General features: G+C 34.2%; 1 protein-coding gene across 1 annotated transcript; it reads left to right on the forward strand.

Annotated features, from left to right (window-relative positions):
- The first annotated feature begins 1396 nt into the window (after positions 1–1396).
- On the forward strand, positions 1397–37946 carry LOC129224928 (uncharacterized protein CG3556-like). Its single transcript, XM_054859476.1, has 10 exons — positions 1397–1445; positions 2759–2905; positions 3849–3998; positions 8526–8745; positions 13802–14052; positions 16229–16389; positions 27972–28167; positions 32414–32588; positions 34851–34993; positions 37334–37946. Exons 1-10 carry the CDS (start codon positions 1397–1399, stop codon positions 37402–37404), a joined length of 1563 nt encoding a protein of 520 aa, XP_054715451.1. The 3' UTR covers positions 37405–37946.
- The last annotated feature ends 34143 nt before the right edge of the window (positions 37947–72089 follow it).

Below are 72089 nucleotides of genomic sequence, written 5' to 3' on the forward strand. Positions count from 1 at the left end.
CCTTCAAGTACGGAATCTACATTGACCAGATATTAAAATTATTTTAAGAAATTATGGAGACACAAAATAAAATAAGTTTAAGGAATTAAAATGCGAAAAAAATGGTTCACAATTTGAATGGAGATGAGATTTTTTGAAACTGATTTAAAAAGGCTTGTAACTATTTTTCCTTTCGAGATAGACCTAATTTTTCGACCAAAGATCGAGATAGATCTGGAGTAAAAAATGTTGCTTTTTCCAATGGTGTCAAAAAGAAAACTGTGGGACAATTCCTTCAGATTTTATTGATAGGTTTAATGAAGAAAGTGGTGCCTAAATTTCAGCTAAGCCTAAACAAATTCAAGTTAAAAAAGCTAATAACTCCCGCCGAAAGTAGGTTTGAGCATTGAAACAAATTGTGTAGAACGCGGGAAATTCTACTCTTTACAATTATATATAATATTAATATGTAATTTTTCTACCCTGTATTCGGAAATTTATGTGAAAATCAGGCCTAAATTAGAATCAAAGAGGAACTATTCATCGATTTTTTTTTCGAACCAGTCTGCAAACCTTTTCAGGACTTAAAGGAACAAATCGCAAATATTTCAGTGAAATCGGACGGGTAGTTCTCGAGTTTTGCGAGTTCAAACACGCAGACACTTTTTGGAGACTTCATTTCATACTATGTAGAGATGATGAAACAAATTGCAGGTTTTGAGAACTAAAGTTTCAATGTCTAGGAAACATATCTCATTTGTTGAGAAATGGATGTAGCGGCAGTTCCACGAAATGTCTATCGTTTTGTCTCGCAAGTGACGGTTCATATAGTTCATTAAAAAGTAATAATTCTGTTGTTTTTCATTTTTCAAAAATATTTTGTTTTTCTAATAGAGCACAGTTGAGAACATCGGGTGAGTTATATTTTTTCTAAAATTTTTACTTATATTCTCTCTGAAAAAAATAATCTTCAAAGACGTTCAATCCCTGTTTTCATTTTCGCTACTGACGTCACAAGGGAACAAGTCGCTATAGTTACCAAAACGGAGTTTCGGGACATTGCCAAACTTCCGCCAAATGAATATTTCATTTATCTAACAATTCTCGTTCCGCTAATAATTTCTTGCAATGAAAAATCATCAAAAAGCAATATCGTGCCAGAAAAGACAACCTCGTGCTCCGATTCAAGATGACTGTCTTCGCTTGAGACGTTACACGATGAAACATCTTGTTTTAGAAAACTCACAATTAGCAAAATTTATTAAGAATTAAATGTCGGAAAAGAAGTAATATGTGGCTCCACGTTTTTCTTATTTTTTGCTTATTCTATCAATTTTAGTGACTAAAAGTAGTACTTTTGACTGAAGGAAGCACCCCTATTCAATCAGACATTAATAATGGAATTTCTTTTACAGATATGGCTGCTTTACCGGTAGATAATGTTACATCAAACGAGGAATTTCATGGTAAGTTGAAGAGTGACAAAGCAAATTCTAACTAAGGTAAAACAACTCTTTTATTCAGGATTTTTTTTTTTTTTTTTTTTTTTTTGGATCATTTAATGCTTTTTCGAATCCTCATATAAATAATAGCCGATGATCGAGTAACCCGCGTGTTTCAACAATGAAGCTCGCGCCACGGCATGATAATTTGTTAATATGATTTTGTAATGTTTAACATGCAGGGAAAGGCTTTATCGTGATAAGGCTGAACTCGATCCGGTAACATAACTGTTTTACTGGTAAGCCTGTGTCATTTCAGGGGAATGAAGAAACGTAAACAATTAACGCTATCTACTGGAGTTTAGGGTTAATCCACTGGTGTTAGGGTTAAAATTTCAACTATCAAAATATCACCAAACAGGCAATTGCTTCATTCAAATATAGAAACAATTTTCACCCGTCATACCATAACGGGCGATTTTCTAGTTACATAATAAAGATATAAAAATTGCAGATTGTGCTGACCTTTAGTAACAGACGTCTGAAACGAGTTTGTGTACATTTAAAGCACCATTATTCTGTAGCACAGTCGGTGAAAGCCTAGTCGGTTAGGACGTTGGACTTGGGATCGGGGGAGGTTCCCAGTTTCAATGTACGAGGCCATCAAGATCCACTGGGTATATACGGAGACCATGCTCGTTAAATCTGTGGATCCATAATCTTGGCGTTAAGTGGTACACCAAACGTATAGGTTGCTGGAGCAAATGTACTTCCTCTTTAGTCAAGCCCTACCACACTAGAGTTCCCCGAAGCTTGATTTAACCGATAAATGGGGCCCTAAAGACTCCTCTATTTGTGCCTTTTTTTCAAATCAGGAGCCCGTAATTCCTGATCCTGCACCTCCACTTTTTTTTTTTTTTTGGAATGATAAGTAGGATAACATTGTGACTACGATTCAACATGTACTCGGTTTCATTAGCGTATAGGGAGGATCTTCGATTGGCTGACACCGAACCCGTTACTCTTCAATTACGAGTCGAACGCCTTATCAGGACACCTACGTCTTTCTGTAAGTATACAAAATAGATGAAGTGGAAGGGACTGATGACGGCATCGGGAAGTTGACGGAGTTGGAGTCGGAGTCTGAAGTTCCAAAATCTAGGAGTCGGCCATTTTCCTTCTGACTCCGCAGCCCTGCTTTTACTAATTGCGATAGCTTTAGAAATGCGTAATCATAAGAAGGAATTATTCTACCAAGAATGGTAAACTATAAAATGAAAATTAGAAAGTCTGAATTGGAAATAAGTGTTTTTCTAATGTAATTTCTTCACCCCTAGCTTCTTTCCGAGAGAAGATCTTCAAGAATGGGCCATGCGAGTTGGATGAATTCAGATGTTTAAACAATGAATGCATTGCTCGAGATCTCCATTGTAACGGCATAAAAGACTGTAGCGATAGATCCGACGAAGATTTTTGTTTAGCTCGTAAGTATGGATTTAAGGAATTGTATATTTATGAGTAGATTTATGAAAATTAACTAAACTGTGACTATCACGAAACGTTCTCCTATATCTCTCTTTTGAATATTCTTGACTCTTACGAATAACCAATACTACTACTAAGTTGAACTGTTCTCTATAAAGCAGAATCAAGAACGAAAATTTAAAATAATTTTAAATACCTAAAAATATAATTGCAAGCATTTGATTTGTAATCAATTGGAAGATGGCGACAAATAAAAATTTTAAATCACAGAGACTTCTTCAATCGTTTGCTAATAATTAAATCACGTGAAAAGCTTAGATTTTTTTTTTTTAATTTGTTAAAATTGATTATAATTCCAGTTTGATATGATTTGAAATTTCCAAACAAATTCCTTCTTGCCATAGAATTCCAGAAAAATCGTTTTTTCCGATACCAATATTTAAATGTGCGAGTACGTTTTCACCACAAAAACCGTGACAAAATGCTTATTTTAGTTTTTAATCAGTGGCTGTTTATAACATAAGCTACCATACCATAACCTAAAAATATTTTTTATAAACTCAAGTAAATGACAGTTAAAAAAAAAAAAAAATCACTGTCATTTACAGCATCCATCTTATTGAATATATTTTTTTTTTTCACTTCTTGTTATTTCTCACATTCATTTATTTCTAATTGCTTTGTAGCTCTACGCAGGACCTCCGAAAGTCAAAGCGAGCTCCTTATCAGTTTCGTCGCCAATTCCCTCTAACACCCCCCCCCTTTTTTTTATGCTTCTCCGATACCAAGCTGGGCCTCCTCAACGGCCGGGACCCTAGTTTTTGGCTAGGTTGACATGGCCTCTCGTCGGCCCTGCTAGTGCATCAGAAATTTTAAAACATTGATCAGTTGAACAACGAAAATATTTTAATAGATAACACATAGAATTTGTTTCATTCTTAGGTTGGGCAAGTAATTGTCCCACTTCCTACCCATTTACTCTTTGCGATGCAAACAACAAACAATTTGAGAAATGCATCCCAAAGGCATGGTTGTGCGATGGTGTGCTCGACTGTACATCTGGCTGGGATGAAAAGTATAATTGCAGCAAAGGTAAATATCATTGCATTTTAAATTCTTTTACTTTTTGCCCTTAACTGAAAATGTTTTCCTCAGTTTATAAAAGTTAATTACTACGCTTATTGCAAAATTATCATGACATAATTAGAAAATAAGTTATTAAGTAAGAGGTCAAAATAATGAATTTAAAATGATTGATATGGTGTTTTGAATGATTTACTCAACCCACAGAGCACGCATCTAATAGAGATAGTTTAGAATTTCCAATTCAGCCGTCGACATGAAATAGTTTTCTGTTTAACTGCCATATGGCATTTTATAGCGCCGCTGAATTTCAAAGCGGTTATAATTTTATTTATAGCCTTTTTGGCAAGAAATGTTTTGCCCTACTAGGATAATAGACATAATTAAATCAATTATAAATGAATCATTGCCGCTAAGGTAACACTGAAGACTTGCCAATGAAGAAAGTTATCGTGTTAAAATTACCACTCTTATCTTTTCTTTGTCAATGCTGTCTTTTTAGAGTTTACAAAAAGGTTTATGATTCAACACCATTTAATTACAAAAAAAAATTATACATTACATAGACAAACACGAAATACAGTACGACTTCGTTTATGCAAACTTCCTGGGACCAAATGCAATCCGGATAAGCGAAAATCCGGATCATTCAAGTAATAAGTAAAACACATTCGTAAATAAGCAAACTATTCTTTTATTACAGCGAAAAAACTGTGTTTTGTAACAAAATTACATAGAATTGTTACAAGGCCGTAGCCAGAATTTTGATTCGGTGGAGGGTTCATAAATTTTCGACAAAAAGGCACCTGTTGCTATTATTTTTGAAGCATATTGCGCATTGGTAATCATATGACAATGGGGGAGGGGGGGAGGACAAAACACGAAAAGGAAAAAAAATAGGAAGTAAACGGGAGGGGGGGGTTGCAGGCGATACTATTGATTCATTTAATTATTATTATTATTTTCTGAACAGCAATTTTACAAAATTACGAAGAATTAAAGTTACTTTATCAAATTAGAAGCAAATGTTTTCTCAGATGATTTTAATTTATTATTGTAATATCATTTAATCAGCATTCAATAATATACAAGTCTTGTTGGTTCAAAAAACGATGCATGGTGTTGTAAATGTCGCAACTGCCAAAGATACCAATGCCATGGATATCTTTAATTGGCCTTCAAGTTGGACATGAAATACACTCACTGCCAAAAGTTAAGCACGGAGAGAAAAATTTAAAAATCCGGAAGTCAATCTGAATTGAAGAGGCTGTAATTCGCTACAGAGGTAGATAGAAGTATGCAAATAAGTTAGGTAACATCCAATCACGTTTTCGAGTCGAGAAATGTGCAAAAAAAGGCAGTCGTACAAGAAGGCAGCATTGTGAAGGGTTACAAGAGTTGCTTGTAAATACCGATGAAAAGTGTTTAGAATATTCGCACGATTTATTTTTAAGACAGACGTGTTTGTAGGGCTTCCAGAAGACGAATGGAAGACTCTGAGCGATGGCGGGATGTGGGCATTGTACCATGATGGTTGCCAATGAACTGAACACGTCGTCTACTGCCGTGTTTTGGATTGTTACTCAAGATTTAGTGATGAGGAAAGATCGTGCCACAACGCGCTGCGAGTCCGCACGTTCCTGGCTAAACACCAGGGAGAGGTCCCCAAAGCGCCTTTCAGGGCGCTTACCAGTCATGGCAGAGACGCTGGAAAGAATGTGTAGAGGCCCAAGGAAATTACTTTGAAAAATTTAAGTGTTTGTGCAAATCTGTTCAATAAATTACTTTTTTTAAAACTAATTGCATTACTTTTGGAATGGACCTTGTATTGTCGATCAAAGCAGTACTTATTCATTTTTTCATATTTTACCTCTCCATGCTTAATTTTTGGCAGTGAGTGTAGTAATATGTACCACCAATCACTTTTCATGAGCTCATGCTGAATTACTTGTTTGTAAGGGAGGAGCAGAACTAGGAGTATTTTTAATATTTTGAAATACATGCCAAACTGACACTGGATGTGGTATCTCATTTTAGACGCAATTTCAAAAAACATTTTTTTGAAAAACGTAATTTCAGGCTATATTTGATAGTAAGACTAGAGAAAGAGTTTGGTTTAGCGCAAGTTCCCCGAGAATTTTTGAAGCCTTAAAAACGCATTTGGGACTCTCCTTGGAAATTTTCGTTTTTGAAGTTTTAAAAACGCATTTTTGGGATACATGTTAACTAACATGTTAGCGGAGGAAGCTGGTAGCTCTAACTCGGAAATTTTTTGAAGTTATAAGGCCTATGTTTGATGACGCTGGGAGAGAAGAGAAGGTTCGGGGGGTTCTCAAATTTTTGACAATACGACATTAAAAACGCCATTACAAATTTTCTTTGGGGGGAGGGGGTTTACGGGAAGGAGATCGTATTTTAGGGGCTTTCCCTTCGTTAAACATATTCTAAAGTTCTCTTCGACAACGTTAAACAAGGAAAAGAGGTACCCTAAAGGAAATTGTTTGCAATCGAAGTCCAAGAAAATTACTTTTGATTTGGTACGACGGCATAAGGGGAGGGCAGTCGTTAGCTATCCTCCCGTAAATTTTCAAAATCAAAATTCTGAAAATGCAATTTTAAGTTATCTTTAGTGATATTAAGGAGGATGGAATTAATCGAGGACTCTCGAGCTGAAAGTTTTTAAAAATTAAAGGTCCAAAAACGCAATTTTGGACTATTTTTGGTCTTGTCAAAGATGTTAAAACCTTCTTTTGGATCAGCAGTGTTTTTATTCCACATGGCCGTTCCGAGGTCAAAAAAGTAAAGAGGTGTATGAAATCAAAGGCTTCGTTTTTTTACCCCCCATCACATGCGTATTAAATACGCTTCTCCCCTAGAAAGATTAATGATTTGTGGTTTTAAAAATGCATTATTGACCATCTTTGATAGTGTTGGGGAAGAAGAGGTTTAAGGGTGCGCCCCCGCTCATTTTTTGAAATTGCAATCTTTCCCAATTGCAGCTCAGAAAACGTAATTTTGGATGACTTTCAGTGATTGAAGGAGGAGAAGTTTTCAAGCTCTCCTCCGAAAACTTTTCGAAATTCAAGCCCTGAAAACTGAATTTAAGACAATCGTTAATGATGTTGGCAAAAAGGAAAGGGGGGCGGAGAGACACCCACTGAAATATTCTTGAAGCACAAAACTCTTAAAACATGAGTTTTAGATCTTTGGTAAAGTAAGTGGGAAGAGGGGTTTGGGGGCCACTCATCGCCAATTTTCGAGGGAGCTCCCCCGGAAATTTTTTCGGGATTGAAGCCCCGAAAACGAAAGTTTAGCGGATTTTTGGTATTATTTGGAGGGGGGTGTACAACTTCAATTTTTCAGAGTTGAAGTTTGAAAAACGAAATTTTTGCCAATTTTTTTTCCAGCATGTGAAACTTTGAAAATTTCGGGGGGGGGGGGAGGGGGCTGACCCCTCTGAAATCTCAAATTACTTTGGGCAGGTGTGCCCACCCCTCTAACACCTAAGTTGCACCCCCACCTTAAATATCACGAAGATACCCCTTAAAAGCAAGAGCCCTCCTTCCCCAAATGAGAAAAAAAACTCAAAATTCCCCCCTCCCAAAAAATTTTAATTTAGCAGTCTGCGTCATGACCCTTCCCCCTAGGTAGGCACCCCTGCTTTGGGGTAAATAACTAAGTGTCTCTTCGAGGAAAGATTGTGTACATAATTCATCAAAATCTTAAGAAAAACGTGTGATAAGTGAGTGAGTTAAGTCAAAACCAGCCATTGCATCATTTTGTCCTATTTTATTTTAAATATTTTTGTTGGTTTTTTTTTTTTCTTTTTTTTTTATTTATTTATTTATTTATTTTTTTTGCTACTAAAAGTCCTATGGCTTTTAGTTGTTGTTATTATCCCCTTCCCCCAAACTCTTCAGTCCCAATCGCCGCCTCTGCAAGTATGCCATGCTGTTTGTTAGATTACCATAATTGTTAGACAGCATGACCTGGCATGTAGGAGTTGCTTATGTAATCAAAATAAAGAGCGAATATTTGGCAGATTTATAGTTCCGTTCTTGTTATCATAGTTTAGAATCATTATGTAAGTGATTGCATTAACTCTATAAATTTGATATGGAAAAACCGGAGATCCGGATAAAATGGGGCCGGATGTACGAGGTTATACTTTAGAGTCCATACGGACACGAGCCTCCGTGACTTAACTTGGATAAAATTAGCTCATCTCTTTGCAATGCACACAGCAGCTTGATCTTAAAGAAGAACCTTCTAGTTATCGTTATACTGTTCACACTAATTCTATTGACTTCGAATTCTTCATATTTGAGTTATTCTAACCTAGTACTCCCCACTAGACTTCGGTAATTTTTAATGAAATTTCGCAGAGATATACCCATGCATTTAAAACTAGCAAAGTCAAATGTTTAGCTTCCAAGATTCTAATCCTGAGGATCAAATAAAACGTGAATAAAAAGTTTCATGCATAAATACCTTTTTTCGAGGGAAATGTGAAGTTACCATTTCGTTCTTTTTCAGAACACTTCGTCTTGAAACCACTGGAAAATGTCAATATTCCACGACGTATTGCTGTAGATTGGCTTCTGGGCTTGCAAAGGAACACAAGTATCCTCAAATGGGGCTCTAAAGTGCAACACATTGCTGTTGCCCTGCATCTTGCAAATGCAAAGTTACCAGAAGTAATTAAATCAGAACTAGCGCATGAAGTGGTCATTCAGTTTCTATCCAGACTGGTTTTGTGAGTATTTTTTTTAGTTTCAGAGATTCATGATTTATAAGAAGCAAAAGTCATTAATTTTTCACATAAGGCTTTTTATATTATCATGAAACAGGTTACTGTAGTAGTGGTTAGTTTAGGTTAGTAGCACAGGTTAGTGTAAATTAGTGTAGTCAAAATCAAAACAGCGGGTTTTTTCGAACAAAAGAGTGCGGATCTTGAGTTTTAAGGTTGCATCATACAACTTTAAAACGTGATTTTCAACTCAAAACATCGATTTATAAATTTTTCTCTGACGCCAAACCCCAATCTGTCAGCGTTTTAAAAGTGTTTGAATTTGGTTTCTAACTTACTTGGAAATGAAGTTATAACTTTTTAAATGTTGATTGGAGTCAATTTTGAAGCGTTGGAAGTGTAGTAAATTTTATTAACCGCCAATTGTTTTTATGATTTCAGTTGCAATTTGCTTATTTCATTAAGTTCACTTTATACTGTTGAAGGGACATGAGTCGATATAAGATTCTAAAAAAACGACAAAAAAAATGCGTCATCAAGCATTCATGGGGGAAAATGAAACTACTTCTTTCAAATGCATAAAAATATCTCTATCTTACTACTATTTTATATGCGAAAGTTTGTCTGTATATGGATGTTTGTTACTCTTTCACGCAAAAACTACGGAATGGATTTTAATGAAACTTTACAGTATTTGGCGACACTATCTCTTCGATGAAAATTAGTAACACACAGTTTTACGGAGGAGGAGCCTTATCCAAGGTATTGCAAAACGATTACCGCAAATTTGGTAAGATTTTAAATCGCTGTAAGGGATTACGGGCAGCTACATTTTTTAAAAGTTTGTACTTCAAAAGCAATATAGAAAAGATTTTAGAATACGTTCAAAAAAAAGATATATCTTTTTAAACAAGTGAAGTTTAAATTCATATTTTGGAAATTCCTCAAATTTGTATATTCTTAAATGTCGTTTTTTCGTTTATAAAAGAGTACTATTTTGTTCTTCATACATTTTGCCATTTTACTTTTATGGGTTAAAGAAAAAGCTCGATTTTTAATCACGTCATTAGCGGTCGGTTTTGAGTTATTTCAGTTACAGAAGAAAACTAATAAAAGTAGCTATATTGTTTCTCATAATTATTACAGACTCAGGCAACGCCGGGTATTTTTTGCTATGTACAATAATCTGGTAGCTAATAAAGAAAGTTATTAAATAGAATCTGCCCCCCTACCCCCAGTTACCGTCGAAAACAGATTTATTTTTCGCCAGGAACGGCCAAAAACATGCAAAACATTTCCTTTATAGCATCTTCTGTTCGGAATTGAAAATCATATCTTTTGAATATAGATTAAGCAAATATTTTACGCAGTTTTATAAACTTGGCAAGTCTTTGACAAATGTATGGTACAGTGGTCCTTTGGCGATAAATAATGGATTTGGATTTATTATTTTACATTTTTACGTTGCTTTTAATTGCAAAAATAGAAAATGAAATTAAACAAAATGACATTTTAAAAACTTATTTGATAGGTAGAGTTATGATAACGCGGTCGGGACGAGTGTTCAAAAATCTTGGCGCAACAGCCATTACAAAAGTTGCTTTAAAATGAAACATTTGCAAAATTAACTTTGGTAAAAAGATCATTAAATACTATGGAAAGTTTTTGAAGGTAAAACTAATTTGCCAAATTAGTGAAACAATACCCTCAAACAACATTAAAACTACTATTAAGATGTAAATTAAACCGCCACACCCATTTCTTATCTCCAGTCTTTGGGGAATTATTTTAAATTTTTTGAAACTTTTAATTTTCTTTTTTGAGTGTGTTCGATTAATGATGCTAATTAGGATCATTAATCGATTTAATTTTTGTGGAATCAATGTCCCTACTTTAATGGCGACAATGGAGAGTAGTGTTCTTTCCCCTTTTTTATGTTATCGGACCTGTACTGATGAAGATTTTTGGAATTAATCATGACGGAGATCTTCAGAGGAAGATGTTATTTGAAAACGCTGATATCATCCTTCTAATAGAGACTTTAGGAAATGTTTCTGTTTCCGAAATGAGAAGTTTTTGTACCAGTGTTCTCATTCAAATGGGAACTTAAAAACTGTTGTGCTTACTGTCATTTTAATAATATTTTTGCTCTGAACTTTTTGGTATTGTAATCAGGACCGTTTACGTTATTTAGAAACAGTTGATTTCCTTCTGATGGGGATTTTAAAGGTTTGATGTTCTCTCTCTAAAGGGACATTATTAAAATCAGGATTTGTCGTAACTATTGATCCTATTCTAGAGGACGATTTTCCCGGTAAGAAGCAATACAATAATTTAGATCGCCGGTGTAGCGCTGGACATCATTTTACGGGGATCGGGATTTTGAGGGAAATGTTTGACTTTATTTAAGAATTGTTGACCTCACTCGAATTGGAATTTTTGAAAATTACACAAACTAACTTCTTTACAACTCCTGAACGTTTTCCTGATTTATGTTGTGTGATTTTTTTGGGTGTCTTCCCAATTTCGCCGTTTACCCCCATCCCCCGATTTTCCCCTTTGATCATATCATTTGATTCTTTAAAGGGGGGAGGCAATTTGAAATGTCGGCGAAACTGGAGACAAACCAATTTATGGTAAATATTTAACCTCTGCCTGTGTTGACCATTAACTTGAATCGATAAAAAAAAAAAAACTACATCAACGTGAGCGAAGCCGCGGGTAAAAGCTAGTCATAAATAAAGATGCATTGAAATCTCGATACAACGAGCTTCAGGGGGGCCGCAAATTTTGTTCATTGTAACGAGAATGTCAATGCAATGAAATTCAAGCAAAGTAATAGAAATTAAATCGGGACTGAAAATTTACTTCGTTGAAACGGATATTTCGTTGTATCGGTATTATTCCTTATAACGGGATTTCACTGTATTATGAAATATATATTTATAAAGATCTTAATTTACCTTCCTCAATATTTTTAGTATGCAATGCAATACGCATTAAACTATCTATGAATGTACTTTTTGGCGATGTTATTTTTAACACTTGTCAAAACAATTAGTTTTAAAATATGTCAACATAGCTTATAAATGGCACTGAAATTTCAGATCAAAAATATTTTTAAAGACTTTAAAAATTATTATAGATATCTATCTGAATAAAAATTTCAAAATGGCGTTTTAATTAAAACGCTTAACTAAAAACATCACAACTAAAACCAATTTTTTTTTTAATTTTAGAAAAAAACTTATACATTCAAAACATTTTGTAATGTATTTGAATAAAAGTATGCATGAAATACGAAAGTGATTGTCTTCCCGAAAAACTGTAAAAGTTGTGAAACAAGCCAGCGAGACCGATATAATAACAAAATGCATTTTCATTCCTTCAGTAAGGCACTAATTCCATTCTTTAAAGTTCGGGTGGAAAACACCCCCACCTGATCAGAATCAAACGCAAAGATATCAAAAGGCAGACCGTTTTTACTTTATAAAGTGAAGAGCAAGTGGAGAAAAATAACTTTTCTTACAGAATGAAACACTTTCGCGAATCTAAGGAGCATTTGCGAAGGGCAGACATGTAACTGTCGCTATTTAAATGAAATGCTGTAACTTGTGGGTATAATTTTTTTTGCAGACGCCGCTAGTTCTAAAAAGAGTTTTAAGTCATTTATAAAATGATTTAAACCAGCGATTCCCAACCTGTAGTGCGGTGGACTGGCACCGACCCGCAGAAAAATTTTACCGATCCTCGAAGATTTTTGCTTATCCATGTTAGTAAAATTTCTTTACTCAAACCAAAACAAGCAAAAAAAATCCACCATAATGATTACGCGAAGTTTTTATTAATTTTCGTAATGTTGTATGATTTTTAGGTAGGCTTGCCAGACGTCCCGGTTTTCAAACAAAATCCTGGTGTTCCGGCGGGTTTACTTCACGACCCGGAAAAAGATAAATTTGATTACAAATGTCCAAAAAGGTCTAAAAATAATTAATTGTGAAGGATCATTTCGGATAATTACCTTATCATTTGTAACATTGACTTGTAAAATTGATACTAGATTAGCTTGAGAGGATCTTTACACCAAAAAAACTGAAAAAGTGCTATGGAGTGAAAAGTACTATATCTAAATATTGTTCGATTTTTTTTATTCCTCACTCAAAGCGTTTTTTCAAACTAAAATAAATTGTAAATATTTACATCTCGGAAGTGAAATGTTCAAATTATCTGCTTATGTCATTTTTTACTACCCCTGTTTTATATTCACAACTAGTAACCATTTATTCATTGCAGCATTGAGAATAAACTGCCCTATAAAACGCTCCTGCCAGGGGTATGTACTCCTTTGAATACTAGCAAGGGGGGTGGCATTCTGGTGTCCCAATTCAACATTTTGAAAGTCTGGCAAGCCTATTTTTAGGCAATGTTAATTACTTATGTATATTTAATAGTTAAAATGCGTATATCCATTATTTATAATAGTTACTTATCTTATTCTTAACATTTAAACCTTTTTGTAATAATTCTTTAAAAAGAAGTAAAGTTCTGTTAAAAATTTATTAATTCATTCACTATTATTATTATTATTTGGTAAAAAAGGAAAAAACCCTCAGAGGCACGCAAAAACTTTTTAAAAGTGTTTGGTGTTCCACAACTCGAAAATTTTCATCTTTGTCACATCTAAATTCACTTAAACAAAGTTCTAATTAAAAAATTCACGTCTTTTTTAACTGTCCCAAAAAGGCAATGCCCCTCCCCCCCCTAATTTTCATCTTGCAATGTATATATATATATATATATATATATATATATATATATATATATATATATATATATATATATATATATATATATATATCACTGAACTGTGAAATTGTTTCAAATGCTTCTGCTGGTCCGCTGGTTAAAAGAAGGTTGAAAAATGCTTAAGTGCCGATTTTAACCACATAATTGTTACTCATTATGCCTAATTGTAAATGCTACTTTAACACTTTCCCTGATTATAAATTTGGTTTGAAAGTATTTATTTCTGCTTTTGCTCAAATATGGCTATCTTTTTAAGGAAAAAGATTGCAGATATTCCTAGTGGAGAAATTGCACAGTACGTGAATGCTTTTCTTGCTACCTGCATCGACCCGAGAAATTTTTTCAAGCAAGATTTAGTGGCTGAACTCCGAAAACGAGTAAATGCTCAGAAATACACTAATCCTTTCCTCATGTTAGCTTTGTGTAACGCGGGGGAAGACATTACAGAGAAAGATGCTAAGAAAGTGTACGAAGCTTTTAAGAGTAATCATAAGGAACCTTGGACAGGTGAGTGAAAAAGTCTACTATGTATATGTCCTATGAAACAAAAAGGTTTTAAATACCGTTTTTTGTTCAAATGGTTAATGGGAAGTATGGAATGAGTCTGATAACGAGAAGCTGTGATCATGAGCGAACTCATTTCTTCTTGAAGAAAAAGATTTCTTTTAATCCTCCGTCTATCAGAGCTATCGATAAACAGAGCCAAACTCTACACCGCCAGTTTTATTTACAATGCGGTTTGACTTAGTATTGAGGAGGAATCTAAATTTCCCGATTAGAATAAAGATGGTAAAATATAATAACTAATTCTTGAAAATCATTCGGAAACAGTAACGAATTCCGCTAAAACAACTAAAACATTTCATGTCCAGGACCTTAATACACCCATGCCAAGTTTTAATACTAACACCCTCAAGTGTAACCTAAAATCACTTATTGAGAAAACCTTCAAAAGTTTAATTATTCGTCATTTTGTTTGTATAATTACGCAAAAGTATAATTTGCACCAAAATTTAATGTATTGTCTTCCAAAAGGATAGGAAGTGCGATAGACTTAGTTGTTTCTAATTTATTACACTAAGATGCAATAGCTACAAGGTAAATGGAAAAACTTAAATTGCACATCAAAAATGAAGCGTATAGCTGCAAAAGTATAGGTATCTCAAAGAACAAACTTTCAAGGACTAATTCATATTATACAAAACGATATTGATCGTAATAACTTTTCCTATTTTATTCAGATTGGACTATGTAGAGGATCATTTTGGAACTATCTGAATGTCTCACGTTGTTGGCTTACTTAGATATTGCACTGAGAAAACAGCGTAAAAAACGCATTTGCGCAAAAATTGGAATGGGGGTCTTTTCCGAAATTTAAAAAAAAAAAATTTCTGACGATTTTTAAAATAATTTGACAATGTTTAATATGTAAAAAATAATTTTTAATCGACGCGCAGATTCAATTTCCTTTTTTACGCTTCTGCACATGACATCATAAGTGATGAAATGCCATTCACTGATGCCATTAACGCAGAGCGCAACATTTAATTCGCCTCTTTACTTGCATGTACTAGCAAGGACATGGTTTATAGCAAGCGTAGAGCGCAATATTTAATTCGCTTGTGAATGATCATAACCTGGAAAAGCAGTAGACATCAAGCGTAAGCATTCAGCACGCCAGTGGAGTACGTGCCAAAATTCATCACTTGTGACGTCATAAAGACCGCGCCTTGTTTGAAAAATCTTGACATTTTAAAAAACAAATTAAAAATTAAATGTTTCGAAAATAAAAGATTTTCCTTGCTCCGTGTTATTTTTTTATTTAATTAATTAATTTATTTATTTATCTTTATTTATTTATTTCTTTAATTCTTTTTATCAACATCAGTGACTAAAAATATTACTTTTGACTGATGGAAAAACCCGATTGGAGATACCTACATTTGCAGCTATACGCTTCAAATAGCAGTGAAGGAGAAATTTAAAACCAAATGTTTTTAGAAACCTTCCACATCTTTACTAATAATAAAGCTCAAAGACTCTCTGTCTGGATGTCTGGATGTCTGTAGGATGTCTGTAACGCTCATAGCGCCTAGACCGTTCGACCGATTGTCATGAAATTTGGCACAAAGTTAGTTTGTAGCATAAGGATGTGCACCTCGAAGCGATTTTTCGAAAATTCGATTTGTTCCTTTTCTATTTCAATTTTAAGAACATTTTCCGGATCAAAATTGTCATAAGATGGACGAGTAAATTACGAAATTATCATGACGTGGAATGGGAGAGCGAATGAACATAGCCAATTGGCGATAAATTCGTCATCCATTATTTGTAAATATACAGGCGAACCGAATGACCTTTTACTTTTCAACTACGGGCAAAACCGTGCGGGTACCACTAGTGACCAAATAAAACTTGTCAAAACGAATTACTTCGCATTGGTAGATTTTCTGGAGCGGAAAATGTAAGATCACTAAATCTTGGGAAACAACTTTTTTCCCTAGTACCATCAGGGTCGGATCAAACTCCAAAATTTGTGGGCAAGCTCAGTCTCATTTCGGGGTCCCCTCCCCACCTTTTGTTTGCTGCAGAATTTTTCTAAAAATTCCACTCGCATTGAAGCAAAACTCACCAATGCTGAAAATATTATTTCCAACACTGTAACGAGGAAAATTCTTTTCAGACATTCAAGCGTACGCAGTCATGGCTTTGGCTTGCGCTGCTGCCCAGCCACGAACCACTTGGGATGTTCAGAAAATAGAGGAGTTGACGATGGAACTGAAGCAAAAACAATTAAGAAATGGAACAATAGATAATTTAAAAACGACTGCTCTAGTGATGCAGGTGAGTTTGACTGATTGGAACTTACACGGTCTTTTTCTCTTGGCAGATTCGACAGACTTATGATGTGATTATCTTTCGGAAAGAAACTTTTTTTCTTTTTCATTGTTTTAATGTAAAAATGTTTCAATTAAATAACGGTAAAGTCAGACAGAGTAAATATATTACTCTCTAAAAGAAGCTTTTTTAAAGGAATTCGACATTTATTTTCAAGCTTCTTTTCTTAAATATTGCTAATTTCCTAGTTACAAGAGGCTTGCAATAATTTTAAACTGAATTTAAACTGAAGCAAAATGAATTGCACAAAAGCTCATAAAAGGGATTTAAGCCTGATTTTCAATATTCGAACTGAGCAAAACTAATGGCACTTGTAACTAGTACGCTTATTGTTTAGTGTAGTTATTTTTCCTAGCAGGAAGCGATATTAGAAGTCATTTGCAGTTGTGAGAATAGGTAAACGAGCATTAAATCCTCTTTAGAATATTTATGGCATGCTTTTTTTTTTTTTTTTTTTGAGCAATCACGATTGCTTATTGTTCTCACTTGACCATCTTTGATATTTGGTTCCTTTTTCAACCCCCACCGTCCTCTGCAGGCACGGCTCCGAGCACTGCCTCCCGGAATCCGCTTCTCCTGGTCGGTGGCGTCCATGTCCTACACACCCCACGCTCATACACACACACACGCCTACATGCATACACACAGGTCTACGCACACACACAAGCCTACACATGCACGCACGCGCGCCTGCACACACACACACAACTATACAGACGTAACCGCCCAGGAGGAGAGGCAGTCTTGGGCGGGGGGGGGGGACAGGAGCCATTTCTAGAAACAATAACTCCAATGAGTAGGGTCCTGTCGCAACTCGTGATTGCGAAAAACATATTTCGAATTTCAAAATTTCAGAGTTCAAGTTAATTCTTTTTTTTTTTTTTTTTTTGGCGGAAGCAACCGTATATCGTCGCCTCAGAGCAACAGTAAGACATCTAATCCCAGGAATAACACTAAGATATACTACTGTTGCTCTGAGCCGACGATATGCGAAAAAGCAGTCGTTGTCACAAGACATTTCTCGCAAAGAAAACATTATGTACTTTTATGAAGGGATTGGAAAATGCCCAAAGCAGCAACTCACCCATTCTCAGCTTATTGTGTGAGAATAGCGAATCTTAATTTCTTTGTTAATTGGAAACTGTAAAAAACTGCTTTTTCCATAAAACCCATTATTTTTTAACACTTTAGTTTGAATGCAATGTTCTGAAAATTATTATTATTTTTTTTTTTTTTTTGCAATGTTAATCCAAAAAATTATATATATTGTCTTCAACAAGTAATAACTTCAAACATTAACACAAAATTTCTTAAAATAACTTTATATCAGTCGTTTAAGCAAAACTTTTTAGGTTTAACCCTTTCTTTCCCACTTTATCAGTCATGTAGAAAATTTCTTTCAAGTATTTTTTAATACTACGTAGAAGCAAACTAAACGATAAGTAAACAAGTTATAGTTATTATACCTTATTCTCGCACTTAATGAGGGTTTAATGAAATCGTACTTTTAACGTCGTTGCACAAATTCGAAAAAATATCAGGGGAGGAGGTATAAAAACTATTACTATAGACAGAGCTGCCAACTGCTACGAAAAAATAGTTGCTACGAATTGCACCTTTAAACTACGACCTAAGAAAGCGGATCCAAATATATTACAATTTCCTGCTTTTTTTTTTAATTTATTATTCCAATTAAAAAATAAATAAATAAAACATGAACTGCATGAAAACTAAACCGTTATGTTCAGCAAATCAAACTTTTATGTGTGTGCTGAGGGTCCTGCGCAACTATAATCACTCTTCGAAAGTTGCATGGTGTAAAGATGGATCGGTTTTTAGATAGCGACGCTGATCCAGACATTGAATTTTCGGCAAAAAGCGGAAAAACTGCCAAAAATATATAAGTGAAGAATATAATTCTTTTTATTGAGTATTAATATTTTCTGTATCATATTTGAAATCTGTTAAGTGTCATTTTTTTTGTTCTTTATACTGTTGACAATTCATCACTGTTTAAATTTGCGGCACCGGCCACGCTCTCCCCCCTCCCCCTTAACTGCGAAATGCTGCTACGATTTTGGATTTTCAAAAGTTGGCAGCTCTGACTATACAATTTTTATTCAAGAGACGGTATGGTAATAAACTCAAACACAGGGGATGAACTGCTGCAATATTTCTAAATATATATACAAGACGCTAGAAGATGCTACCCTAGAGCAAATACAACTTAATGCGACCCTTACCAAGAAACCACACGACAATGTAACGATGAAAAAAAAAAATAAACAAGCAGCAACCGAAAGAGAATTGTAAAACATGTTTCTAGAGGCTAAATTACTTTCCCTCGTGTCCCCGTAATCGAAAAATGAAGCCATAAAGCCTGCCGATATTTTTTTAAAAAGTCGTCAAATTTAGCAAGTTTCAGTGAGTTATTTATTTATTTATTTGTTTAGTTCTTAAAAAAGTATTGCACACTACAGAAAAAATCCAGTTACAATGGCAAATAACGTAAAAATATCATTTAAAACAAACTATAACATTTAAAGTATTAAAACACCTAGACTTAAAATTATAAAATGACGCGTTGAAAATATCTAAATCGCGACAGTGAATGTTAAAAGTTTGTGAAATTAAAAAGACAGAAACTATCTACGTAGTTAAATTTGGTAAAAATATTTTTTAAGCATGAATGCTTCCTAAGAGTCCTATTTCAAACATCAAATTGGATGGAATCAACAATGTCGGAGAAGTCAATTAAAATACTTAAGATCTTATAGATAAATACACAGAAATTTGTGGCGTGATTTAAGACTGGGAACATTATATATATATATATATATATATATATATATATATATATATATATATATATATATATATATATATATATATATATATATATATATATATATATATTACACAAATAAGAGTAATACAGTAGTACCTCCTTTAAGGGATACCTCTGAATAAGGGACATTTTATCTAAGGGACAGTCACAGAGAAAAATTGCAGTCTAAAGATTAAGGTTTGGAAAAAGTTTGCCTAGTCATTAACATGTAAAGAAGAATATATATATATATATATATATGTATTTTTATATTTTTCATTCATGCTTGTCCCTCTCAGCAATTGATTCATATGGGTTCAGCACCATCCATGACTAAATTTTTATAGAAAACTTGGGTATGGTGACACTTATTTAATTGAATTGTACATTGACACATTGAATTGTAAATTATATGACATGAAGCAAATTCATGAAACAAACTTCAAAATTATTTCTATAAATTACGTAACTTTGACTCTACTAATTTTTTGATTAAACTTGAATTTTTAAAATATTTTTTTTTCAATTTGAATGTCTCTGAATTTTATTTAGCATGCATAAAACATTTTTAATATTTAATCTTAAATGTTTATAGTATATATGCATTATAATATTATACTATAAGTACACAACATGCTTCAATTCAAATACCTCCGAAAAAGAGCCACCTCTATTTTAGGTACAAAACGTTCTGTCCCCTTAGTGTCCCTCATTGAGAGGTTCTTCTGTAATAAGGCAGAAAATCGTAAATAGCAGTTCTGTAACACAAGCAATTAATGAATTTGGATTGAATCTGCTCTAGAATTTCAGCTTTACTATTGTAGTAGGAATCCCAAGTAAAACTACAGTATTCAAGGTTGAAGCGTACAAGAGAAAAATAAAACGTTTTAAGCGCTTACTTATTGGAAAAATGCCTAGTCTTACGTTTAAGAAAGTCAAGAACCTTGTATGCCTTTAAAACAATGTTGTTAAAATAGGTTACGTAAAATCAAGCTTAGTACTAAACGTGATACCCAAATCCGTAACGAAGTCAAAGCGCAATAAACACTTTGTCAGTCTTATAAGTATGAATGAATGGCTCAGATCTACGACTGTAACTCAAAACACTGCATTTATTAACAGCTAAGCAAAGCTTGTTCGCTATGCACCATAGGTGCAGATTATCCAAATTAATTTGTAAAAGAATAGCGTCCGAGATAGTACAAATGTTTCTTAAGAGTTTTAAATCATCGGATAAAAAAAGGTAGTCACAATAGTGAAAAGCATTACAAATATCGTTGATGAATAATATAAAAAGCACGGATCTTAAAATTTACCAGAAGTATTAGCAAAATCATCCGAAATAGCCCCATTAAAATAAACATCCAACATACAACTTGAACAAAAACTCGTCAGTAAAATTAATGTGAAAACCAATAAACCAACGTAGTAGTTCAATTTCCTCAAAAAAAAAAAAATACTAAAGCACATCAGACGCTTTTGCAAAATCAGAGTAAACAACATCAAGTTGGCCACCGCTTTCAAATGAAGAAATGATTTTATTACAGTCAAGTACCCATACTTGGGCCACTACCCTAACTTGGGATATTTTGCCGAATTTAGTTTCGAGGGCTGGTACACCTGTCAGTATTTCACCAGTAAGAAATAAATGGTGTTGCAGAATAAATGACTAGTTATCTTTTGAGGCTATGTGAGCTAAACTTTGATGTTTTAACAAAATGGGTTAGTTTAATGATTTTGAAAATTTCGAAAAAATATTTCTTTTTAAGTTGGAAATAACTTTGATTACCCACGCTAACTGGGAAGCATTAGTTTGAATTTGTTTAACTCTTCATCTCGACTACGTACCTGTGCCTTATTTGGGCTAACTCATTTCTGCTTAACCCATTCAGTCTAAATAATTTATTCATAAATTTGAGAAATTGCAAATACGCTCCAAATTTGGGACTTTGGGACACTGTTCCAAGTCAGGGTACTAACGCATAAAAAGTGTCTATAAAGAATATTGAATAAATGAAGTAATATGATTGTATTTAGAAAAAATATAGATGCAAAATTTTTAAACATGAAGACTATTCTGATGACAATAAATGTGTTGAACCGTAACACAGGACAGAAAAGTTGCCAATGTTACAAAAGCGGAATCAATTGATGAGCAAAAGACGTTTTGTCAAAATATTATACATGTTAGTTCTATTAATGAAAATTAATCTCAAAGTACAGATGAGACTAATTTATTTGTTGGAATTTTCAAGTATTAGGAAGGAATGAAAATGAATATGAAAAGATATGAAATGAGGAATATGGAGAGCTGAAAATTAGTTGCATATTCAGAATTATTTGGGTTCATCATTTACTTTTATGCTTCCAAATATAGAGGAGAACTCGGAAACATCACATTCAAAAGAATCAAGAAAGCTGGGGGTTATTCAAGTTTCCGGAGCAAGTATACATTCTAAGATCTTTGAACGCCTACAAGATTATATTATATTAATCTAATGATAACCTTTTCTTTATTGAGCTGTAAAATAAACTTCTTAGAAATGTTAGTTGGTGTCCCAAACTATTATCGATTGCTGTATACATAAAAGAAAGATCAAAATGTTAAATGTCCCAAGTTAGGTAGGAAGGTCCCTAACTTGGGGCGATGACACATTTTTTTCTTTTATTTTTAAAGGTACATATCTAAACATCTATACCTTGTCCTCAGGTGAAGTACTAAGGAACATTCTAATAATATACTTGTTCAAATGGAAAGCATATGATTAATATGCTACAAAAGGTAAAAGTTCAAAACTGTCCCAAGTATGAGCACTTGACTGAAGTTAAACAAGTCAAATTGGTTCTCGTAGAACGTTCGGGGGGGGGGACCATGCAGAGCAGGTGAGATCAAATTTTTTACTTGTTGAAAGAACTTTTTATACAGTGGCTCCCAAAAGTGTTCGTACACTTTGAAATTTTTCAGAAAAACCAATATAACTCGAAACTGAATTCGAATATGAAGTTCAATATTTTTTCACATCATTCCTATGTCATTGTAAATAAAACCCTGTAGTTTTTTCAAAATATTGACGGATTTTCTTTTTGAAATGGGTCAGAAAACGAAGAGACAGAGAAATAACACGCCACAAAAGTCATCGTACACTCAAATATTTTCGAATTAATTCATGATTAAAATTATCATATGCCATTTTATTAATATTTTTGCATTGTGTTGACCCTTAAGAGTGATTTGGCTTTACTTTTTTGTTTATTTATTCCTTAATATTGTGCTTATTACTGTAAAATGGATGGTATTCGTAAAAACCCACAAACACCATTCAAAATTTGAATTTTTCCCACTGTAGTGGTAAATTGGTTTGAAATGTCTCTAAATTAGTTAATTTATTTGTTTGTATAGTAAAGTGCTTGATAAAATGCTTTAAAAAAAGGAATCAGACCGAAAAAAGGGTAAGAAAAGGTCAACCGGCGAAGTTGACAAAGCGTGATCAGAGATTTCAGGTTAAAACATTTATGAAAAATATACATTTGAGTGCTGTAAAAGTTTCTGCAGAGTTAAATGAAACATTTTGCATTTAATTTTCACCTAAAATTGTTCGCCAAGTTCTCTGATTAGCTGGATTAAATGGGACCTCTTCCCGCAGAAATTTTCTTGGTCGTGCGAAAAACAGAAAGTTTACGCTTTTCGCCGCAAAATCAATGATAAATAAGCTAAAAACGTTTTAGAATCACGCCTTACTTACAGATAAAAATAAATTCAACGTTTTTGATTAAATTGTTGTATAACTGTAAGTACAAGAAAAAATTAGGAACTTAATCTTAAAACTTATTTCGATCAGTTAATCCGGACGGTGGAGGTTTCTAGTGTGAGGGTGCATATCAGCATCAGGACTTGGTAGTTTGTAATTTTTTGATGAAATAATGAATCATGCTGTTCCTTTAAATGTTTTAAAAACAAATTTTGAACTCTTAGCCAAAAATTTGGTTATTGGAAACATTTTTGTTTTTCATCAAGATAACGATAAGAAGCACACGGTTTTCAACGTTTGCGTCCACTGCCTCAAAAATTGTCCTTAAGTTTAGAAAATATCCCCTCAATCTCCAGATTTTAACTTAATGTAACGTATTTAGAGATATCTAGAGGCTAGATTACGAAAATAGGGCTTTAAAACGAAAATAGAGCTAGAAACAGTCAAACTCGAAGTGTGATTGAATACTTACTCAGAAATTACGCAAAAAAAAAAGAAAGAAAAAGAATGAAATCATTCCTAGACGTTTAAAAGGTGTTACGAATACTGTATGATATTCTACTAATTAATAACTTAATCAAAAGTTAGATTATTCCATTATAGACCTTTTATAAAGTGAACGAAGACTTTTGTGAGATAAAATTTCTGGCACTTTTTGGTTTTTGATTTTTAAAAAATTAAGTGTAAATATTTTTTTTAAAAACTTTTCATGTAGTTTTGTTAAAAATTGATCATAGATCTTAGAATTAAATACCCATTCCAAAATATTAATTCTAACCAATGGATTGGGGCCTATTTCGTTGAAAGTCGTAGGTGTACGAAGACTTTTGGGAGCCACTGTATGTAATAGTTTTAAAAAATTTTGAAAAAAGGCTCAAAATCGCAGTTGGGCAATAATTTCTGCATTCATTATTATTCCCTGTTTTATAAATAGGAATAATTATTTGTATGCTTCTGTATGTTTTTGTATGTTTTTGAAGAAAGGTAAAATAAAATAAGAAGAGGATAGTTTAGCCTATCAGCACAACCTTTAACGATAAAAGAAGGCACATTATCAACCTTGACGGTTGAAGAGAACTTTAAAGCGTTAATGGCAAAGATCATATGTCATCATAGGTAATACTATATCAACTTTAATTAGGTCACAAACATAGTTGTCATAAAGACTAAAATGTCTGTCATAACTAGTACTGGCTTGATACAGACAAAATACATAAACAGACAAAACTAAAATAGTTGGCGAATGTCCCAGCAATATCTCTATCATCATAACACACATTATTTAAAACATTTTTTCGGCGGGGAGTAGTTTTTATTAAAGTAGGACCAAAACTTCTTAGGATCAGAAATAAGATTACGCAAATATTTACTGTAATCATCATTTATGGTGTTTTTAAGATTAGATCTCACAAAGTTCTAAATTCACCAGACACATTATAGTCGTCACTTCTTAAAGTCAGTTTGCGAACTTGCAGAGGGGAAACCATGGAGGTTTGACCCATAGGGAGACTTGACCCATGAGGATTTTTTCCATGAAAAAGATATTTAGAGAATATTTTAGTCATATTATTGGTTGACCAGTCACACAGCAGTATTTTGCAGGGATAAACCATTTTAGAATTGTCAGTGGTTTTCAAGAAATTCAGTGTTAAATGATACTGCACCTGAAAAGTAAATTTTGAAGATTTTGGAATGTTTTAGAATTTATCCTCCAGTTTTGAGGGAAATGAAGTTTCAGAGTATACATGTTTTAGTTACTTTTCTAGATACCTATTGATATACAGTAGTTTTATATAACTTTAACCTAAGTTGCTAAAAATTTATGGTAAACAAAAGAAAGCTTGCTAGGGAGTTTTGACCCCAAGCTAACTAGGGAGACTTGACCCAAAGACTAATCTAATGTTTTTGTTTAATTTGATGTTTTTTCAATGAATTTTTATTTTTGAATAGATAACATATTGTGATTTAGGCCGAATGATTTGATTTTATTTATCTAAGTTGCTAAAAATTTGAGGCAAACAAGATAAAGCTACTTAGGGAGCTTTGACACAAGGTAACCAGGAAGGCTTGACCCACAAAAATAATTTGATGTTTTTTCAATGAATTTTTGTTTATGAAGAGCTAAAATATAATGATTTAGACTTTAATGGTTTTCTTTTATTTAAGCAATAACTTTAATATTGTGAATATGAAGGGGGATTTTTTTTTACTTAAAGAATAACTAAAATATTTTGGTCTGATAAATTGTTTTAAGTTGACAACTAACTAAAATACTAATGATTTTTAAGCTCAATGATTTGTTTTTTTAATAAAACAACTGAAATATTGTTTAGGTTTTAACAGATAAAGTTTTGAATTAGATTTCTGCTTCTCTGATGATGGGCAAAAAGATTAATTTAAAAAAAAAATCAGTAACACTTCACCTAAAGAAGGAACATTTGTTCATTCACTTCAAATATCACTTATTAAAGCAAAAAAACACCATCAAACCTACGTTCTTGATTTCAATATCTATGAGTCTTTTTACATTCATGGGGGGGGGGGGTCATGTCTCCCTAGGTGTTGGGTCAAGTCTCCCTAGCTCTAGGTACACTTGACCCATTTGCACACGTGATGAATATATATATATATATATTTTTTTTTTTTTTTTTTTTGTACCATTTCTACTTGGAATTATGCTATTATTTTTAGCTATAATAATGCGCAAAACGGCAAAGTATTTTTGTATATTTTTTATTTCGTTGTAACTATTCTGGGAAAAAAGGAAAATATAAAACCAAAAATTGGGTCGAATCTCCCTAGTTTCCCCTAAGTCCCTAAGCTTTATCAACCTGTTGGTTTCAGTTGAGTACCAGAAAGTAAATTTCCTGTTATTGATTTTAATGAGAATAGTTTGATTGTGTGTGTGTGTGTATGTGTGAAAACATCAAACAAAATATTATAAAAGCCAGAAACTGCTAAACTAACATCTTTAAAATCAGTTTAAAAGTTCCAGACAATCTCAGAAAACATACAAAACATTTTTAAAAAATCAGCTTTCTTAAAACCATTGTTAGCACTTTTAGCACAATGCTTACTGTAACGAGAAAGCATAAATTAACAGCTATTAATTAAAAGAGCAGGATGATGCAGGTTTTCCGAAACAAGAAGATTAACACAATGCACAACAGAAATATCACAATACTGAACATTAAATAAAATTAAGTCTAAGTATTTGTTATTATAATTGAGAACATCATTGAATTGTTTAAGGCCATACAGATTCGTAAAATTAAGTAAATGTTTTATAGAAGAACCCTTGTAATTAACATTGTTAACATCACTGATATTGTGAAAGTTAAAATCGCCACAGATAAATATAAATATAATATCGTTAGAACTAAAGTGATCAAAACAGTCAAAAATTGTAGATATTTTTCATTATTAAATCCAGATTGACAATAAATAACGCACAAAAGCAATTTGCGGCGCAAAAAGAGGAGTAGGTGTCTTACCTGGTGATCAATTTCTTGCACTGAATGAAATACAGTTTCAAAAGAGTTAAAAATTCAAGCATTTCCTTTGCTGAAGAATCCGGACTTGACCTGAGCAAAAAATACAGCATCGAATGGAAGACATCTTTCACATTTGTAGTTGAAGATGAAATTGCATCAATTTCTCGCCAATCTTTATCTTTGGCGTTCTTTTTTCAATTTCGGCAGATTTTAAAAAGACCTTATATCTCGATAGCGGCAGATGCGGGCTTCTATTTTTTGCCTCAGCAAATATGTCTTAAGATGATTTTTCGATTGCAATCTATTTAAACTTTTTTCAGTATTACACTATTCTTGTGGTTCCATGATTAGTGCCATTTGGTATGAATTATATATAGTATGTATAAGTATGTGTGGGATTCCAACCTCACAATTTATTTTATTAAAATTTGAATCTCGTGGTACTTTGAAGTATTGTCAGTAAGTAAAAGGTTTAATACTTATGAGTTTGGTATTTATTTTATTAATAGTAAGTAAAAGGTTTGATTTTTAATGGAGTTTGGATTTTTATTTATTAGGTGTATGTATACTTAACATTAAGCTTCATGGATGAAAGTTGATATCCTGTTGCGGTATTTATTTTATAATTGCGGGTATATAACATTAAGCTTCACGGATGAAAGTTGATATCCTGTTGCGGTATTTATTTTATTATTGCAGGTATACTTAACATTAAGCTTCACGTATGAAAGTTGAAATATCCTGTCGCGATTTTTATTTTTTATTGAAACCGTTTCACATATTTCACATATGCCAATGGTAAAAGTGGTTTCCTGATAATTTGAGAGAACTCATCTTTTAAATTACACCATAACTAAAATAATGGCATTCATTTGAATTTGTTTCAGAGATGAATAAGATGTTGTCTCAATAAAGAGTTCCTATTCTTGTACTGACATAATCTAAGGACGCACTTTGACAATTAATCGTTTTTAACCTGCAACTCGTTCTTGATATTTTCTCTTTGTACCTTCGGAACTACTGGTTAAAAGCTTTCCTCAATCTTTATTTCCATTACTATTCTAAGTGACTAATTTGAATTAAAAGAAAGAATTCAATTTTCACGGAATCCTTGAGTGATCTCTAAGGAACCTTAAGGGTCCGCAGAACACAATTCAAGGAACTAAGTGTTAGAAGATAGACATTTTATCATTTCGAAGAGGAGACGCTAGAACGCAGATATGTGCGCTTAGATATTCACATTTCTAATGTAAAACGCTGCATTTTTTTTATCATGCATGCAATATAAGCATACAAAAGCATTAACTTATTTACAGTGTTTGATATTTGCTTTTGCATCCTGTCATACCGAGGCAAAGTAAATAATTATGAGTAACAAAATCAAAACTTTAAAAAAAATGTGCAAATCTTTTGGCATGATTAACTCTGCTAACATTTCATGTTATTTTCATACTCTAGGCTCTTTATGCTGCAGAAGAAGAAGAAGACGAAGCTAATTTTGACGAGGAAAAAGCAATGAGACGTATTTTGGGGAAACAATTGGATGACGGATCGTTTGGGGATGTTGTCAATACTTATTATGTTCTCCCAGTTCTCAATCACAGAAGCTTGGTTAATATAAGCTTTAATAAATGTGAAAAACAAAAAGATGATGGTAAGAGCTCTAACAAAAGCTTAAAACAGTTTTAAAATCTAGTAATAGTTCTTAAAATTAATTTCCATAGAAACCATTGGCATTCTATCATTAAAATTTGATACATAAGTAGAAAACTGGTGTAGAGAATTGATGTCTGAACAACATATATTGAGAAAAATCGAAGTGGATATTTTGATGTTTAAATCTCGATTTCCCAAAATTTGCGATAAGTTCAAACTTTTACTGATGCAATCAATTTGTACATAAGCTTGAAGCGCAGAAAAGCACAAGAAAATGGCCCCAGTTTTGCAGGTTTGTGTGTGGAATCAAATTTCTGCTACAATTGCTTCCAGATGTCAAAGTACTGTCAGACGTGAGCAGCTTTTGAGTTTTCAAAAATCAATAACTCAAAAATTAAACTCTTAAAAGACCTGTAATTTTAGAGGGGTGGAGCAGGTCATTTGGCATGGAACGATCCCATGCTGTATATGTTTCACCGTACTTTTTAAAAAAATGTGTATTTGGCAAGTCTAGAAAACCAAAAAAAAAACAGTTTTTGAGTTACGGAAATAAACCCAGAAGTTTTAGGAATAAACCCCGAACTTTGGAGAACATTGGGAATTTTGAAAGTGAACAAACTCGATGTTTTTACACTTTGATTCTGGACTTAAAATACGATTATGTAAGATTTTTACAGACGATATCAAAGCTAAAAGATCTTCTATATTCTCAGTATAGAACAAGTTATTTCAAATTAAAATCAAAAATTGTTGAAAAAGTTTTTTTTTTTTTTGAAACAAATTCAAATTGTTTAAAATTGAAGGAAATTTTGAAAATTCCATACAATTTTCAAATATTTTTTAGAGAGGAAACTTTGTTTATATTTTAACCTTTTTACTAAGCAATTTCAGTTTTAATGCTTTTTCCTGTTGTAAATGCAAATTAAGTAACCTTTTCCTTTAAACGTTATACCAAATAGACTGTTAAGCTACTCTTAACTGATTGTTTTTTATTGGTTCGCAATTAAATATTTGACTGATTGATTTGAATGTTTAATACTTTTATGAATACTATTAATCTGTTTTTAAACAATTAAATGATTTATTTGTATATTTAGTACTTGTTAATAATATCACAGAGATAAGTTATATCATTTATAATACTTATCACGTCAGCAAGGGCAGCTTACGTAGTTATTTTTGGACATCAACCATCAATTTGAATTTCTTCCAAAAAAAAAAACTTTTTCAACAAGCATATTTTTAGTTTCAATTCGATTTCAGTTTTCAATAGCTTGTTCTATACTGAGGACCTACACTATATGACCAAAAGTATTGGGACACTTTCAAAAATTCATATTTTTAAAGGTTTCTCAAGAAATAAGAGACCAATTGCTTTGTAACTTTTGTCACATAAAAGGTATTTTCCGGCTGTCATTTTTCAATAAAAGTTACATCACTCTCGCGTTTCGGGGATTAGTGACAAATTGAAGAAAATAAAAATGTGTTTTAATCATCATTCATCGTAAATAACTTAGAATAAGCTGTAAATTTCAGAAAATAGTTAGCTTACTATGTTCAATTACTTTATATACTTTCGAGAAACTATCACCAATAAGCACGAATATATAAGCATTTCTTTCAAAACTACGAATTTTATTTGAACTTTTTTGGCTCATAACACGCAAAGTTTTCATCAAAGCTTACCAAACTTTCGGAAAACTTGGCAGCATACAAGAGAAGCATAAGACTAAAATTTAAAGTTGACATTTTGATTAAAATATGCATTTCAAGCAATTAATTTCTCACTGCGCGTGCGCGAAAGATAGCAATTTATAACTTTCATAATATAAAACCCAACTAGATTTTTCAACTCATAGTAAAATTCCAGTCCAATATCTTAAAAATTCAGAAAGTTATCAGCGATCTTTATCATTACTCACACTTGAACGAGGGCAAGCAAATATTGCAAACTTTCGAACGACCCCTCACGATTCGTCGCCTATCCAAGAATTGTTGAAATTCGGCTTATTAGATCGCTGATAACTTTCTGAATTTTTAAGATATTGAACTGGAATTTTATTATGAGTTGAAGAATGTAGTTGGGTTTCAGACTGAAAGTTACAAATTGCTATCCTTCGTGCATGTGCAGCGAAAAATTAATTGCTTTAAATGTCCATATTTTATCGAAAATTCAATACTTTAACTTGAAGTTTTAGTATTATCCTTCTCTTGTACGCTGTCAAATTTTCTGAAAGTTCGGTAAGCTTTGATGAAAAACTTTGCGCGTTATGAGCCAAAAACCTTCAAGTACAATTCGTAGTTTTGAAATAAATGCTCATATCTTCGTGAATATCAGTGATACTTGCTCAAACATATGTAAAACAACTGTATATAGCTAACTAATTTCTGAAATTTACAGCTTATTCTCAACTCTTTACGATGAATTAGGATCAAAAACCATTTTTGTTTTCCTCAATTTGTTACTGATCCCCTAAACGCAAGAGTAATGTAACTTTTATTGGAAAATGACAGCTGCAGCATGCCTTTAACGGGACAAAAGTTCCAGGCAATTGATTTTTTATTTCTTGAGAAATCCTTAAAAATGTGATTTTTTGAAAATGCCCCAATACTTTTGATCGTATAGTGTAGAAGATTATTTAGCACTGATATCATCTGAGAAAATCTTACGTAATCGTATTTTAACCCCAGAAAAAACGTGAAAAATCATAGAGTTCGTTTATTTCCAAAATTCCCAAAGCTCCGCGTTTATTTCCTCCGCGTATATATTCGCGTTTTTTTCCCGAAATTCCCGGATTTATTCACATACCTCAAAAACTTTGGGGGGTTTTTTAATCTATCTCTGATACTATAAGGCAATTTTTGAAAACATGCTAGCTTCTTTTTCGAATAAAACACATACCAAACGAGCTGATGTGTGCCTCACATGACTTCTTTTTACTCCAATTTAATGACATTTTCCCGTTATTGGTAATTTTAATGTGATTCAATAGTTGACTCTGTAAATATCACCAACAGTGGGCCAAATTGAAACCAGATTTTTATTAAAAAAACCGCCAAATTTGTCGCCAAGTTGGCGACAAAACTTGGTGATCAAAAGACTGGCGATATATTGCCATGTGTCCGCCAAATTGCAACACCACTTGAGTTTACATCAAAATTAAAAATGACTTCCCCCCCCCAAAAAAGGGGCAAAAGACCCCCCTAAAAACACCCAAATGCAACCAAAAAGGGAGGTGTACAACTAGGCCCCACTAGGAGTCTACGTACCAAAGTTCAACTTTCTAGGACATACCGTTCTTGAGTTATGCGACATACAAACTCACATACGCACATACATACATATGTACATACAGACGTCACGAGAAAACTCGTTGTAACCAACTCGGGAATACTCGACGTTAAATCCCGGCTATCACAAATTTGTCATTTCAACTGCGATTGCGCGCGGACTTAGCTTTTCGGGCTTTCTGTTTTAAGATTTCGTGTGACTTGTTTATATTTAGTCTGAGTGAGAGTCCCACTAAATTAATTAATGCGATTAGAATATTTTCACAGCGATTTCGTGATATATTATATGAAACTATGGATATGAATAACTGATAATCTTAAAAGAAAAATAACACTTCGATATTTATTAGTTTGGAAATATTTATTTAACAAATGTAAAACACGTTGTGTACTTCAAAAGTGAGGGTTCGGCTTTGTATTAGAAGTGATGCTATCATTCTAGTACGCTCTCCTGAGGTTAAAAATTTGGCTCTGAAAAGGGACAGACAAATCAGACACCGAATCCATTAATAATTAAGATGCAGAATTCAATCTTTACCGAGACCTAAAAACTAAATCAGAGAAAACTTTGGGATTTCTAATTTTTATCTGTTGCTATCTCATATTTATTACTAAACTTAAAATGTTTGTATTTAATTTTAGCAAGATTTTTTAAATCATCTGAGTCCGCGCGCAAGCGCAGATGAAATGGCAAATTTGTGATGACTGGGATTTAACGTCGAGTCTCGGGAATCGTCAAAATGGATATTTCGCGAGTCTATACGTTCTTAGGCACTTATCCGCGTGTGGTCGAGTCTAAAAAAAACTCAACATTCATTCGGGAGTGAGTAAAATGGAAATTAAGGTCGATTTTTGAGTGGAAATTTTTTTCGCGAATATAATACTTCCTTTTTTTGTAAAAGGAAGTAAAAAGAAATTCTGTCATTACCAGTGAGAAAATAATTCTTTTTCAGGAAATATAGAGGTTAATGACTTGATAGATGAAGTTGGTCCCACATTGTACGTCCAATACTCTCTGTGGATAGGCGACAAAAAAGACCTTCAAAGGAGCCTGAAAGTACGAGTACCAGTCAACACATCATTCTACGGTGTCATGGAAAAATCCGCACAACTGGACGACAGATATAGGTGAAATGAAGCAACTGAAATTGATCATAAAACTTCGCAAATACTGAGCATAGTTAGTAAATAGATTGAAAAATCTAACAAGGAAGCATACTTGATAAGCACGCACAAATTCGTAGATTAATGCAGACATATGTTTCGGGGTTTCAGGGAACGCCTTTTTCAATGCAAAACGTAGTGAGCTTATGGATGAAAAGACATCCGATAAAAGAACCTTTGGCTTTTGTCGGATGTCTTTCATGCATAAGCTCACTACGTTTTGCATTGAAAGGGCGTTCCCTGAAACGCCGAAACATATGTCTGCAGTAATCTGCGAATTTGTGCTTTTTAGACGTTGTTACTTCTGTTACTTTACTGTTCAGCACAAAGGTATTTATTTATCTTACGTCATCTCTATACATAGACTAGTACTATACATACCTAGTTTACCCTGACACCTTCTGCATAAAAGTCTCTCGACCGCTGTCTCAATTTTAGCAGGCAAAGCAGGCGATAATCACTTAGAGGTATTGTCCGTTTTCTACCCGAAGGCACTTCGCCCCGTCTTCTCGAACACAGAGTTATATTTTACGCGGGGGTGATCGGTAAACATATTCTCGCGCTTGTAAATGAGACACCAAGACAACCTTAAGTTAGGTGAGCATTTTAATGTGCAAAAAATGTCAGTGTCCTTAACATCACTTGCTTCACTGGTCTGTTGATACTTTCGCTATTCTTACATTTTAAAAACTGCTGTTTTTACGACACAATGCTATGATTCGAACATGCCTTCTTCCGAAAGCAGCGAAATAGAATCGTCGGATACCACCTGACGAAGGCGGAGTCAAGTGTCTTCTCGTTGGAAACGACCAATAAATGTGCGATGTAAGATGGATGTTGAAGAAGACGTCCATACTACAAACGCACAACACTTTGCTACTCTCCCAGTGGTTCTTTCAGCGATCAAATACGTTTTGGGGCCGTGGTAGTCCGATCAGTAGAGTGTCGGATTCGGGGCCGGAGGGTCCTGGGTTCGAACCTCGATGGTCGAAGACCCACCGTCGTCATTAAAGGGGACTGGGCGACGTTAAATATGCTCGTGGTCTCAATGTCCTCCAAGTGAAACGATACCTCTGGGGGTGCTAGTACCAGGTAGCTATTAGCTCCTGGCCTAGTTCTAAATTCTCATTATCTGTTAGATCCGGTGATGGTGCAGCCATCTATCGGTATATATAATAATGGAGGCAAGGCACTTAGTATGCAGTCCTCGACATAAATACAGTTGTAGTCAGTTGTGACTCTGAACAGGAATAGGAATAGGAAATACGTTTTCTTTCTTCTCCTTTTTTTCAGTTCCGAAGTCAACAACTTAAAATTATACAGTTTTATTACCTCTTGACTCTTAATACAGTTTGGAACCAATTTACTTCCAATTTCGACTGCTGGTGTCAGTTCGTTACTTACTGAATTGGCCTTGCAAGAATGATTCGTAAGCCTAAAAAATGGCGGCATATATAATGTATAAGCCAATGCTTTAGTTAACATAAAAAAAAAAGAATCACTGAAAGGATAAGCTGTTTAATTGACATTCATAGTTTGATAGAATATCAGAAATTACTATTTTATTTTGCAGAAAACGTGTTTTACTACATTTTGAATATGCTGATTAATGTTCCTTCTTCAACTCCCTCGAGGTTTAAAGAAATTATTCGAAATACGAGATATTCGTTCCCTAGAATTCATAAGTAAACACTGCAACAATAAAAAGGAAACTCTGAAGTTGGTATTATCGACAGTAGTATGATTTTCTGAGCTTCAATGTATCAGTGTAGTCCAGCAAATAATGCAACGGAATATAGAACTAAACTCCTTGAGTTTAATAACTAAAGCATTCCTTTATTCAGTGCTCTTATGATGCGTATTACTTTTATAAGATTTAGCAATTGGACAGAATTTCAACCTGCTTTACTGAATACGGATGTTCAGATTCGATAATAAGTCGCGATATTAGATTCTCAGAGCCTTCGAAAATGGTACACGCCAAAAGTAACGAATTATGTATGTAGATGTTAGTGCAATGCATATATTGCTTTGTGACAGAAAGTATTACATTTATTATAACTAAAAACTAAAACTGATAAGGAAATAGCTGTTACATAGGAGTATTATTCTACAACTCAAACGGCAGCAAATTCTAAATAATGATAATCTCATTGCATTCTTTGAAAAGTGAAAGTTTTATTTTGAAAGTTTCAGTGCATAAATATAAATTCTTTTCTTCTTTAGATTTGAGTTTAACATAAAGGATGGAAAACCTTACATCTATTCTCTTTCGAACATTCAAGATGATCCCGAAAATGAAAGATTTTGGTTTCCTTACACATTTGTGCGCATAAATGGCACCACGCAGCTAGTACCAATACAAAGCAGTAAGTATTTATTTCGAAAACAATTTCAAAAGAATGAAGCATTAACCTTCATTAACCATTAAACTATTTGCGAGCACTGCCTCTATACCAACATGAAAAGTCACGTGTATTTCTCGGACACGCTATTGTAAAGCATAATTTTTACAAGAGGTTGAATATCAAAACTATGTTGTAATTACCAGAGTTAATGCCTACAATTTATTTTAAAAATATTCATTTTAAAGCACAGAAGCAATCAGACTTAAAACACAAAAACAGTATAAACTGACCGAAGAATTATTAAAATGTGCATGAAAATAAAATACAGTTGATACCGCTTAATGGTATATCGGATAATAGAACACCCCGCTTAATGTAATAAAATTCCAATGTACTACAGTGTTGTGCTATTTTTATCCTGGATAATGGAATATCTCGCTTATTAGAAAAAATTTTCGTGGAGAATTGCGTATTCCATTAAGCGGGATCGACGTAAAAAAATACTTGCCGATATTTTGAAACAACTATTTAAATTTGGAACTGTAAAGAGAAAAAGTAATTGAAAGTTTAAAAAAAAAAGCGAATTACAGAAGGAGATAATTGAATAAAACTAGTAGCGTGAAAAAACCTCTCCGTTACAAACAGCAAATCTGCAGACTGCTACTGACGCTGGAAAAATTCCGCGGATGGCTAAAAGTAGGTGTACGGGAGTGGAAAGAGTAGCTAAAGCTAGACGTGCGTAGCACTAAATGGCTAAAATCTGTAAAACAAAATTACCTCTTAGTGTATCTCTTAGATACGCGCGCTCGCTGGATGGTTAAAGTGATATTATTTTTACTTAAAATATCTTGGATTAAATGTCAATAACGTAAAATGTTAAAAATATAGCATATCATAATTATGATGTTAATATATTAAGGTACATATGATGCTATCTTGCTACATTTACGAAATACGAAGGGGTTTAAAAAAGTAAAGTAACAAGACCACTAACGGGTGTGCAGATTCTCTGTATGAATAAAACTCACACTGAAGATAACGAAGATGATCTGCGCTTTCAAACGGTACCAGTGGATTAAGTTGGGTGTTCACAAATAAGACAAACTATCAGTTAGAAGATGGCTGTGTTCATGGAAACATGTTCAGTCAATGAAACAAGAAATGTGATAAGGTGTTTGCGTTGGGAGGTATTGGACTACCCTCCAAACAGTCCTGACCTCGCACCAAGTGATTTTCATCTATTTGGACCTCAAAAGAGACACTTGAGATATCAGCAGTTCAGAACATCAGAACCGATGCTGCAGTTCAGCAAATCATCTTGGTGTTGTTTCACATTCCTGACAATGATTTCTTCCATGCTTCAACTCCAAGTGATTTTTTAAAGGTCCAAAGAGATGGAAGTCGCTTGGTGCGAGGTCGGGGTTGTAAGGAGGGTGGTCCAATACCTCCTAAAGCAAAAACCTTATTACACTTTTTGTTTCATTGACGGGGCATGTTTCCGTCCACGCAGCCATTTTCTAACTGACATTTTGTCCTGTTAGTGGACACTAACTCCATCCACCGGTACCGTTTGCAAGCTGTTATCATATTCGTTATCTTCAACATGATTTTTACATGCACAAAATCTGCACACGAATCAGCTGCCGATTTTTTTTTTTTTTTTTTTTTTTTCTTTTTTTTTTTTTTTTTTTGAGCAATCACGATTGCTTATTGTTCTCATTTGACCATTTTTGGTGTCTGTGCCTTTTTCAACTTGGACCAGAAGCCTATGCAGCACCACCGCCCACCGTCCTCTGCTGGCGGCGCGGCGCGGCTGCTCCGGTTTTGAGCTACCCGCTTCTCCTGGTAGGAGGTGTCCATGTCCTACACACACGCGACTTCACACACATACCCTCAGACACGCCTACGTGCATACACACAAATCTACGCACACACACAACTATGCGCACGTAACCGCCCAGGAGGAGAGGCAGGCTTGGGGGGGGGGACAGGAGCCGTTTCTAGAAACAATAACTCCAATGAGTAGGGTCCTGTCTCAGTTCGTGATTGCGAAAAACATAATTAGAATTCAAAATTTCAGAATTCAAATTATTTTTTTTTTTTAATTTAATAAAGAGTACATGCGGAATGTTATGGCTACCCTCCCCAGAAAAAATTCTGGTTGCGCTATACTGATCATGTGATTTCTTTTGTATCAGCTTCACTTTTACTTACCAACGTTACTTAGTTTTGTTGAAAAGCATTTTTAATTAAGTTTAGGTAAAAAAATTATCTCTCAAAAATTACAATTTCCTTCAAATTATTTGTACTTCTGTATAAATGTTTTTGAAAGTCATATATTCATATTAATCTTTTTTCCAGGTCCAGTTGATGTTGTTCCCAGTAATAACCAACACGTCATATATTGGTACAAAACAGCCTCATGGAAATGAACAAATAAAAACGTCGACTATGCCTTGTTTTTGTATTTCAGAAATAAAAGGCTAACATAAGATTTATTTTAATAAAACAGTTTGAAAAGTTTTAATTGAACTGTGGGCTGGACGGTAACATTATTGTTATGCCTCTAAAAGCAGTTGCATAGAAATAATTTTTTAGAAAGAATTTGGGGACCAAAAATTGATTTATGGGATAAACTTTAACGTTCAATATTTTGTCAATTAAGTGGGGAAACTAATTTAGACGGGTCAAAAAATCCACTTTTTTTTGTATCATAAAGTGTTAGTAAAAATATTCAAAAATATGTTGCCAAAATTTCATTGGAAAATTCAGATTTGTCCGATGCTATGAGCACTTAACTAAATCGTAGAGATTCGAAAACGTTCACAGCAATATTTTTCAAATGCGTTTTTCTCGAAACAAACTCTAGCTCGAAGAATTATTCACCAATCGTTCTGAAATTATATGTAAATATTCTGTATTCAATTATAATCTATATGAACCTCACTCTGGGATGTTATTATTAATATTTTTTACCGCAAGAAATATCCACTCCAAAAAATGAATAAAATATCCTTCAAGTTTGAACAAACTCTGTTTTTTTCTTTCACTGTTCAAAAAAATTCACGAAAAACACTAAAATATCGGCCTCCTAAACTGGTTTTCTCCCTTAAAACAATTTTAAAATTGATAAGCCATCTTACTACTCTGCATAAAAAGTGCTACTCTGCATACTACTCTTCATAAAAATGAATAGGTGCACTAACAAGCGTAATGATGAAAAATAGTGGACCTAGAATTTGAATGATAAAGCTGAGGATTCAGTTCTTGTTAATGAGAGTTAGTTGAGAGCGAAAAATGGTTCAGCAAAACAATACATTATTATTATACACTCTGCAACAAAAAAAATCGACGCACCAAGAAGAAATTGTCAGAATGAAGCGAAATTTTGCAAACGTAAGGGCAACATTCAGATAAGAAAATGTTTACAAAATGAAAGCAAAATGATCATTTATTGCTGGAAAAATCCGAAATGAATCGAGATTTTGGAACCCTGTTGATGCGCCTCTATCGTGAATGTACAAGGTCATACAAGCCGAGCGCTGAAACATTACAGCCTTTTTATGATGTCTTACGTCATCTCGAACCAAAGTTACTGTAAACGCACCACTAATTCGGTCAAACTCATAGGCTGTCCAACTTACCGTAGTGATCCCAAATATGCTAGGTTTATAACAAATCAGGGCAACGCACAGCCAAAATATTTTTTTCTTTTTACTTTCTTCTATATCTAATATATAGAAGAAAGTAAATTCGTACAAATTTTCGAATTTCGAATTTTGACGGATTCGAACGTTTTGAGGTGTGCTGAGTCCATTTCGACTATTTTTGGAAAATGTCAGTCTGTCTGTGTGCATGTGTGTGTGTATGTGTGTGTATGTGTGTTACGTCTGTGTGTGACCAGTTTTTTGTGGCCGCTCTACAGCAAAAACTACCGCATGAAATCGAACGAAACTTGGTACACATATGTGCCCCTATGTGAACTTGTGTCAATTGGTTTTTGGCGCGAATTCCTCAAAGGGGGGGTGGAGCAATGGGACGTTTTTTGAGTTACGCGTGCTTGCTATTCCTCAGGAAGTAACTGGCGGAATCAAACAAAATTTGGTCCATACGTTGCCATTAACAGGAACAGGCGCTGATTCAATTTTGGTGTCAATAACTCAAACGGGGGTTGAGCTATAGAACGTTTTTTGTCGTCAATTGTGACTGCTGTATCTCAAGAAATAATGAACGGAATGAAAGAAAAATTTATCGACAAGTAGCCCTTAGTGGATATAAGAGCTGATTTTATTTTGGTGTCAACAGCTAAAAAGGGGGGTAGCGCAATCACCCGTTCTTTTTTTCCATTTTGAGTGCCCTATCTCAAGAAGTAATGCTACGTTCTGGTTGAAATTTGGAATATATGTGAATCCATATGTAAACAGGCTTTGGTTCAATTTTGGCGCCAATCGCGCCAAGAGGTGCTGATTTATTTTTATTATCATTATTTTTTAGCGAATAAAAATAGCTTTATTAGTGCAACAATAAGAAAGATAAATCGTAATTCGCTCTTTGCTTTGCTTTTGCAATAAAGCAGACATTGGGATGGTCGTCAAGTTTTTGCATGTGTCATTTTGTTTTTGTTGGGAATATTGCTTCCTCGTCAAGCATGGGGAGGGATCGGAAAAAAAAAGAAAAATATAGAAGAAAGTTTCGTGATGGCCACAACATACTTTTGAAATTAGGATCAAAATATAAACGAGCTGATGTGTGCAACACGCATCATATGACTTCCTTTCACACCAATTTGATTATAATAGGACTTAAGTTATTAAGATGCTTCCACAATTTAAACAATATCATGAATAAACGTTTACTTAAAACAAACTATGAAGCTCAAAGATGGACAAATGCTAACTTTTGCTTATTGTAAAGAATATAAATAAGTAACTTACGTTAAAAATTTCCCAAACCAGACCAAAACAATTACAGATGATCTTGAAATTGACATATACATCAATGTTTATACTTCATGCGCAGCTTCGCAGAAGCTGGTTCGAGTTTTCTACTGGTAAAAGGACACACTTGATAAAACGACGGATAAAATACGTTCCGATTTCGCAGCAAAAAGCACTTTCAGATAAGTTTATGACTGCGGGGATTGAAAAAATACATCAAAATTTGCTGTAAAAATTACCAACATTTCTTTTTATGGTGTATTCATACAACCAACCAATTTTTATCTAGCCATCATCATTGCAGCAAAAAAGCAATGATTTCACAAGTGGCCCAAATGCAGGGGAGCCCACCTTGGGGGAAGGGGGGATCAAGGCACAGACTGAGCCATTGAAATTTTTAGAGTGTGTTTTGAAGGGTTATCTTTCGTTTCTTTGGAGGGTCTTCCTGGTGTTTTGGGGGTACGCCCGTGCTCTTGTGGGAGGGATGGGCACCCGTGACAAATGTGACGAAATATGTTTCCAAATGTGTTGACACACCATCTGCTGAATTACCAGGTCTAGTATCCAGAACAGATTCGGTACACTTTTGAAATATACTTCTTTCTGGAGGAGCACATGGGTTCAGAACAAAATGATCCCAATAGGGCCAAATCCCATTAGACTTTACCTACCCTCATCGAGTTTCCTAGAATTGTTACAACAGATGAAGAGTAAAAGTTGTAAATTAAATTCGAAAGTTAGAATTTTACCTCTTTCAAGTGATCTAATCAGGGTTGCCAGCGGTTGAAGTAAGGTGCCTAAAAATGAGTAATTTACCCTCATAGAACCATTCCAAAAATCGTTATCATAAATGAAAAGTAAATGATGCAAATAAAACGCTAAACTAAGGTTGCATACCTTTTTTGACTCCCTAATCAGGGTTTCCAGAGGCTAAAAATTGCCCAAAAAGGAGTAATTTATCCTCATCGAGTTTCCAAAAATTGTGAATATAAATGAAGAGTAAAAGCTGTAAAGAAAATGTTGAAGTAAGGTTGTCTACCTGTTGCGTGTGAACTAATCAGCCAGAGGCCTTTGGACACCTTTTTGCCAGGGGCTAAAAGGTGTCCACAAAATGATTAACTTACCCTCATCGAGTTTCCACATAAGTTATATAAAACAATGTAGGTAAAAATATGTTTTGGAAAACCGATGGCATAGGGTTGCCTAAGTAAAAGTACTCTAATCATAGGGTTGCCGTTGTTCGAAGTTTCAATATTGAAGCAACAATTTCCGGAAACCCGATGAGGGGTAAATTTTCCTCCCTCATTGAAAACCTCATAACCCCTGCCAACCCTGATTAGGGAGCCGAAAAAGGTAGGCAACCTTAGTTTATCGTTCTATTTTCATTTTTTACTCTTCATTTATGACAACGATTTTCGGAAACTCGATGAGGGTGAATTACTCGTTTTTAGGCACCTTTCAACTCCTGGGAACCCTGATTAGTTCACGTGAAAGAGGTAGAAATTCTTACCATCACGTTTTGTTTACAACATTTACTCTTCATAAATGGTAACAATTTTAGAACACTCGATGAGGGTAGGTGAAACCCAGTGGGATCTTAGACTACGATGGATGGATGCGCACAATGACGTGTTCTGAATGTCAGAACACGTCGTAGTACGCATTCACACATTTGGATCACATTGTTAAAACTACAGGTTGCAATTGGCACCTTTCAAAGGTGAATAGCTTGTTCACCAGCGGCACTTTATACGGTGCTGAAAGTGCACCTTAACGCGGGTGAAAACTGGCTCCCTTCACCCAGCGTGCACCGCGATGAAAAATGGAACCCTATCCAGGGCCGTGCTTAGGGGGTTGCAAACTGGGCGGTCGCACAGGGCAGCTAAAATATTTTGAAGTTAAGGGGCCGCTAAAATATTACAAGAGAATAAAATATTTCTGTGTGAAAAATATCTTCTTTCTAATATTACTAACGAAAAGAAGATGCAATAGGACAAACTGGAACTACAACGCATTAAAAAGTGAACGATTTTGATAGCCACTTTGTATGCCAATATCTTTTAGAAAATCAATATTTACGCTCTGCAACTATTACCCATTAAAAGCTTGTATATTGACAATAGAATTACAGAACAACTTTTGAATCATTTTTGTTCAGAATTTATGATATTCTAAAATCCAAGAAAAAGTTTTTTTCACTGCGTTTTTCTTGCGACTTTACATGCGTGCTACACAAAAGTTAATTAACTCAAATTCTTAAAAATAGTAGAACGAATTGACAACCAAAAGTACTTTGAGCTTCTAAAATTTCAGGCTTCCAGTGTGATAAAATCTCCCGTAATCTGAGCTTAAACATGGCAATTCGTTGCGACCGACAGAATTTCAAACTCATTTTTCTATCCTTATTCGAAAGAGCACAATCAAAGAAAAAACTTATTTTGAAAGGAAACAATCTGTACTTTCTAATTGCATTGACGAAAAGAAGATTAGAGGTGACAAACTTGCGCTACGGCGCTTTGAAAATGAGCTATTTTTCACTTGAACGGTTTTGATAGCAACTTTGGATGACAATATCTTTTAGAAAATAGATAGATTTAGGGGGAAAAAATTCCATCGCGCTTTTTTGTAAGTTCACGCTCATGCTACACAAAATTTAACGAGCTAAAATTCACAAAAGTACTTGAATATACTAACGGTCAAACATACTTTAAGCGCCTAAAATTTCAGGCTTCCAGTGTAATAAAATTTCCTGTAAACCTGGTGTAAACTTGGCCATTTGGCACCAAAATCTAATCCGCCATCTTGGATCACATTTTTCAGAGATGAAGAAATTAAAAGTTACTTTTAAATCGTTTTTGTTGACATAAAAAAACGCAAAAAGGAATGAAAATTAAATTACAACCATTAGCATATACTGACACCCTGGCTGCGAAATGTCTTTTTTCTTTTTCTTTTTCCACCTTTTCATCCCCCCCCCCCCCCCAGATGTCATAAAAACTCTTGAACCTGTGAAGTATTATGGTGCAAACCGCAAATTCATACGACAATTTGTTGGTTTTACACATACACACAACTACCCACACATTCATGCCTGCACACAGACACAAACACACATACCTACTCACACATACACATACACCCACCACACAAACACACATAACCCCCGCCCCCATACACACACACACTCGTGATTGCGAAAAACATAATTTGAATTCAAGATGACAAAATTCAAATTATTTTTTTTTTACTTATTTTATCAATTTCAGTGACTAAAAGTACTACTTTTGACTGAAGGAAACAACCCCATTGGTTCCAAAAAATTGACGCCAATAGATGAAGAGCGCCAATTTCCCCCAAAAGTGTTCGTACACTTTGAAATTTTTTAGTAAAACCAAAATAACGCGAAAGTAAATTCGAATATGAAGTCCAATATTTTTTCACATCATTCCTATGTCATTCTAAATACAACCCAGTAGTTTTTTCAAAATATTGACGGATCTTCTTTTTGAAATGGGTGAAAAAACGAAGAGAAAGAGAAATAACACGCCAGAAAAGTCATCGTACACTCAAATATTTTCGAACAAATTCTTGATTAAAATTATCAAACGCCGTTTTTTCAACACTTTTGCATTGTGTTGATCCCTATAAGTCATTTGGCTTCAATTTTTTCTTTATTTATTCCTTAATATTGTGCTTATTACTTTAAAATGGCTGGTATTCGTGAAAAACAACAAACACCATTCGAAATTTGTTTTTTCCTCACAGTAGCGATAAATTGGTTTGAAATATCTCTAAATTATTTAATTTATTCCATTGTATAGTAAAGTGCTTGATAAAATGCTTTAAAGAAAGGAATCGGATGGAAAACAAGGGAAGAAAAGGTCAACCGGCAAAGTTGACAAAGCATGATCGGAGATTTAAAGTTAAAAAAATTATAAAAATTACACATTTGATGCTGTAAAAGTTTCTGCAGAATTAAAAGAAAATTTTTACATTTAATTTTCACCTAAAATTGTTCGCCAAGTTCTCTAGTTAGCTGTACTAAATTGGATTTCTTTCCTCAGAAATTTTCTTGGTCTTGAAAAAAAAAAAAAAAGCTTACGCTTTTCGTAGCAAAATCAATGCAATGATAAATAAACTCAAAACGTTTTGGAATTACGTCTTACATATAAAAATGAATTCAACATTTTTGTTTAAATTTTTGTATAATTGCAAATAAAAGAAAAAATTAGGAACTGCATCTTAAGACTTAGTTGGGTCAGTTACTCAGGACGGTGGAGGTGTTCTAGTGTGAGGGTGCATATCAGCTTCAGGACTTGGTAGTTTGGAATTTTTTGATAAAATAATGAATCATGATGTTCCTTTAAATATTTTAAAAACCAATTTTGAACTTTTAGCCAAAAATTTGGTTATTGGAAAACAACTTTGTTTTTTATCAAGATAACGATAAGAAGCACACGGTTTTCTACGTTTGCATCTAGTGCCTCGAAAATTGTCCTAAAGTTTAGAAAATAATCCCTTCAATCTCCAGATTTGAACTTAATGTAAAATATTTAGAGATATCTGGAGGCAAGATTACAAAAATACGGCTTTGGACCGAAAATAGAGCTAGAAACAGTAAGACTTGAAGTATGGTTGAACATTTACTCAGAAATTGCACAAAAAAAGAAAGAAAAAAGAAAGAAATCTATTCCTAGACGTTTAAAAGATGTTGTTGACACTGCAAGATACTCTACTAAATAAAAAATTAATAAAAAGTTAGATTATTCAATAATATATAGACATTTTTTAAAGTGCACGAAGACTTTTGTAAGATAAAATTTCCGGCACTTTTTGGTTTTTGATTTTTAAAAAATTTAGTTTTAATATATTTAAATAACTTTTCATGTAGTTTTGTTAAAAATTGATCATAGATCTTATAATTAAATACCTCTTCCGAAATATTAATTCTAACCAATGGATAGGGGCCTATTTCATTGAAAGTCGTAGGTGTACGAAGACTTTTGGGAGCCACTGTACGTAAAACTTCTGGATGAACAATATTTATTTTTAAAAGTTTAATATTATTAAGTAATTTGCCTTGACCTCTGCCATTAGAAATATAAAATTTCAAAAAGTAAAAAGAAGGAATCCTACTTGCTACATTAAAAAATGTTCATTGAAAAACACTGGACGTTGCAATAATAGTGCAATTTATTTTTAAAAAATCGTGTTTGTGATTTGTTTACGGTTTAGGGTAAAACTGACTAATGCACTTTTCAAAATTTGTGATCCCTCTCTCCTTTGTCACAAAGTTTCACACTTCACCATACCCCCTCTTCCCATTACCACATGTCACATTGTTTTCATAAACGATCTTATCAAAAAAAGGCTTGATGTCCCTCTTGTCATTTATTTCTTCCCCCTTGTCACAGGGGGGGGGATTCATTCGTAGTCAGCTCCTTGCAAATAGACATTTCTCTACTCAGTTTTTTTTACGAATGCAAAATAAATATATTTCTCGCCGTGGCATTGATGGATAAAGTTGAATAAAGTTACACTGGATCAAGTTCGCCAATTTCACAATTTTGGAAGTCTTCCTAAATGAAATGATACTGCGAAACTCCTTTAATACGTAAAACTTCTGTACAAACAATATTTTTTGTAAAAGTAGGCATGACCGTTTCCGTTAGAAATATAAAATTTCCAACAGTCAAATGAACGAATTCTACTTGCAGCAACATATAATTGTCCGGGCAAAAGCACTGGAAGTCGTAATAATACGCAAATTTTATCAAAAGTTTCACCTTGAGATCTGTTTGTAGTGATAGCAACTGCAGGTATTATTGGGAGCTGTGTGTGTGTGTGTGTGTGTGTGTGTGTGTGTTTTTTTTTCTTTTCTTTTTTTTTTTTTTTTCTTTCTTTCTTTCCCCAGAAAGTGATTTTATTGAAACTGAGAGTCCTCTCTCACTCCGGAAAATGATTTATTTAAATATTAAAATCGAGAAAACATAGTCAAAATGAAAATATTTTAAATACCCTTAGTTACCCAAAAAGCCTCAATAATAAAAACAAATGCAAGTATTTCATTTCTTTACGCTCAAGCGAGAAATGGCAACACCACAATATTATCCAGCAATTTCTTCACGCTAACTATGTCGCGTGAAAAAGCAAATAAAAATGAATTTTCACCAACTTTTAATTGCTTCTAGGGCTTTTTCTAGCGCTTCTAGCGAATTGGCGTTTTCGCTCGGTCAACCGGGTAGAACGTGTTTCAAAGTATTTTTCACGAGCTTTCCAAACATACCATGCTCGAAGCTTTAAAATGCATTTTTCGTGTAGGAAAAGCGATTTAAAAAATGAATTAAAACTTAATGTTTCACTCTTCCAACAATGAATTTCAACAATGAAAAAGAGATAAAATTAAAATTTTTGATTTTCGCTAACTAAAAAACTTTTTTTTCTAGTGGATTTAGGTTATTGGACCTTAGGCGCCCTGACAATTACTTTGTTAGGACTATTTTTTAGAAACGTTTCCAACCATATCAAATTCGAAAAAAATGGACCATCCGTTCGCGTAGAAAGAGCCCTTTAGGACGAAAATGTGTTTTTAATTAATATCTCCGTTAATTCTTGTTCGATTTCAAAAATTTTTATTGATGACACTAAAACTCGGCAATAGCTACCGAACAAAAAAAGAATGAAGGAAATCGGTTCACAAACAGAGGAGAAATCGGTACCGAAACGCGGGGAAAACATTTTAAATTAAAACAGCGTTGAACTTCATAAATTTTCCGGCATTGGGACTAGGGACTCCTAATAAGAAATAATTGGAACCTGAGTTGTAAGTAGGACTGAGCGATATACCGATATATCGTCATATATCGATATACATCTATCACCGCGGTAACGATACTTAGATTTCTATCCGTACGATATCGTTTGAAACGGAAATACAGGACATATTAATTACAGAGAAATTGAAATAATAACCCAAAAATACATAATCTTTGATAGTTCAGTGTGATGGTGAGTGTTTGAAATTTCAAGAAATTACCTGCATTCTTCAATTAGTAATTTAATATTTAATTATAGTAAAAGGGAAAATTAACAGGGCCGCCGAAGGTCAAGGTGGGCCCATTGTACAATTGGTCTCCGGACCGGACGCCATCCCCTATAAAGTTTTCGAAAGCGGGGCCCTTCTAAGGACCGTGCCCCTAGTTTCTGACAAGGCTGATATGGCCTCTCGTGGGCCCTGAAAAAGTGAATGCGTGTTGGTTAAAGAAGCATCTTAATGCAAACGATTAAAAATTAACCAATTGATGTATCAACAAAATTCATAATTCTAATTAAACGAAAACCATTGATATTACGCCGAATAAAAGGTTTGCGAAAGATAAATGTTACTGAACGCCTAATTTTAGTTTAAAGCTTATTCAAAAAGTGCATGATAAAGCAATAATTAGCTTTAAAACTAAATTTTTACTCTTAACCCCTTCCCCCTCCCCCCCCCCCAAAGAAAAAAGAAAAAACGTAATTTGAAGGGCTTTAATTAAGAAACGCCATTTACATACTTAGCAAAAATAAGACTACTACATTTTTCAGTAACATGCTTTTTTTTAAATTCAAATGCGGAAAAAATTGAAAATTTTAACTGTTAAGATTTGTTCTTTTTTACCTTTTTAATGGCTACCTTGTGCTTGATGGAACTCCGTTAAAGCTTTAATGTCTGGCTTTATATATTAGTGAGATTTAATCTGAGGTCCCCTTTGAGGCAGATGTCCAATCTATTTCTTTGCTTCGTGAGAAGCTGCACTACAGAGCTAAATCCTCTTTCAACTAAATATGTTGAGGGAAATGAGATCAGGAGTTGTTCAACTTTTTTCCAAAGTTGTAGGTAAGTACTTATAAGCTTCATCCAGGCAAGTTCGTAACCGTATTGCTTGAAAGTAATTTTTGATTCACAATCAAATTTCAAATCCATAAACTCTGTCTGCAAAGAGTTTTCCAGTTCATCCACATCTTCAAAACTAAATAGGTCTAAAATTCAGTCAGGAATTTGTAAGTTGATCAAATCTGCAAAACTTGATTCCATGTTCTTTTTCAACTGATCAAGGTGATCAAAAAAAATTAAAAAATTTTCTTCAGGAAGTTCATCATCCACGATTAAACTTTTTTTTAGAGTCGGAAACAGGATAAATTCTTTACGGCCAATATTTGCCTTGTGGATTTCGAATTTGGCAATGAATGCTGAAATTATGCTTTTGGCCTTGATGAGGTTCATCTTGTTTCCTTGAAGCTTAATGTTGTATTCGTTCATTTTTTCAAAAATATTTGTGAGATACGCAAGTTCCAATTTGCGCTGTTTCAAATTCTCACTTAAAGCAGGATCATGCAAGTCGAGAAACTCAGCTACAGAATCGAATAATTCAAAGAAACGGCGCAAACCATTTCCTTTGGAAAGCCATCTCACAGATGTATGTAAAAGCAAGCGTTCAAATTTTTCATCATTTTCATGGCAAAACTTTCGAAACAGGCTATCATTGAGAGAATTAGCTTTGATCTTGTTAATACCAGTAATGACTAATTGTAAGGTTTCATGTAAAACACCACTCAATTTTTTTGCAGCCAAGTGTTGACGATGAATGACACAATGGATGGTAATCACTTCTGACACTCCTTTTTTAAGGTGTGCAAGAAACCCAATATGACGACCCGCCATGGCAGGGGCACCATCTGCTGCATTTGTCAATGGAATTTCTTTTTCTTCAAAATAATCCTTCACCACTTTAAAAATCGACGATCCCTTTGTATCAGTAATCAAAGTTCTGGCGAACATTTCCTCGGTTATCTCTTTCAGCTCATTAATAAACCTCACGTAAGCTAATAAAATAGCTCTGTTATCTGTCACAGTTGATTCATCAATTTGTAGTGCAAATTTACTTTGTTTCAAAACATTTATGAGTTTGCACTCAACGTCAGCAGCCATTTCATCCATTCTCCTGGAAACTGTGTTGTTACTCAGGAGGAGAGATGACTTATCGGAGCCCTCACCAAGCAAAATTTCAACTATTTTTTTGACAGCCGGCATAGGCGGATTTAAGACTGAGTTCCTCGGGGCCAGGATTTTTTTTTTTTTTTTGAGCAACATTTTGAATTGCCCCCCCCCCCCCTCTCCCACGTTTCTGTCTGTTTTCTGTGATGCATAAGGCCATTCTTTACTTTTTTTACGTGTCATTTTCATTACTGTGTGTAATCATGCTCTTTTTTGAATTGACCTTAAAAGAGCTGGTATTAAGAAAGTGACGCAGGGCTCTCTTTTAAGCGGGATATAGAATATCTCTAATTTTAGGGGGCCCGGGGGTTACTTCCCCGGAGAAAATTATATAAAATGGATATGAAATTCTGCCTTTTTTCATGTCTTATAAGGGTTAATTGGAAATAATAGGCAAATGTATTTTTTCAAAGTTTTATGCTTTAAAAGTGCTTTGTGAAGCAAATTAATATTTTAAAAGAAATGAGATTTAGAGAATAGGTGTCAAGAAAGTAACATACTAGCCATTTGAACAATTCTTAATTTATACACTTGATAAGAAATAAAATTGAAGCACACTTTGCTTAGGAGTTTCAAAGACTTGTCTAATTATTTTCAAGATTTGGTTGGTTGGATTGGGTTTTTGGCTGAAGAGCCCTGGTAGGCTATACTGCGCCAATTCTTTTCAGGGATTTTAGAACCTATGAATAATTTGCACTTTCCAGTTTCTGAAATTGAGTAGTAGATTATACAGTTGTACAGTATTGTTCTTTGTAAGAAATGGCTATTTTAAATTTAAAAGAAAAAATTAATTTTTTTTAATTTCTCATCACAACTTTTTTTTAATTATAAGTAGTACAGAAAACGAAAAGGAATAGGGGTAATGTATCATTTTTTTTCCCGTGCTAAACAGATTAACAGTATGCAGTAAAAAGTAAAATAAAAGCAATTAATACAGAAGAATTTCCAAAATTCTGCATTCGGGATTAAATAAATAGCAAGATATGAAGCATGTGAGTCACAAAAATTTATTTCAAGTAATATGTTACAAACACGAGAACCATGATTTTTACATTTTTGATGCAGGATGTAGCAAGGAGCTGAATTTGACACATTTTGGCATTCTTCCCCCAACAATTTGTTAGAAATTTTAAAATATAAGGTTTGTAGCCACACGTTTCCAAACATTCAAGGTTTTCAAGAACTTGAAATTAGTTTTTCACGCACTTTCCATTTTTTTAAGGAACGAATCACAATTTTTTGGGAGTTAGGGTCCCACTTCAAAGCAGGGGCCCTAAGTTATAACTTGTTTATCTTATAGGCAAATCCGGCCCTGCATGTAATTCACTCTTACCTGCAGATTTTTGTTTGATTTTTCGTAATTGAAACGAAAATTCGTTGGTTTTTACAGTTAAAGGATTTTTTCGATGTTACCAATCTGTGTAAGGTTTTTATTGGTTTTTATCAAATTTCAGCAAATTTTTCCAAAACTTTTAATGACTGAATTACTCAGATTTCAATAATGACAATAACTGTCTCATTTAGACTTAGATGATTATGACTTACCTTAATTTTTAAACAGTATTTAGAAATTAAGGAAAATGGTACTTTCCCTCTAAGTAAAAAGATTCAATTAATCAGAACGTTCAGATAACTGAAGTTTATTCAGTTTGCGATAGTATTTACTTTTTTTTCTCAAGAAAAAAAAAAGACAAGCCGAAAATTTACCAAACGCATGAAGTACAGTTCTAACTATTAGTTTCATATATACAAATTTTTTCCTTTAAAAAATAAAGAAAACACAGTTATTAAAACATTTCATCAGGTAATAATTCGACTTTACAAGAGTTGTGTTACAGTGTTAACTGTTACATTTGATAGTATTTTGCTGTACAAAGACCTTTTAGCTATGTACTTTTTTTGCAACAGCATACATTTCAAATCAGCCAAATTCATTTGAACATGTGAATCCAGAAGGTTCTTCAAAATCTTTCGTCTGTAACAACCTATAACATCTAGTTTTTGGAATCACGCAAATTGAAAATAAACATTCAGAAAAGAGAGAAAACAAATCGTAACGAGTAGATCGTTCTGTTAGCGCAAATTGTGGAGGGGGGAGGGAGGGTCAAAAACGTCAATTATTATAAGTGTTGCAGCTGAATGCATAGCTCGTTTAGCCTATATTTTCATTCATATACTTGCCCAAATGGTTTTCAGTCGAAAATAGTGAATTTAGACCAATTTTCTGTACCCCAGTGACAGCTGTACTATTTGTATTTAATGTTAGGTTTTTTCTTTTTCTTTTCTCCCTTCAGAAAAGGACATTCGCTATTCTCTTCATTTTAATTGAACTGTTCAAAAAAGAAAAAAAAATCATGATTTTTTTTTTTTTTTTGTTATAAGATTTTGGAAGATAAGTTGTTACTATATAAACTCCTCCCAAAAGTGGGGGGCATTGCCCCCTTTGACCCCCCCCCCCCTTATAAATCCACCCATGCTCTTCTAAACTATTCAAAACCGAAAAAATAATGATTTTTTTTTAAATTTTTGGAAGATGTGTTGTTACTACATAAAGTCCTCCCAAAACTGGGGGGGCATTGCCCCCCTCTGCCCCCCCCATAAATCCGCCCATGATTACCAGGTATCCGAATACCGGTCGCCCCCCTATCGCGCCCCAGAAATTTATTGCCCCCTAGAAGAGTTCGATCGCCCCTTTGGGGGCGATCACCCCCAGGTTGGGAATCACTGGATTATACGAATGTAATTCTAGCTTGCACGGACAGAGGTTTCTTTGTGAAAGTTCTACGCATTACGTACTTGGGGATTTTTCGACTTATCAAACATAGGTTGTGGAATTGGGGTAGCATATATTAGGATTTCCGGTTCTTTGCGAAATATCGTAGAAAACCGAGAATAAACTTGTATTTCAATATTTGTATGGTTTTTGCAAATTATGCATGGGAAGAAAATTTTAATATGCAGGTGATTTAAATATGGGTGTTACCCCCCCCCCTCCTCGAAAGTTTACATGACACCTTCCTCCCACATAAAAATGTTATTCCCCAATAATGAGATCTATTTCACAAGGACTTGAAAACTTTTAAGTACCCTTTGTAAAATTTCCACAATTTGGTCTGTGTTTGCGACCCCCCTCACCACGATGAGCAGGGGGAGGGTCGTTGTAGCGAATATTCTTGAAAAAATTACAGAAATACTATTTATCGAGGGCTTTTATCAATTACAGATCTTGATATGCATAGATATATGTCCAAGTGCACCCCCCCCCCCCTCCCCAAAGATGACCTTCTCAATTAAAACACACCCCTCCCCCGAAAATAAACATGACATCTCATTAAATTATTTCAGTGGTAAAGTCTGTCTCATATCCCCCCCCCCCACCCCAAGGAAGGGCACTCTTCTACTTCAGCTATTATTATTAGAATAAATTACTGAAATATTTACGGATCAAGATTTACGATGACTTTTCTCTACTGCAGATCATGTAGCTAGAAGTGCCAATTCTCCCCAAATACGTTGCTCCCCCCCCCTCATTTTTACCAAACCTCCCCCCCCCCCAAAAAAAAAAAACAGGATCCTCAAAAAAAAGGGCTTTTTTTGAAATAGCATCTCTGATTCTTTCAGTTATACATAGTCTGCCTCATGCCCCCCTTCCCCATAAGCATATCCGTGCTTTAGCAATTTAGGATAAACTACTTTAATATTTAGCTTTTAAAATGTCCGATGGCTTCCCTCTATTGCAGGTTCTCAATATACAAATAATATAGTTAGGGAAGCACATCCCCCAAACTGCCACGACACCCCTCAATTGTACTGATCGTCATCCTCCCTCCCCCGAAAAAAAACGGGCTCCCTTAGTGAAGAGTCTAAAATCCTTAAAAAATAACTCCTTTGATAGTTTCAGTAGTATTGACAGTCTCATGCCCCCCCCCCCCCCACCTTAAAATGTAGCTGCTGCCGATTTCCCTTTCCAATTCGGTGACTCCCCTAATTTTATCACCCCCCCCCAAAAAAAAACAAAAGAAAAACGCCACCATCTTTTTAATGGATTAAAATCCTTCTGTAAAAAATTTAATAGCATTGTCTGCGTTATGACCTCCCTCCCCCCTGCAAGGGCTGTTATTATTCTTATATATTGCTTTGTCGCATAAATCCCCCTCCCGCTTCAAATGAGACTAAACTTCTTTTAAAATAACTTCTCTTATAATTTCAATTGTATACTAAGCATTAAGACCCCCACCTCCCCCCACACCCGTGGGCACGCCTGCTTTAGCTACTATTACTCGAATAAACCGGCGGAATATTTCCTTTTCAAGATGTCCCATGGCGTTTCTCTGTAGCAGTTGATGTAACTAGGGGTGCCCATTCCCCCCGACTGCGATGGCACCCCTTAATTTTACCAAGTCCCTTTTTTCCCTCAAGAATCGCGACCCACTAATAAAAAGACTTAAATTCTTCGAAAGTAATTTCTCCAAACGTTTCTGTGGTACAGTCTGCCTCATGATCCCCCCACCCCCACCCCTCTGACACAAATAAATGAGAATCATTGCAGTAGCTATGTTTTTAGAATAAATTGCTAAGCTAAAATATTTATTCACCAAGATGGACTATGGCTTGTCTCTGTTGCAGATACTTATATAATAGGCTTTGCAGTCCCCCCCCCATAAAATGCTGAATTTAACGATCTAATTATATCGATATATCGAAATTTTGAGAGCGATATATCGCGGTATTAAAATTCTGATACCACCCAGCCTTAGTTGTAACTAATTTTATGTGAAAGGGGCATTTAATTTTTCAAGAAAAGGAAGTCGAAGCACCAATAAATTCACTCTTGAGCATCCCTACATCCATGTCACTGAGCTGAAACTGAAAATACTTGCGTCATATTTTTTACAAACATCGAGAAATATTTTCAATATTGAGAAATCATATTGGAAAGATACTGATTTTCGTTTTTACTCATTGAAATCCTTAAGAATTTAAAAAATATATCAAACAGTATTTCGTTATTGAGGACTTAGTATTTTCCAGGGATGACGTTTTACTTCATTTGAAAAAAATTAAAGAGACCAAGGCTCCGGGACCAGATAATATTTATCCAAAAATTTTAGTTGAATGTGCGGAGGAATTAGCAGATGTAATCGTAAATATTTTCAATGCTTCTTATAACTCGGAGACAGTCAGGGGTGCCCATCCCCCCCCCCAAGCTCAATGGCGCAAATTCCCCCCCCCCCAAAAAAAAAAATTTCTCGCTTTCGAATCGGGTTAAATATAACAATCGGGTTTAATTTCCAGTCAAATTCATGGGGGGGGGGTAGCGCTAACAAATAGCATTTTAACTGAAATATTGTTGGGTTGTTGACCTGCCTTGCCTTTCCAAATTTTACAACGTGCACCTTGAGTAAACAACTTTTGGGTACCCTTGAATTTTGCTACACCTTATTATTATTTTTTTTTCAAACGTATGAACAATTACAGGAAGAGTGGATTCAACTTTCTGGCTTGGGATGGAGTCATTACTAGATGCATACAATATGAATCTATACAATATGTATCTTATTTTATTGTCACTTAGATAGGGGGCTCGGAGGTTTCTCCTCCGGAAAATTTTCGAAACTGTAGTTTTAAAACCAGTTTTAGACGATCTCTGGTGATGTTTGGGGGGTACAAGGTTTGGTGTGCCCTTCCCGGTAATTTTTCAATATTGAAACTTTAAAAGCGCAATTGTAGATAGTTTAACGTTGTGTGAAAGAGGGATTTCCTTTGATTTAAAAATTGTAATTCTAAAAACACAGTTTCAGACTATTTGTGGTAATGCTAGGGAAAGAAGAGATCCTAGGGCTTGCCCCAGGAAAATTTTCAAAATTAAAGTCTTAAAAACGCTATCTATGGTTGGGGGAAAAGCAGTTTTCTGAAATTGAAGCTCTAAAATTGCAATTGTAGCCGACCTCTGTGACGTTAAGAAAACAAGTTTTCGGAAGCTCTCCCGGAATTTTCCCGAAATTAAAGCCCTGAAAACCAAATTTAACACGATTTTTTTAAATAATGTTGACGAGAGTAGGGGGGGAGGGGGAGAGGCGCTCCACTTTAATTTTCGAACTTGTAGCTTTAAAAAAATAATAATTTAAAAAACTAAAAAAACACGCTTCGTAGCAAAATGAACTAAAAAATGAAAAATAATCTTTGGATGATAGTAATTGACCAATCACTTAATTTTAATGTAATACAAAAAAGGGTGGGGTGCTGTCTATTTGCATTTTTGCTTAGACAACAAATGGAAGAAATTCAAAACAACTGATAAGAAGCCCCCCACGCTTTTTTGTATTACATTAAAATTAAGTGATTGGTCAACTACTATCATCCAAAGATTATTTTTCACTTTTTAGTTCATTTTGCTACGAAAGCGTTTTTTTTTTTAGTTTTTTAAACTATTATTTTATTTTTCTGTTTTTAAGTCTTATGTTGGAGAATTATCAGGCGAGGAAACTATTTATAAAACGAGTGCGAGGTAATATCTTAAAGTTATGATAAGGGCACCCCGATAGGAAGCTACTGTGAGTCATCGATATATGTTTGCAGAAATCATATTTATATTTGAAAATTTGAGATGCATTTAAATAAAAGTTTTGTTTAACAATGGTCTGATGAGCAATGAATTTCCAATTGAAGGCTCACCTAAATTTTGGCATGAAATTAGTTAAAAACCATTATATTTCATGTTCTAATTACCTTGGAACATTTTAACAAATTTTGTCTGATGCAGAAAAATTAAAGGTTTTTGTAGATATTTTTAAATAATTTTTGCGAGCATTTTTAATGTATTTTTTTTAATTTTTCCTTTTTCACATTGTTGGGTTTATGCCAAAATATTGATTAAAATTTGAGGAAACTAACAATTAAAAGAGTTAATTATTCAATTTAATTATAGAATATTGCATTGTCATCGGGTCTGAGGTCGCGTGCCAAATTTTAAAAGAATCCGATCGCAGGAAGTGGACGAAATTTGAGCTGCAAGATTCTGTTACAAGATACATACATACTAGGGCTCGACCGATGGCATTTTTTGGCCGATGGGCCGATGCCGATTGTTGGCCGATTGTTCAAAGATGGTCGATGGCCGATGGCCGATTGTTTTCCTCCAAATGGCCGATTGCCGATGGCCGATGGCCGATGCCGTTGGCCGATGGTAAAAAAAAAATCAAACAGAAATAAATTGATGAAATTGTCAGGGATTTAAAAGATCGTTCATTCATTTCACTTTACTTCCGTTCTACGAATAAGGAATTGTAATCACAAAAAAAAAAATCAGATTTTGACCTAAATTTCTATTTTACGATCACCCAATTTAAACTTCACAAGTTTTTTCGGCACATCTGCTGTACATGCATATGTACCTAAGAACATATAGATGACCGAAATATCCATTTTGAACGCCTCCTCAGTTAATTATCGCAAATTCTCTAGTGATGTCTTCATGCGCGTAAACTTGCGTCACTCAAAAACTTTATGAAATAGTAAGTTGAAAACTCATATGTACGTATTATGATCTAAAAGTTAGAGGACAAGTTGTATAAAACCTTACCCTGAATAGTTCACATTACCGAAGCTCGATCTACAAAGTAGTCACCTATATATATACAAATTGAACATATAACTAAGATTTCAGAAAAAGATTGTAATGATGTATGGATTTAGGAACATTAAACATAGTTAAAAAACATTAAACTATGTTGTTTAATCATTCCCCAAAAATAATAATAATAATAATAATAAAACAATGAAACCTTCAACAAATTACGCAATTAAAGTGGAAAGATTGCACGTAGACATTTTTTAGTCATCAAATTAAACAAAAAAGGTAACAGATAAATTACAATATTAAATCATAATTGGAATATTTTTATACTTATTTAAAATTTATGAATAGAAAATTTTGCATTTTTCAGAAAACTAAAACAGTGACATAAATTTTGCTGAAAAAGAAAAAGCCATGAAAAGAGCGAGGTTCTTAAAACGCAGCTACAATAAACAAACTCAATATTTACACCAAGTTAATAACTGAATACATATACTACTTGATCTGTTGTTTGCACACATAATATTAAACAATTCGATTGTTTAATCTTTTATGGAACTTTACAAACATGTTCATATTAAATTGTTCAATATAACAATAATTTTCTGAAATTTAAAAATTTCCATAATAGAAAATCCTTGAAACTTTTCCATAAGAAACGAAAATAAGTTATTCATTGATTTTATATAAATACATTAAAATAGTTACTTACGACAGAAAAAAAATCGATCGCAAAAAAGATGGCGAATTACAAAATGGGGAAGGGGGTCACCCTCTGATTTTGCAGTAACTCACACTTCGGCCCCAACCTCGGCCTAATTTAATGCTATAAATTCTTTCTAAACAATAGATAAAGTTTTTGAAAAAAATCTCTAATTTTATGAATGGTGTTAGTTTTAAACAACTCAAAAGTACAACTAGAGTTTAATTTCAAAAATTGAGGGAGTGGGAGGAGGGACGCGCAAGTGTTCTTGGGAATTCAAAAAATAGTCGTAAAAAATAGAGTTCAAAATAATCATAAACATTGAGCAGAAAAAACCCTTTCAAAACTTGCACCCGAGTTTGTTTTGATGTGCAGTGGTGGATTTAAAATATAGCAAATGTTGCAATTGCGCGAGAGGCACCATAACCATAGTGGCACCGTAGGAGTTAGAAAAATGCTTGTGATAAATGTTTTACAACTTCTGTGATAGGGAAATAGGGCCCCAAAATGTATTTCGACGGGCCCCAAACTTGTAACTCCGCCGAAGCGATACAGAAAAGACTGCATTACTGTGATTTATATTACAAATTATCAAAAATACCCGGCGTTGCCTGGGTCAGTCATAATTGCGAGAAACAATCGCTACTTTCTTTCGTTTTCTGTTTTAACTGAAAGAACTCAAAACACATCGCTTTGACGTGATTAAAAATTGAGCTTCTTCCTTACCCATAAAAGTAAAATAGCAATAAGTATAAAGAACGAACGAATATTAATTTAGAAACGAAAGCACGAATTTAAGCATTTAAAAATTTAAAGAATTTAGAAAATACGAACTAACAAAAACAAAGATCACTAAAAAAACCGTGCGCTTTATTTAATTAAATAGTACACACACACAAAAAAAGCTCTCTACTAGGTTTCTTTAAGGGTGCAAAAAGTAGAGTTAGAGTTAAATGACTTTAAACTCATGTTTGCTCCGGAGAAGCCTTGATTCAAAGTTTTCATTATGATTACTTTTAATATTGCTCTTGTTAGGCAACGAATTTTTGTAACAATGGGTTTTATATTCGCGACTCCAGAACTCGAATACGCTATCTTGCGGTGAAAAACCAATGCTAAAGAAAAAGGTAAAACATTCCATTCCACGTGTTTTCTTTGGGGTAAACTACAGGCTTCTAGCAGTTTGTGGTGTAATGTAATTTCAGAAGAATAGAAAAGAAGGCTTCTCACAAACACGATGAAAAATTAATGTCATTCACTACGCGTCAAAGCAAGTTTTACGGTATTTTTTGTTTTACCTTTTTCATCCGCCATTAGACAGTGGCTGCTGCGCCCCCTATAGTTTATTGGAGTTGCGAATTTAATCATTTAATGGGGAAACTATATGAAATTTACTGTTTTCCACCATAACTTTTTAAAACTAAGTTTATAAGGAATAAATTGTAGCCTAAGTTGCTCCCGGATAATATAGCTATATATGGTGAAAAAATTATTAAAATCCCTCCAGTACTTTTGAAGTTTACCCCCGGACATCCCCACAGAAGTAGCCATATATACAGTGACTCCCAAAAGTGTTCGTACACTTTGAAAATTTTTAATAAAACCAAAATAACGCGAAACTGAATTCAAATATGAGGTTCAATATTTTTTCACATCATTACTATGTCGTTCTAAATACAACCCAGTAGTTTTTTCAAAATATTGACGGATCTTCTTTTTGAAATGGGTCAAAAAACGAAGCGATAGAGAAATAACACGCCACAAAAGTTATCGTACACTCAAATATTTTCGAATAAATTCGTGATTAAAATTATCATATACCGTTTTTTCAATAATTTTGCATTGTGTTGACCCTTAAAAGTCATTTGGCTTTAATTTTTTGTTTATTTATTCCTTAATATTGTGTTATTACTTTAAAATGGCTGGTATTCGTAAAAAAAAAAAAAAAAAAAAAAAAAAAACAAACAAACACCAATCAAAATTTGATTTTTTCCCCTCCTGGTAGCGGTAAATTTGTTTAAAATGTCTCAAAATTAGATAATTTATAACATTCCATAGTAAAGTGCTAGATAAAATGCTTTAAAGAAAAGATTCGGACCGAAAACAAGGTAAGAAAAGGTCAACTGGCAAAGTTAACAAAGCGTGATCGGAGATTTAAAGTTAAAAAAATTATGAAAAATACACATTTGAGTGCTGTAAATGTTTCTACAGAGTTGAATGAAAAATTTTACATTTAATTTTCATCTAAAATTGTTCACGAAGTTCTCTGATTAGCTGGATTAAATGGGACCTCTTCCCGCAGAAATTTTCTTGGTCGTGCGAAAAACAGAAAGCTTACGCTTTTCGTCACAAAATCAATGATAAATAAGCTCAAAACGTTTTACAATTACGTCTTACTTACAGATAAAAATGAATTCAACATTTTTGGTTAAGTTGTTGTATAATTGTAAGTAGAAGAAAAAATTTGGAACTTAATCTTAAGAGCTTAGTTGGATCAGTTAATCAGGACGGTGCAGGTGTTATAGTGCGAGGGTGCATATCAGCATCAGGACTTGATAGTTTGGAATTTTTTGAGGAAATAATGAATCATGCCGTTCTGTTAAATATTTTAAAACCCAATTTTGAACTCTTAGCCAAAAATTTGGTTGTTGGAAACAACTTCGTTTTTTATCAAGATAATGATAAGATGCACACGGTTTCAACATTTGCGTCTAGAGCCTCGAAAATTGTCCTAAAGTTAGAAAATACCCCCCCCCCCCCCCAATCTCCAGATTTGAACTTAATTTACATATTTAGAGATATCTGGTGGCTAGATTACAAAAATATGGCTTTGAAACGAAAATAGAGCTAGAAACAGTAAGATTCAAAGTATGGTTGAACACTTACTTAGAAATTACGCAAAAAAAAGAATGAAATTTATTCCCAGGCGTTTAAAAGGTGTTGTTGATACTACATGATATTCTACTAAATAATAGTTTAATAAAAAGTTAAATTATTCAATAATATATAGACATTTTTTAAAGTGTACGAAGACTTTTGTGAGATAAAATTTCCGGCACTTTTTGGTTTTTTATTTTTAAAAAATTAAGTTTTAATGTTTTTTAAAAACTTTTCATGTAGTTTTGTTAAGAATTGATGATAGATCTTATAATTAAATACGTATTCTGAAATATTAATTCTAATCAATGGATAGGGGCCAATTTCGTTGAAAGTCATAGGTATACGAACACTTTTGGGAGCCACTGTATATATATATATGTGTGTGTGTTTGTCTGTATGTCATCCATGAACTCAAAAACTACCCGGCAGATTTGGCTGAAACTTTCACCGTTTGTTATTTTTGGTATTGGGAATGTTTATAGACCAATTCGAAAAAAATCCGATCGATAGTTCCTTTTTTATTACAATTTAAGTCACAATCCATTGGATAAATACGAATAAAATTACCGGCTGCAGAAATTAATTCGCGTGAAAGATCTCATTGATAAGAAGTTAACTGTTGCCATTTTTCTTGAGTTTGAACAAATAAATTCTTTCTTTATTGTTTTATGGCTTTTCATGCAACGGGGGGATTTAAAACTATTTCTATTTGATATTTTTAGCGATTGATTGATCTTGCAAACTGCGTGAGTACAAAATTTGAGTATAGTCACGGCTTCACTTGATACCTGGACCGATTATTATGAAAATTGCTATATATGTGTATTTTTCCACGGAGAAGGTGCATAATATGCTCATTGAAGCCACTCACCACCAGGTGGCACTACAGAGTAGCAACTTCTGTCCCGTTCAACCGATTGTCATGAAAATCAGTATAATGATGTTTTTTTTTTTTTTTTTTTTTTTTTTTTTTTTTTTTTTTTTTTTTTTTTTTTTTTTTTTTTTTTTTTTGTCGTAGCAACGCGCGTCGGGTACAGCTAGTTTATGTATAAAGATGAGGATACAACTCTTAAGAAAGCAATAAATGTCATACTTGCTCCGGAGAAGCCTTGATTCAAAATTTTCATTGTGATTACTTTTAATATTGCTGTTGTTAGGCAACGAATTTTCCTAACAAAAGGTTTTATATTTAATCATAACATAGGGAAATTACATGAAATTTAATGTTTTCCACCATAACTTTTTAAAACTAAGTTTTTAAGGAATAAATCATAGCCTAAAATGCTCCCTGATGATGTAGCTATCTATGGTGAAAAAATGGTTAAAACCTGTCCAGTAGTTTTGAAGTTTACCCCGGACATCCCCACAGAAGTAGCCATTTATGTATATAGATATCGAAAAATTAAGAATTACCGTCGGCTCAACCGGAATCTAACAAAATGACACAAAAACCGGTTTTGCCATCTCATATTTGTTTCCAAGGTGAGCAATTCGGCAATATATTACCAAATGATCGTCAGTCTGAGACGCTATATTAGTTTTGCATTGAAATAAGTAATTAATAGCCACAAAAAATGAATAAACAGGATTTTCAGAACACCAGATCGAAAACAAAAAAGGAAGTGCACAACTGGAAGTGCACACCCCACATGCGAAAATTATCCTTCTACAGCTTACGATTTTTGAGTTATGACTTATGAGAGGTACGTACGTACATCCAGCAGCAAGGAACAACGCAATAATAAACTTGTCTGGTACTTGAATGCAGTATTAAAAACTCTTTCATGGGTGACTAAAACAGAAATTCATACTGAAATTTAGTAAATAATTTTATATGAAAACAACCTTTACTTTGTGTTAAAAAGTAAAACATCAAAGGTCCTTTTTTTTTTCAAAAACATCGGCCAGTTCCATCGGCTTTTCGATGTTTTTAAGGCCGATGGGCCGATGTTTCCTGCAATTTAGCATCGGCCGCCGATGCCGATGCCGATGGATAAATTGTTGAACAATCGGCGCCGATGCATCGGCCAGGCCGATGCATCGGTCGAGTCCTAATACATACATACACATACATACATACAGGTGAAGCTAATAAAAGCGTGTTAAAAACGCAGTTTTGATAGATCTGGATAATGTTAGTAGAAGGTGAATTTCGGTGCCATTCCTCCGGCAATTGTTTGAAATTGATACTCCAAAAACGCAATTCTAGGCTTGTCTTTGATCATGTTAAGGAAAAAGGGGGGAATTCAGGGACTCTCTCCAATAAATTTTTCAAAATTGCAGTTCGACAAACGCAGTTTTAGATGACTCTCGATGATAAAGAGGGTGTTATTCTGGCGCTACAGTGGGGGGCGCTCCCATGGAAGTTTTCCTAAATTGAATTTGCATATCCGAAAAAGATGAATCAGACACACCGTGACAGATATGTTTCGGAAATCCTGAAAGATGGATGCAGCTATTCAGCACACATCGAAAATCAGAACTCGAGAATTTTAATGAATCAAATATCCTTCTATGCATGTCAGATACAGAAGAAAGTAAATATGATTTACGAAACATAATTTAAACACCTTAAGAAGACACTGTTCTACCTCCATCAGCGGAAGCCAACATCACTGAAAGTTTTAATAAAAATCATCTAATGATAAATTGAAACAATCAGTTTAAAAATGGTAGAGAAGATGGGAGTCAAGTGAAATGAGAGAGAGAGAGAGAGAAATTCTTCACAAGCTTAAGCTCGTTAATGAAGAAAATATATTAATTGTCAATTGGAGGGATAAAAATATGTTATTCGCAAACTTCAAAACTAGTTCTCAACGATTGTCGAGATGAAAATGAATCAATGGAAGACTAGAGCATACTGGTCAGAGTTATTACAAACAATAAAACATTTTTGACCTCTCTCCCTCTCATCATTTTTACACACGCATTCATCATGCAAAATTGTACTACTTCCAGAAAATTTATAAAAAATTGAAAACAAATCAAATCGTCTGATCCTGCTTTGAAACGGACACCAACTGCCGTCTGTGATGTTCCCTTCATTGAAAAAGAGCCACGGTCATTAAATTTTGGAAAGAGTACCGAGCCGTTGCTAGGTCAAAAAACTGGGGAGTGGGGGGCGCTTTTGGCGGCCCGTTAATTGCTTCAAACGTACGTTCCAAAATATGCAGAGAGAGAGAATATTTGGCTTCTGGTTTAGCAGGGATAGTCATATTACTAGACCAATATTCATTTAATCGTATGGATAATATTCAGTCAGAGCTAGAGAATGCCGGAGGGCTACATTCTTGCATTATTTCGAAATTGAAGGCATAAAAACGTAGTTTTAGACTATATTTTAAGTTTGGGAGGAAGAGGGAGAGGAGGTCCAGAATAGCCTGTCCCGATAATTTTTCCAAATTTAAGTTCTCAACCCAATCGTACGTTATATTTAATTATGTTCAGAAGAGGGGTTCCGGGGCTTACCCCCGTGAATTTTCAAGATTGTTATTTGAAAAACACAGTTTTTACACGACCTATGGTGATGTTAAGAGAGGAAGAGACTCGGGGTCATCGTTCTATAATTTTTCAAAATGCAAACTTCAAGCACGCATTCCCAATTGTGAATTATTTGTGATTATGACACGCAAAGGGGGGGGGGGATCTGGGGACTCTCCCCCGGAAAAAATCTGAAAATCGTAGTTTGAAAAATGCAGTTTTAGATGATCTATGGTGATATTAAGGGAAAGAGAGATACGCCCCCAACACGAAATTTTTTGAAATTTTGAAGCCTTAAAAGCACGATTCTAGACTTTTTTTTTTTTTTTTTTTGCTAAAATTTAGTGCACCACCAGTTTGTTGAAATTAAAGCTCCGAAAACGTAATTTAAGCCAACCTTCGATGAAAGGGGGAATTGGGAGTTTTGAAGGGGCTCGAGACCAGAAATGTTTCGTAATTGAAGCACTAAAAGCGAGATTTAAGACATTTTTTCGATGATGTTGGCGAGCGAGAGAGAGGGGGGGGGCATTCTCTCAAAAAAATTTCAATTTGTTGAAACCGCAGTTTTGAAGATTTTTCGTAATGTTAATGGGTGGAGAGATTTGGAATTCCTCCCCTGGCAAATTTTCAAAATTGAAATTCAATTAACGCAATCGTAGACGATTTTAAATACTGTTAGAGGAGTAGAAGGTTTTGGAGATTTCCCCCGAAAAAATTTCTGAATTGAATCCTTAACAATGAAATTTTTGAGGATCTTCGGTATTATTTAGAGAACGACAGTTTCGGGACATTTCAGGAAGTTTTTTAAAATTAAAGTCCAAAGGACGAAGTTTATTCGAACTTGAATGATGATGAATGATTAATTGAGAGAGCGTTTCTCGGAGGTTACGTTGGGAGCAATAATTTTCAGGACAACATTTTTCATCAAAAAAAAAAAAGTATGTGCATATGGGAATGTTTCGGCGACCCCTATCCCATGGGCTGTCCTATTTATTTCTGCATTTTTATTTTAATTTTTTTAAACTGCAGAACCATGAAGCATGGTTCTGTATAACCAGGGCCACCGAGAAACAAGGCGTGCAACATGTTAGTTTGGTCGCCTGTCCTCCATCCCATTATTCAAATTTTACTCTATGCACAATACTGTAATTCGAGCCGAGCCCATAGTTTCCGACTTGGCAGATATACGCACTCTGCGGCCGTAAGAGTCATGAAGAGTGTAATGTACTGAATACATTTCTTTTTTTTTTTTTTTTTGTGTTAATAAAAATGTTTGAAGCGTACATTTCCGCGGCCCTACTTAGATACTCTTGACGAAAGAGAATCATTGGATGTTCCTAATTTGTATTTTAAGATTACATTTTCTATTCAAATTTGACAGAAAAAATACTTTTTGTCACTATTATTTCACTTGTTCATTTATAATTACTATTTTAATTTTTTAAAACAACAAAGCAGAGCATTTTTTAATTAATTTTTACTAGGCGAACAAGTTCATCATAAGAGTAAAAATTATTGAGAAGGTTACAGCCTTTTTCTGAATAAATGTATGCATAATCGTCGCCTCAAAGTGGAATTTCTGTAAGTACTGTTTGTTCTGTGGCGGCTGTATAGATCTTCTGATTTAAAAGGAAGCCGATATGAACCAAACCTTAAGAATAGTATTAACTCCGAAGTAAAGGGAGTCCGGGGGTTTCTCCCCCGGAAATTTTTCGAAATTTTTAGTCTTGAAAACGCATTTTAGACGATCTTTGGTAATGTTAGGATTGAAGAGGTTCGGTGTCACTCACCTGTCTATTTTTCGAACTTCTAGCTCTAAGAATGCAGTTTTAGACGATCTTTTTGATGATGTTAGAGTGAGGGGAGATTTGCGGGCCCATATCAAAGGAAAATTTTCTTTATTTGTAATTCAAACTGACTTTCGTAATATTATGCGCTCCGGTGCGACTCCCCCCTCCACGCCCGTTTTTTGAAATTGAAACGTTCAAAACGCAAACATTATGTCCAATAATGTTCAGAAGAGGGTGGTTCGGGGTTGTCAGGCGGATTTCTTTCTGCAATTGTAGTGCTAAAAACGGAGTTCAATACGTTCTTTTTGTGATATGACGTGGAGGAGTAATTCAAGAGCCCGCTACAAGAAATTTTTCTAATTTGCATTCTTAAAGATGCATTCTACTTGTCTTTGATAATGGTAGGGGAGAAGAGGTTTGGAGCACTCGGAAATTGTAGCTCTAAAAAATAAAAGATGAAAAAACTAAAACCCGAATACGGCAAAAAAAAAAAAAAAAACTTAAAAGATAAGAAACAAGGTAGGTGCTGTTTAATATCATCGTCCTATTGAGTAAAACCAGTAATTTGATAGGTTAGATACTCCTGTTTATTTAGTTCTATTGAAATCCTCTGCCACTTTCGCATTAATAACATTATAATTCAATTCAAATGCCGTTGTCGTGCGTTCTCAACTACAGTTCTACTATACCGCACGACTACGGTATTTGAATTGAATTATGTTATTAATGCGAAAGTGGCAGAGGATTTCAATAGAACTAGATAAACAGGAATATCTAACCTATCAAATTACTGGTTTTACTCAATAGGACGATGGTATTACACAGCACCTACCTTGTTTCTTATCTTTTAGGTTTTTTTTTTTTAGCAATCACGATTGCTTATTGTTCTCACTTGAATGTTTTTGACGTTCCTTTGATTTCCCCCCCCCCCCGCCACCCTCCGCACCATCACCGTCGACGGGCTCCTCACGATGCTGCTCCTATAGCGAAAGCCGTCTCCAGGTTGCATCCATGTCCTACACACACGCGCATACATACACATCTACACACACACGCACACACACACACACCTACACACACATACACAAACACATACACACACGCATACATACAGACACCCACACATACACACAACTACCCACACATTCATGCCTGCACACAGACACAAACACATATGCCTACACACACATACACATACCCCCTCCCACACACACACATTCATACACACAACTACTCACACACTTATACCAGCACACAGACACAAACACACATGCCTACACACACATACACATAACCCGTACACACATACACATAACCCGTACACATAAACACATACCCCCACACACAAACACACACGCACATACACACACTCGTGATTGCGAAAAACATAATTTGAATTCAAGATGTCAAAATTCAAATTAGTTTTTTTTATTTATTTATTTATTTTTTTTTTGCCGTAGTCGGTTTTCAGTTTTTTATTCTTTTATTTTATTTAAATATTTTCCGTTTTAATCTAAGATGGACAAAAAATAATAGCGTGAGTAATTTACGGTAAGCATTTTAGTTTGATATACAAGAATATCAATAACTTAAAACTTAAAAGGTAAACTTAATTTATTGCTATTACATGAAGCTGATAGAAAATTTAAACAATAAAAGATTGATTTAACTTAATAAGACTATAATAGTAATCAACACCAAACTTGTTTCTTACCCTTTGTTCCCTTAGTCGGGTTATTAATAAATTTATTTAAAACCCACTCTAAAAAAATCATTTAAATTCGAGTTTTGCAAGGTGAAATCAACTCCTCCCATTGTTGAAGTCGATTGATAGCGTACGTTACTTGAGTCATAATAACGAATCAATTGACACTTATTCATGAAAGTCGGATAAATAGTTTAGGTGCTACAATAGAACATACGCAAATACAAAGACTGTTATTTTTTTTTAAAGCAAATTATTAATGATTTTTTTTTTTTTTTTGCTCTATATTTGTCTTTTCCCCTGAGACACATAAAGTTATGCTCTTTTCTTTCGTCCTTTCTTTTCTTTTTCTTTTTTTTTTTTTTTTTTTTTGTGTGTGTGTGTTTTTTCAATGTGTATTTGCCTGCCTTTTTGGATTTCCCTTAAGAAGGGGAATAGCATTGAGAGAATGATGCAGGGATCCCAATTTAGGGGTCCCGGGGGTTCCCCCAGAGGGAATTTTGAAAAAAAAAATCTAGTAAAATTCTGCAGTTTGAAGCCATATAAAGAAAGATTGGAATCGAAAATATTCGGGGAAAAATAGGCAAACAAAACTTTTTTTAAATTATGTACTCTTGCAAGTTGAGATAGTACACAGTAACATTTTTTTAGGGGTCGACACATCAATGAGGCAGTCGACAGAGAGATAGAGCGAGGGAGAAGAAAGTATAATGCATTGTTACTTGCTCTCATGGACTTTCGATACAGTTAATTTTTAATCACCTCTGCAACCCATCTACAAAGTGCTTTAAAAGAAATAGGGTACACACTTAGAAAATAGGTAGCAAGAAAGTAACATAGTGCCCATTTGAACAATTCATAATTTATACGCTTAGTAAGAAATAAAATTGAAGCATACTTCTTTTTATGAATATACTTTAATCCAATGTTAAAGCAACCCCCCCCCCCTCGCGCACATACACACACACACACACACACACACACACACACACACACACACACACACACACACAAGGGAATAGAGTTTGATGGAATAATGAACGATGCTAAGAGTAAGAGTATAATTTCCGTGAAACCTATTGTTCAGTGGCAAATCATGTAATTAATTGAGAAGTTCAAGAAATAAACTGCTAAAACTGGAGGTTATGTCCTAGCTGGGTCCAAAAATGTGAAACTTCTGTCTTTGGACCTATTGTCCGTCGGACATTGTGTCCGTTGGACGTTATGTCCGTTGGACGTTATGTCCGTCCGACGTTCTGTCCCTCGGATGTTTTGGAACTGGACGTTATGTTCATGGACGTTTTGGATCTGGACCTTATGTGATGTTCAGCATTCCATTGAAGCACACACTGAATTTAACATATTTTGGCACTCCTCCTTATCAACTCCAATTTGTTAGAAATTTTAAAATTCAAGGCTTGTAGCCACATTTTTGTAAAATTTCAAGCATTTGAAAATGAAATTGATTTTTTTTTTCAAGTATTTTCATTTTTTTAGGAACGACAACTCACACAACTTTTCGTGATAAGCAATAGGTAAGCATCACTAAATATTAAGCGTAATAAGCATAACTAAAATGTAAATCCGGGCCCTGGAAATGATAGTATAAATAGCAAATGTCTCAAAAACATTTTTACAAATTAAAAGCGATAATGGATAATTAAAGTAAAAGTTTTTGAAATAAGTAAATTTTCTTACGAACCAAACTTACCCTTAAAAATCCTTTGTTTGAATCATCAAAATGAGTTTCAATTTCATTATGACTTTAAAAGGATTTTTAATTACAGCTAAAACGTGTTACAAATGACCCCATCATTCTTCAGTCCTGTTGCCTCGAAACTGGAGAAAAAATAAATAGATTGCCAGTGCCTACAAGTTTCAACGCGCGAATCCCTTTTATTCAAATAGCCATAAAAAAGGAAGTGGTAGGGGTGGTATAATCCTCTGTTACAGTAAAGCAAAAATTACTGAAAAGAATTCCAGGAAGCAACCCCGACCCTTCAGCCTTAGGCTTTTCTTTCGAAAAAATACCTCTCTCTTTGCATCTTTGAATGAAAAACAGCTGTTTTCGTTCCGCAAACTGCTTTTATTGCCGTCCCGTCCCACCAAGTAGTGTCCCTGCAGGGTCCTGTACCCAGTACACAGATAGACGTGACATGGTTATCGGCTATCAATGAAAGAGCTAATGAGATGGGGTGCTAATCGATTGCTTAATCTGGCGCCGAGTGCGTGGTGGGCCGGTTCTCAAGGGTAGAAAAAGAAGGCTTTCGTCATGTACGAGTCGACGTTTTTTTTTTTTTTTAAAGAAGGCAAGGGTCTTCCTAAGATTTTTACAAAGATTTGAAATCCGTTTACAAAAATGAGTGTACCAATTTTAGATTTTCCAGTGTCGCCCAGTGGTTTGATTTCGCATGTTCTAGGCGACAGATTTTTTTTCACTAGGCGACATTGGTGTCGCGCAGTTCCTATGTTAAAAAATGCTCTGCAACAAAGAGTTTTCCTTTTCCTTCGTTAGTTGCATCGCTAAAATGAAATTGTCGGCCGCACTTCTGTAGAAAGGGGGGTGGGGGCTTGCTACGGCGACGACCTGAAAAGTACGCGGAAAAAGTATTACATATTAATGCATCTATTTCTTGTTGAATAAGTTTAAATATTTTTTCCTTCCAAAATTCAAAAATTTCATGTTCTAAATTTAAAAAAAAAACCTTCTGGAAAAAAATCCCCCCCCCCCAATTTTGATGGCGCAACTTGCGCCATAATCCCCCCCAGTGGGCACCCTTGCGGGGACAGTGCCAGAGGACTGGAAGCTGGCTAACATTACACCGCTCTTCAATAAAGGGTCTAAAGGGAGTGCGGGAAATTATAGACCTGTGAGTCTAAATTAGGTGGTTTGCAAAATTTTTGAAACATTGATAAAAATTAAGATAGTAAATTTTCTAGAGACTAATAATCTATTGACTAGTTTTCAGTACGGTTTCAGGAAAGGTAAATCTTGTGCAACTAATTTATTACATTTCTATGACAAAGTTACCATGGCTTTGGACAATAAGAAGCCTGTAGATGTTGTTTACATTGATTTTCAAAAAGCTTTCGATAAGGTACGGCATGTTGCTCTACTTAGCAAATTAGCTGATATAGGAATAGGAGGGAAAACTTTCGTTTGGGTAAAAAACTGGCTGAGCGGAAGGAAACAAAGGGTAGTTGTAAGGGGAAATTATTCTAATTGGAGTGAGGTTTTAAGCGGGGTTCCTCAAGGATCAGTGTTAGGGCCTGTTTTGTTCATCGTTTTTATGAACGATATTCACAAAAAAAATTTCTGGGAACATGAATTGTTCTGCTGATGATGTCAAAGTTATGGAGACTGTAGAAAATGAAGAACAAGCAAAACAGCTGCAAGAGGATCTAGATCATATTACGGAGTGAGCTGATAAATGGGTTAATGTTGGGAAATGTCAAGTGCTACATTTAGGGCATGGAAATAAGTGTTCAAATTATTATTTGCCAGGTTCAGTCATTAGTCAGGCAGACGAAGTTACTTACCCTACTAGCAAAATTTCTTGCATCAACCTTGACAGATCTTGATATTATACTGACGGCGTCAATATTGACGTGTTTCATACTGCATAAAGCTTGCATAAAGATTAAAAAGCAATATTACAATAACAACACGTATGCAACATTGCATTCATCTTAAAATATCAATATTGATATTACCTTAAAATAACAACACGTATGCAACATTGCATTCATCTTAAAATATCAATATTGATATTACCTTACAATAACAACATTGCATACATGCTGTCGCCGTCAAGATGATATTGATTTCATGCTGTCGCCGTCAAGGTAATTAGTACACAATAGAACAGGTGGACCTTCGTTGATACTTGCGCATGCGCACAGTTCTTTCTACCCACCGTCCCTCGCATTGCTTGGTGGCACATCTTTCTAATTTAATTCAGTCGGTTCAGAGGAGCTGCACGTGGCGTTGCATTTCTTTAGGCTTCGTTAAGTTGGTTGCTTAGTTATTAGTGTGGAATCGTATTGTTTTAGGAATAACTTATGAATGACTGATAACTGCATTTGTTTATTAATATAGTACTAAACAAATCATACCGCAGACGATGTGTGATCAATGTTAAAAATGGCCGAAAATAACTTTTTTCGTCCCTGGACTTTGAAACAAAGGACATGAAGCCCAGAATTTCGTATTATCACTTCAATCTCATGAGTAAGATTAATTTTATTCAATGGTTATTTATGTTATTCTTTAAGATTAATTCATGTGTTTTGTCCATGGTATATTTTCAATGCTGACATCCATTTGGAAATGTACTTTATTGTATTTATTTACTTATTTATTATTTTGCTTTATTTACTCCTAAATGTGTTATAAAAACTTCCGCAATTATTCCTAACTAGACATTTTATGTCTTTATAATACAATTAGAAGCATGAATTTAAAAAATAAGTCAAGTATTACGCAAAACGAAGAAACTTTCATTTTTTAAATTAAATTGCGAGTACTATTAATACATTTATATGAATTTCCGATCAGATGTCAGCTTTAAGAAAATATTCTTAGGCTAGAAAACTAAATTGAAGAATAACAGAAATAATTAAAGAATGAAATTTAATTCTGGACTTTAAAGTGAAAATAATACAAAAAATAAAATAAAATAAATAAATAAAATAAATAGATAAAACACCTTGCAAACGTGCTGATTTCATACTGTCATGACAATGTATCCTGACATTTTCCTGTCATGTCAATACGTATGCAATGTTACAAAAGCAAGATCATCTTGCCTAGACCTTGATTTCATGCTGTCATGACAACATCTTGATATTATCCTGTCATATCAATACGTATGCAACATTACAAAAGCAAGATCATCTTGCCTAGACCTTGCTTTCATGCTGTCATGACAACATCTTGATATTATCCTGTCATATCAATACGTATGCAACATTACAAAAGCAGCATACCTTGATATTTTCCTGATATTATG

The sequence above is a fragment of the Uloborus diversus genome, chromosome 6, assembly GCF_026930045.1.
Source record: "Uloborus diversus isolate 005 chromosome 6, Udiv.v.3.1, whole genome shotgun sequence".
Lineage (NCBI taxonomy): Eukaryota > Metazoa > Arthropoda > Arachnida > Araneae > Uloboridae > Uloborus > Uloborus diversus.

What these genes read in the sequence shown, in the direction of transcription:
- LOC129224928 (XM_054859476.1), top strand. Translation starts at nt 1,397, where the DNA reads ATGGCTGCTTTACCGGTAGATAATGTTACATCAAACGAGGAATTTCAT. An exon ending in ATCAAACGAGGAATTTCATG is followed by an intron (nt 1,446 to 2,758) that starts GTAAGTTGAAGA and finishes CTTCACCCCTAG; the next exon opens with CTTCTTTCCGAGAGAAGATC. An exon ending in GCTAGTACCAATACAAAGCA is followed by an intron (nt 34,994 to 37,333) that starts GTAAGTATTTAT and finishes TCTTTTTTCCAG; the next exon opens with GTCCAGTTGATGTTGTTCCC.